This window comes from Oncorhynchus clarkii, chromosome 27, assembly GCF_045791955.1.
Source record: "Oncorhynchus clarkii lewisi isolate Uvic-CL-2024 chromosome 27, UVic_Ocla_1.0, whole genome shotgun sequence".
NCBI lineage: Eukaryota > Metazoa > Chordata > Actinopteri > Salmoniformes > Salmonidae > Oncorhynchus > Oncorhynchus clarkii.
Window position 1 is genome coordinate 40907626 of NC_092173.1, and position 72089 is coordinate 40979714.

The 72089-nt window shown below is 41.9% G+C and overlaps 2 protein-coding genes across 2 annotated transcripts in view; one reads left to right on the top strand and one right to left on the bottom strand.

Moving 5' to 3' along the window:
- The first annotated feature begins 2961 nt into the window (after positions 1-2961).
- Positions 2962-38104, top strand: LOC139385794 (succinate receptor 1-like). The gene is made up of 4 exons (XM_071131041.1): positions 2962-3272; positions 34393-34570; positions 34939-34992; positions 37151-38104. Exons 1-4 carry the CDS (start codon positions 2962-2964, stop codon positions 38102-38104), a joined length of 1497 nt encoding a protein of 498 aa, XP_070987142.1.
- Positions 38105-65293: 27189 nt separating this feature from the next.
- Positions 65294-72089, bottom strand: part of LOC139385862 (arylacetamide deacetylase-like) — a 23908-nt gene continuing 17112 nt past the window's right edge. Inside the window, exons 4-6 of the mRNA XM_071131135.1 lie at positions 71248-71317; positions 67399-67570; positions 65294-67049 (exon numbers count right to left, since the gene is read on the bottom strand). Of these exons, the coding sequence (XP_070987236.1) occupies positions 66429-67049; positions 67399-67570; positions 71248-71317 (863 nt within the window). The 3' untranslated portion in view covers positions 65294-66428. The remainder of the gene's footprint in view (positions 67050-67398; positions 67571-71247; positions 71318-72089) is intronic.

Genomic DNA, 72089 nt, shown 5'->3' on the forward strand with positions numbered 1-72089 from the left:
GTTTGTTGTATGTATTGGTGCTAGTTATGTTCTGGTGCTAGTTATGTTCTGGCTGGTTTGTTGTATGTGTTGGTGCTAGTTATGTTCTGGCTGGTTTGTTGTATGTATTGGTGCTAGTTATGTTCTGGTCGGTTTGTTGTATGTGTTGGTGCTAGTTATGTTCTGGCTGGTTTGTTGTATGTGTTGGTGCTAGTTATGTTCTGGCTGGTTTGTTGTATGTATTGGTGCTAGTTATGTTCTGGCTGGTTTGTTGTATGTGTTGGTGCTAGTTATGTTCTGGTCGGTTTGTTGTATGTATTGGTGCTAGTTATGTTCTGGCTGGTTTGTTGTATGTATTGGTGCTAGTTATGTTCTGGCTGGTTTGTTGTATGTGTTGGTGCTAGTTATGTTCTGGCTGGTTTGTTGTATGTATTGGTGCTAGTTATGTTCTGGTCGGTTTGTTGTATGTATTGGTGCTAGTTATGTTCTGGTGCTAGTTATGTTCTGGTCGGTTTGTTGTATGTATTGGTGCTAGTTATGTTCTGGTCGGTTTGTTGTATGTTCTGGTGCTAGTTATGTTCTGGCTGGTTTGTTGTATGTGTTGGTGCTAGTTATGTTCTGGTCGGTTTGTTGTATGTGTTGGTGCTAGTTATGTTCTGGTCGGTTTGTTGTATGTATTGCTGCTAGTTATGTTCTGGCTGGTTTGTTGTATGTGTTGGTGCTAGTTATGTTCTGGCTGGTTTGTTGTATGCGTTGGTGCTAGTTATGTTCTGGCTGGTTTGTTGTATGTGTTGGTGCTAGTTATGTTCTGGTGCTAGTTATGTTCTGGCTGGTTTGTTGTATGTGTTGGTGCTAGTTATGTTCTGGTGCTAGTTATGTTCTGGCTGGTTTGTTGTATGTATTGGTGCTAGTTATGTTCTGGCTGGTTTGTTGTATGTATTGGTGCTAGTTATGTTCTGGCTGGTTTGTTGTATGTGTTGGTGCTAGTTATGTTCTGGCTGGTTTGTTGTATGTGTTGGTGCTAGTTATGTTCTGGCTGGTTTGTTGTATGTATTGGTGCTAGTTATGTTCTGGTCGGTTTGTTGTATGTGTTGGTGCTAGTTATGTTCTGGCTGGTTTGTTGTATGTATTGGTGCTAGTTATGTTCTGGTCGGTTTGTTGTATGTATTGGTGCTAGTTATGTTCTGGCTGGTTTGTTGTATGTATTGGTGCTAGTTATGTTCTGGCTGGTTTGTTGTATGTATTGGTGCTAGTTATGTTCTGGCTGGTTTGTTGTATGTATTGGTGCTAGTTATGTTCTGGTCGGTTTGTTGTATGTATTGGTGCTAGTTATGTTCTGGCTGGTTTGTTGTATGTATTGGTGCTAGTTATGTTCTGGCTGGTTTGTTGTATGTGTTGGTGCTAGTTATGTTCTGGCTGGTTTGTTGTATGTGTTGGTGCTAGTTATGTTCTGGTCGGTTTGTTGTATGTATTGGTGCTAGTTATGTTCTGGTGCTAGTTATGTTCTGGCTGGTTTGTTGTATGTGTTGGTGCTAGTTATGTTCTGGCTGGTTTGTTGTATGTGTTGGTGCTAGTTATGTTCTGGCTGGTTTGTTGTATGTGTTGGTGCTAGTTATGTTCTGGCTGGTTTGTTGTATGTATTGGTGCCAGTTATGTTCTGGTCGGTTTGTTGTATGTATTGGTGCTAGTTATGTTCTGGTGTGTGACAGGTTTTGCACCCTCTTATTTTATTTTGTATATGTTGGTTTACGGAGTTTTACATTTTTTTATTATTAAACTGCCCCGTTTATACCAAGTTCACTCTCCTGCGCCTGACTTCCCTGCCACCAGCACATAGCCATTACAAATATTTAGTAGTATGCTGTAATATTTTTTACCTATAAACACTTCACCTAGCAGCCAACCTACTTTTTTGGTAGGCAAACGTGACGCACCAAACGGAGCGATTTCTCCTAAACAAATAATCTTTCAGGAAAAACTGAACATTTGCTATCTAACAGAGTCTCCTCATTGAAAACATCTGAAGTTCTTCAAAGGTAAATTATTGTATTTGAATGCTTTTCTGGTTTTTGTGAAAATGTTGCCTGCTGAATGCTAACGCTAATGCTAACGCTAAATGCTACGCTAGCTAGCTACTGTTACACAAATGATTGTTTTCCTATGGTTGAGAAGCATATTTTGAAAATCTGAGATGACAGTGTTGTTAACAAAAGGCTAAGCTTGAGTGCTAGCATATTTATTTCATTTCATTTGCGATTTTCATGAATAGTTAACGTTGCGTTATGGTAATGAGCTTGAGGCTGTATTCACGATCCCGGATCCGGGATGGCTAAGTGCAACTGGTTTTAATAAGTGCATCGACGACGTCGTCCCCACGGTGACTGTATCCCCACCCAGAAGTCATGGATAACAGGGAACATCTGCTTTGAGCTAAAGGCTAGAGCTACCGCTTTCACTGAGCGGGACACTAATCCGGACGCATACAAGAAATCTCGCTACGCCCTCCGACGAACCATCAAAAACGAATCCTACTACATCGGCTGTGATGCTCGTCGGATGTGGCAGGGCTTGCAAACGACCACGGATTACAAAGGGAAACCTAGCTGCGAGCTGTCCAGTGACGTGAGCCTACCAGATGAGCTAAACACCTTCAATGCACACTTCGAGGCTAGCAACACTGAGCTATGCATGAGAGCGCCAGTTGTTGTGGACGATCACGCTCTCCATAGCCGAAGTGAGTAAGACCTTTAAGGTTAACATTCTCACAGACGGATTATCAGGAGCCATACTCAGAGTATGAGCTGATCAGATGGCAAGTGTCTTCACTGACATTTTCAACCTCTCCCTGACCCAGTCTGTAATACCTACAAGTTTCAAGCAGACCACCATAATTCCTGTGCCCAAGAACGCCAAGATAACACGTCCTTACTATCGCCAGTAGTACTCACCTCTGTAGCCATGAAATGCTTCTAAAGACTGACCATGGCTCACATCAACACCATCATTCCAGACACCCTGGACCCACTCCATTTAGCATACCACCCCTACAGATCCACAGATGATGCAATCTCTATTGCACTCCACACTGCCTACATGAGAATACTGTTCATTGACTACAGCTCAGGGTTTAACACCATTGTGCCCTGCAAACTCATCACTAAGCTAAGGACCATGGAATTAAACACCCCCATCTGCAACTGGATCCTGGACCTCCGGACGGGCCTCTACCAGGTTGTGAGGGTTGGCAACAAAACATCTGCCACGCTGACCCTCAACATTTGGGCCCCTCAGGGGTGCGTGCTTAGTCCCCTTCTGTATTCCGTTTTCACCCACGAATGCGTGCCCGCTCACGACTCCAACTCACGACTCCAACTCCAACATGAGACAACTCTCTCTACAGTCAGCCAGCTCTGGGATAACTCTCTACAGTCAGTCAGCTCTGGTATAACTCTCTACAGTCAGTCAGCTCTGCGATAACTCTCTACAGTCAGTCAGCTCTGGGATAACTCTCTACAGTCAGTCAGCTCTGGGATAACTCTCTACAGTCAGTCAGCTCTGGGATAACTCTCTCTGCAGTCAGTCAGCTCTGCGATAACTCTCTACAGTCAGTCAGCTCTGGGATAACTCTCTACAGTCAGTCAGCTCTGCGATAACTCTCTACAGTCAGTCAGCTCTGGGATAACTCTCTACAGTCAGTTAGCTCTGGGATAACTCTCTACAGTCAGTCAGCTCTGGGATAACTCTCTACAGTCAGTCAGCTCTGGGATAACTCTCTCTGCAGTCAGTCAGCTCTGGGATAACTCTCTAGAGTCAGTCGGCTCTGGGATAACTCTCTACAGTCAGTCGGCTCTGGGATAACTCTCTACAGTCAGTCGGCTCTGAGATAACTCTCTACAGTCAGTCGGCTCTGGGATAACTCTCTACAGTAAGTCGGCTCTGGGATAACTCTCTACAGTCAGTCGGCTCTGAGATAACTCTCTAGAGTCAGTCGGCTCTGGGATAACTCTCTACAGTCAGTCGGCTCTGGGATAACTCTCTACAGTCAGTCGGCTCTGAGAACTCTCTATATGAGAGCATGTATACTCTTCTTCTCTTCTGAAACTGATCACTAGAAGGCCAGTATCCTGGAGTCGTCTCTACACTGTTGACGTTGAGACTGGTGTTTTGCGGGTACTATTTAATGAAGCTGCCAGTTGAGGACTTGTTTCTCAAACTAGACACTCTAATGCACTTGTCCTCTTGCTCAGTTGTGCACCGGGGCTTCCCACTCCTCTTTCTATTCTGGTTAGGGCCAGTTTGCGCTGTTCTGTGAAGGCAGTAGTACACTGTTCGAGATCTTCAGTTTCTTCATTCACACACTCACAGCTACACTCACTCACACTCACACACACACACACACACACACACACACACACACACACACACACCTACATTCACACACTAACAGCTACATTCACACACTAACAGCTACACACACACACTCACACACACACACACACCTACATTCACACACTCACAGCTACACACACACACCACTGGAGGCGGTGAAGATGGAGATAATTCCCTGAAAACCTCACTTCACTCTGGGAATAACAGTCTGACCGGTGCACATGGCCTGGATTAATTATTGATCCACAGGATACAGACTGGTTCAGAGAGGAGTGAAGGAGGGAGGAAGGGAGAAGACGTACTCTGCTGATGGGAGGTAGTGGCGTCAGAGAGAGTAATGAGAGGAGAGAAGAGAGGGAGGAAAAGAAGGAGAGAAGTGAGGGAGGAATGGAGGGGGAAGAGAGGGAGGATTGGAGGGGGAAGAGAGAGAGTAATGAGAGGAGAGAAGAGAGAGAGTAATGAGAGGAGAGAAGAGAGAGAGTAATGAGAGGAGAGAAGAGAGAGAGTAATGAGAGGAGAGAAGAGAGAGTAATGAGAGGAGAGAAGAGAGGGAGGAAAAGAAGGAGAGAAGAGAGGGAGGAAAAGAAGGAGAGAAGTGAGGGAGGATTAGAGGGAGAAGAGAGGGAGGAAAAGAAGGAGAGAAGAGAGGGAGGAAAAGAAGGACAGAAGAGAGGGAGGAAAAGAAGGAGAGAAGAGAGGGAGGAATGGAGGGGGAAGAGAGAATAATGAGAGGAGAGAAGAGAGGGAGGAAAAGAAGGAGAGAAGTGAGGGAGGATTAGAGGGAGAAGAGAGGGAGGAAAAGAAGGAGAGAAGAGGGAGGAAAAGAAGGAGAGAAGGGAGGGAGGATTAGGGGGAGAAGAGAGGGAGGAAAATAAGTAGAGAAGAGAGGGAGGAAAAGAAGGAGAGAAGAGAGGGAGGAATAGAAGGAGAGAAGAGAGAGGAAAATAAGTGAGGGAGGATTAGAGGGAGAAGAGAGGGAGGAAAAGAAGGAGAGAAGAGGGAGGAAAAGAAGGAGAGAAGTGAGTGAGGATTAGAGGGAGAAGAGAGGGAGGAAAGCAGGGGGAAGAGAGAGTAATGAGAGGAGAGAAGAGAGGGAGGAAAAGAAGGAGAGAAGAGAGGGAGGAAATGAAGGAGAGAAGAGAGGGAGGAAAAGAAGGAGAGAAGAGAGGGAGGAATGGAGGGGGAAGAGAGAGTAATGAGAGGAGAGAAGAGAGGGAGGACAAGAAGGAGAGAAGAGAGAGAGTAATGAGAGGACAGAAGAGAGGGAGGAAAAGAAGGAGAGAAGAGAGGGAGGAAAAGAAGGAGAGAAGAGAGAGTAATGAGAGGAGAGAAGAGAGAGAGTAATGAGAGGAGAGAAGACAGGGAGGAAAAGAAGGAGAGAAGAGAGAGTAATGAGAGGAGAGAAGAGAGAGAGGAAAAGAAGGAGAGAAGAGAGGGAGGAAAAGAAGGAGAGAAGTGAGGGAGGATTAGAGGGAGAAGAGAGCAAGGAAAAGAAGGAGAGAAGAGAGGGAGGAAAAGAAGGAGAGAAGAGAGGGAGGAAAAGAAGGAGAGAAGTGAGGGAGGATTAGAGGGAGAAGAGAGGGAGGAAAAGAAGGAGAGAAGAGAGGGAGGAAAAGAAGGAGAGAAGAGATGGAGGAATGGAGGGGGAAGAGAGAGTAATGAGAGGAGAGAAGAGAGGGAGGAAAATAAGGAGAGAAGAGAGGGAGGAAAAGAAGGAGAGAAAAGAGGGAGGAATGGAGGGGGAAGAGAGAGTAATGATAGGAGAGAAGAGAGGGAGGAAAAGAAGGAGAGAAGAGAGAGATTAATGAGAGGACAGAAGAGAGGGAGGAAAAGAAGGAGAGAAGAGAGGGAGGAAAAGAAGGAGAGAAGAGAGAGTAATGAGAGGAGAGAAGAGAGAGAGTAATGAGAGGAGAGAAGAGAGGGAGGAAAAGAAGGAGAGAAGAGAGAGTAATGAGAGGAGAGAAGAGAGGGAGGAAAAGAAGGAGAGAAGAGAGAGAGTAATGAGAGGAGAGAAGAGAGGAGAGGAAAAGAAAGAGAGAAGTGAGGGAGGAATGGAGGGAGAAGAGAGGGGGGATTAGAGGGAGAAGAGAGAGAGTAATGAGAGGAGAGAAGAGAGGGAGGAAAAGAAGGAGAGAAGTGAGGGAGGAATGGAGGGAGAAGAGAGGGAGGATTAGAGGGAGAAGAGAGAGAGTAATGAGAGGAGAGAAGAGAGGGAGAAATAGAGGAGAGAAGAGAGTGAGGAAAAGAAGGAGAGAAGTGAGGGAGGAATGGAGGGAGAAGAGAGGGAGGATTAGAGGGAGAAGAGAGGGAGGAAAAGAAGGAGAGAAGTGAGGGAGGATTGGAGGGAGAAGAGAGGGATGATTAGAGGGAGAAGAGAGGGAGGAAAAGAAGGAGAGAAGTGAGGGAGTAATAGAGGAGAGAAAAGAGGGAGGAATAGAGGAGAGAAGAGATGGAGAGAACATATGTGTAATAGCAGCAGTATAGATGTGTAATAGCAGCAGTATAGATGTGTAATAGCAGCAGTATAGATGTGTAATAGCAGCAGTATAGATGTTTAATAGCAGCAGTATAGATGTGTAATATTAGCAGTATAGATCTGTAATAGTAGCTGTATAGATGTGTAATAGCAGCAGTATAGATGTGTAATAGCAGCAGTATAGATGTGTAATAGTAGCAGTATTGATGTGTAATATCAGGAGTATAGATGTGTAATAGCAGCAGTATAGATGTGTAATAGCAGCAGTATAGATGTGTAATAGCAGCAGTATAGATGTGTAATAGTAGCAGTATAGATGTGTAATAGCAGCAGTATAGATGTGTAATAGCAGCAGTATAGATGTGTAATAGCAGCAGTATAGTTGTGTAATAGCAGCAGTATAGATGTGTAATAACAGCAGTGTAGATGTGTAATAGCAGCAGTATAGATGTTTAATCGCAGCAGTATAGATGTGTAATAACAGTAGTATAGATGTGTAATGTCAGCAGTATAGATGTGTAATATCAGCAGTATAGATGTGTAATAACAGCAGTATAGATGTGTAATAACAGCAGTATAGATGTGTAATAGCAGCAGTATAGATGTGTAATAGCAGCAGTATAGATGTGTAATAGCAGCAGTATAGATGTGTAATAGCAGCAGTATAGATGTGTAATAGCAGCTGTATAGATGTGTAATAGCAGCAGTAAAGATGTGTAATAGCAGCAGTATAGATGTGTAATAGCAGCAGTATAGATGTGTAATCGCAGCAGTATAGATGTTTAATAACAGTAGATGTGTAATCGCAGCAGTATAGATGTGTAATAGCAGCAGTATAGATGTGTAATATCAGCAGTATAGATGTGTAATAGCAGCAGTATAGATGTGTAATAACAGCAGTATAGATGTGTAATAACAGCAGTATAGATGTGTAATAGCAGCAGTATAGATGTGTAATCGCAGCAGTATAGATGTGTAATAACAGTAGATGTGTAATAGCAGCAGTATAGATGTGTAATAGCAGCAGTATAGATGTGTAATATCAGCAGTATAGATGTGTAATAGTAGCAGTATAGATGTGTAATAGTAGCAGTATAGATGTGTAATAGCAGCAGTATAGATGTGTAATAGTAGCAGTATAAATGTGTAATAGCAGCAGTATAGATGTGTAATAGTAGCTGTATAATTGTGTAATAACAGTAGATGTGTAATAGCAGCCGTATAGATGTGTAATCGCAGCAGTATAGATGTGTAATAGCAGCAGTATAGATGTGTAATATCAGCAGTATAGATGTGTAATAGTAGCAGTATAGATATGTAATAGCAGCAGTATAGATGTGTAATAGCAGCAGTATAGATGTGTAATAGCAGCAGTATAGATGTGTAATAGCAGCAGTATAGATGTGTAATAGCAACAGTATAGATGTGTAATCGCAGCAGTATAGATGTGTAATAACAGTAGATGTGTAATAGCAGCAGTATAGATGTGTAATAGCAGCAGTATAGATGTGTAATAGTAGCAGTATAAATGTGTAATCGCAGCAGTATAGATGTGTAATAGCAGCAGTATAGATGTGTAATCGCAGCACTATAGATGTGTAATAGCAGCAGTATAGATGTGTAATAGCAGCAGTATAGATGTGTAATAGCAGCAGTATAGATGTGTAATAGCAGCAGTATAGATGTGTAATAGCAGCAGTATAGATGTGTAATAGTAGCAGTATAGATGTGTAATAGTAGCAGTATAGATGTGTAATAGCAGCAGTATAGATGTGTAATAGCAGCAGTATAGATGTGTAATAGTAGCAGTATAGATGTGTAATAGCAGCAGTATAGATGTGTAATAGTAGCAGTATAGATGTGTAATAGTAGCAGTATAGATGTGTAATAGCAGCAGTATAGATGTGTAATAGTAGCAGTATAAATGTGTAATAGCAGCAGTATAGATGTGTAATAGTAGCTGTATAATTGTGTAATAACAGTAGATGTGTAATAGCAGCAGTATAGATGTGTAATCGCAGCAGTATAGATGTGTAATAGCAGCAGTATAGATGTGTAATATCAGCAGTATAGATGTGTAATAGTAGCAGTATAGATATGTAATAGCAGCAGTATAGATGTGTAATAGCAGCAGTATAGATGTGTAATAGCAGCAGTATAGATGTGTAATAGCAGCAGTATAGATGTGTAATAGCAACAGTATAGATGTGTAATCGCAGCAGTATAGATGTGTAATAACAGTAGATGTGTAATAGCAGCAGTATAGATGTGTAATAGCAGCAGTATAGATGTGTAATAGTAGCAGTATAAATGTGTAATCGCAGCAGTATAGATGTGTAATAGCAGCAGTATAGATGTGTAATCGCAGCAGTATAGATGTGTAATAGCAGCAGTATAGATGTGTAATCGCAGCAGTATAGATGTGTAATAGCAGCAGTATAGATGTGTAATAGCAGCAGTATAGATGTGTAATATCAGCAGTATAGATGTGTAATAGCAGCAGTATAGATGTTTAATAGCAGCAGTATAGATGTGTAATAGTAGCAGTATAGATGTGTAATAGCAGCAGTATAGGTGTGTAATAGTAGCAGCATAGAGGTTTAATAGCAGCAGTATAGATGTGTAATAGCAGCAGTATAGATGTGTAATAGTAGCAGTATAGATGTGTAATAGCAGCAGTATAGATGTGTAGTAGCAGCAGTATAGATGTGTAATAGCAGCAGTATAGATGTGTAATATCAGCAGTATAGATGTGTAATAGTAGCAGTATAGATGTGTAATAGCAGCAGTATAGATGTGTAATAGCAGCAGTATAAATGTGTAATCGCAGCAGTATAGATGTGTAATAGCAGCAGTATAGAGGTGTAATAGCAGCAGTATAGATGTGTAATAGCAGCAGTATAGAGGTGTAATAGCAGCAGTATAGATGTGTAATAGCAGCAGTATAGATGTGTAATAGCAGCAGTATAGATGTGTAATAGCAGCAGTATATACCAAGGCCAACTTTGAATCATTGATGTACCAGGATTATATGCACTGTGCAATAGCCTGGGGATGAGGTCCGTTGGAGGGTGACATATAGCTGGAGAAACAGAGGTGCACACAACACGGTTAGTAATTTTATGCAGGCTACTACTATACCATAGAAGAAGAAGTCTTTCCATTTCAGTAAGCTGTGACTGAGCTGTGGTAGTGTGTATAGCAGGGGTCCCCAACTGGTGGCCCGCCGGACGAATTTGGACACTGAGTGATTATATTTGGCCCCCCAAGTTTTCTTTGTAACTGAAAAAAAACATTTTTTAAATGTTGGACATGAAAGACTGTAAAAACTCTGTTTTGGTCTGTTCCAAAGTTTCCTCACACATAATACATTGATATATTTATTTGAATTTGTTTTGATTTCACCTTTATTTAACCAGGTTGTCCATTTGAGAATGAGTTCTCATTTACAACTATGACCTGGCCAAGATAAAGCAAAGCAGTGTGACACAAACAACACAGTTACACATGGGATAAACAAACGTACAGTCAATTACACAATAGCAAAATATATGTACAGTGTGTGCAAATGTAGTAAGATTTGGGAGGTAAGGCAATAGATAGGCCATAGTGGCTAAATAATTACAATTTAGCATTAACACTGGAGTGATAGATGTGCAGAAGAGGATATGCAAGTAGAGATACCGGGGTGCAAAAGAGCAACAAAAAAGATAACAATATGGGGATGAGGTAGTTGGGTGGGCTATTTACAGATTGGCTGTGTACAGATGCAATGATCAGTAAGCTGCTCTGACAGCTGATGCTTAAAGTTAGTGAGGGAGATATTAGTCTCCAGCTTCACTGATTTTTGCAATTCGTTCCAGTCATTGGCAGCAGAGAACTGTAAGGAAAGGCGTCCAAAGTAGGAGTTGGCTTTGTGGATGGCCAGTGAAATATACCTGCTGGAGCGTGTCCTACGGGTGAGTGTTACTATGGTGACCAGTGAGCTGAGATAAGGTGGGGCTTTCCCTAGCAACGACTTATAGATGACCTGAAGCCAGTGGGTTTGGCGACGAATATGAAGCGAGGGCCAGCCAACGAGAGCATACAGATTGCAGCTTTGGGTAGTATATGGGGCTTTGGTGACAAAACGGATGGCACTGTGATAGACTTCATCCAATTTGCTTAGTAGAGAGTTGGAGGCTATTTTGTAAATGACATCGCCGAAGTCGGGGATCGGTAGGATAGTCAGTTTTAAGAGGGTATGTTTAGCAGCTTAAAACCTCTTGTAACTCCCCATCCCGGGTCCGTAATCATCGACTGACACTCATTAGCATAACGCAACTAACAGAAATATTCCTAGAAAATATTCCTATTCATGAAAATCACAAGTGAAATATATTGAGACACAGCTTAGCCTTTTGTTAATCACACTGTCATCTCAGATTTTCAAAATATGCTTTACAGCCAAAGCTAGACAAGCATTTGTGTAAGTTTATCGATAGCCTAGCATAGCATTTTGTCCAGCTAGCAGCAGGTAACTTGGTCACGGAAATCAGAAAAGCAACCAAATTATTTTGTTTACCTTTGATGAGCTTCGGATGTTTTCACTCACGAGACTCCCAGTTAGATAGCCAATGTTCCTTTTTTCCCAAAATATTATTTTTGTAAGTGAAATAGCTCCGTTTGGCTGAGACGTTTGGCTGAAAAATCGCCCGGAAATTGCAGTCACGAAAATATTGCAAATTAGCTCCATAATATCGAGAGACACATGGCAAACATTGTTTATAATCTATCCTCAAGGTGTTTCTCAAATATCTTTTCGATAATATATCCACCTGGACAATTGGTTTTTCAGTAGGACCGATTGGAATAATGGCTACCTCTGTATTTTACGTGAGAATCACTCTGGGAGCCATCAGGTGACCAGTTGCGCAATGTAGCCGCTTCAGGGTATTCTTCAACATGCGTAAAACTACGTCACAATGCTGTAGACACCTTGGGGAACACGAAGAAAAAGTAACCTGGTTGATAGCCCATTCACTGCTCAAGAGGGACGCATTGGAACGCAGAGCTTTCAAAAGATGAGTCACTTCCGGATTGGATTTTTCTCAGGCTTTCGCCTGCAATATAATTTCTGTTATACTCACAGACAATATTTTTACAGTTTTGGAAACTTTAGAGTGTTTTCTATCCTAAACTGTCAATTATATGCATATTCTAGCATCTTGTCCTGACAAAATATCCCGTTTACTACGGGAACGTTATTTTTCCAAAAATGAAAATACTGCCCCCTAGTCACAAAAGGATTTATGAAGTGAAGGAGGCTTTGTTGCAAAATAGGAAGCCAATTCTAGATTTAATTTTGGATTGGAGATGCTTAATGTGAGTCTGGAAGGAGACTTTACAGTCTAACCAGATATATGAGATTGTATACAAATGTAAGCAAGGTTAGTTTCAGTCTACTTGCAGTTTACAAATGATTTGTAATTATGTTCCGACCCCGTAACCTTGCGCTCAAGAAAAAATCATCCTGCGGCTGAATCTAGTTGATAATCTAGTTGATAATCTAGTTGATAATCTAGTTGATAATCTAGTTGATAATGCCTGGTGTATAGTGCTGTGGTGGTATGGCTATAAGTATGTGTGGTATATTAGTATATTCGTGTAAAATACACATGTTTTTTGGGGTGGCAGGTAGCCTAGTGGTTAGAGCATTGTACTAATAACCTGAAAGGTTGCTAAATCGAATCGCAGAGCTACCAAGGTAAAACTCTGTCGTTCTGCCCCTGAACAAGGCAGTTAAACCCACTGTTCTTAGAACGTCATTGTAAATAAGAATTTGTTCCTAACTGACTTGCCTAGTAAATTTAAAGGTTAAATAAAAAAATACTTGAATGTACTACTTAAGTAGATTTTTGGGTGCATCTGTACATTACTTTTATATTTATATTTTTGACAGCTTTTACTTCTACTTCACTACATTCTGTCACGTTCTGACCTTTATTTCCTTTGTTTTGTCTTTATTTAGTATGGTCAGGGCGTGAGTTGGGGTAGGCAGTCTATGTGTGTTTTTCTATGTTGGGGTTTTGAGTTCAGCCTAGTATGGTTCTCAATCAGAGGCAGGTGTCGTTAGTTGTCTCTGATTGAGAATCATACTTAGGTAGCCTGGGTTTCACTTTTGAGTTGTGGGTGTTTGTTTCCGTGTGAGTGTTTGCTGCCACACGGTACTGTTTCGGTTTTCGTTCATGTTCACGTTTATTGTTTTGTATTTCATAGTGTTCAGTTTATGTCTTAAAATAAACGTTATGGACACTTACCACGCTGCGCATTGGTCCTCCGATCCTTCTCGCTACTCCTCCTCAGAAGAGGAGGAAGAATGCCGATACACATTCATTAAGAGCATTATATACTTTTTACTCCATACATGTTCCCTGACACCCAAAAGTAGTTACATTTTGAATGCTTAGCAGTAGAGAAATGGTCCAATTCACACAATTATCAAGATAGCATCCCTGGTCATCCCTACAGCCTCTGATCTGGAGGACTCACTAAACAGAGAACATCCCTGGTCATCCCTACTGCCTCTGATCTGGCGGACTCACTTACCAAGATAGCATCCCTGGTCATCCCTACAGCCTCTGATCTGGAGCTTGCTCCTGGCTATATATACATTTAAAAACTGGAAAACCATGCCATCTGTTTTTTTTTTTTTTTTACCTTTATTTAACTAGGCAAGTCAGTTAAGAACAAATTCTTATTTACAATGACGGCCTAGGAACAGTGGGTTAACTGCCTGTTCAGGGGCAGAACGACAGATTTGTACCTTGTCAGCTCGGGGGTTTGAACTTGCAACCTTCCGGTTACTAGTCCAACGCTCTAACCACTAGGCTACCCTGTCGCCCCCCCCTGCTTAATAAGGAATTTGAAATGATTCATACTTTTAATTTTTATACTTAACTATATTTTAGCAATTACATTTACTTTTGATATTTAAGTATATTTAAAAACAAATACTTTTAGACTTTTATACAAGCAGAATTTTACTGGTTGACTTTCACTTTTACTTCAGTCATTTCCCATTAGGGTATCTTGACTTTTACTCAATTATGACAATTGGGTTATTTTTCACCACTGGTATTGAATGCTGATGTGGAGGTCGTATGGCTGTAAGTGTGTATAGTGGTGTGATGTGTGGTCGTATGGCTGTAAGTGTGTCATCCCTCAGAAATAGAACACAGTGTAACCTACAGGGACTGATGGGAACGCTTGCTCAATGCTCACAACCAGGCCACTGCAGCCCTCAGACCAATCACAGGATAATATGTGTCACACCCTGATCTGTTTCACTTGTCTTTGTGATTATTTCCACCCCCCTCCAGGTGTCGCCCATCTTCCCCATTATCCCCTGTGTATGTATACCTGTATTCTCTGTTTGTCTGGTGCCAGTTAGTTTTGTTCCTTCAAACCTACCAGCGTTTTCCCACTGCTCCTGTCTGTGCTTTAGTGCCTATCCTGCCTGTCCTGACCCTGAGACTGCCTGCTTTCCTGTACCTTTGCCCCCACCTGTCTGGATTCTGACCTCTGCCTGACCTGACCGTGAGCCTGCCTGCTGTCCTGTACCTTTGCCCCACCTGTCTGGATTCTGACCTCTGTCTGCCTTGACCCTGAGCCTGCCTGCTGTCCTGTACCTTTGCCCCACCTGTCTGGATTCTGACCTCTGCCTGACCTGACCCTGAGCCTGCCTGCTGTCCTGTACCTTTGCCCCCAACTGTCTGGATTCTGACTTCTGCCTGGCCTGACCCTGAGCCTGCCTGCTGTCCTGTAGCTTTGCCCCACCTGTCTGGATTCTGACCTCTGCCTGACCTGACCCTGAGCCTGCCTGCTGTCCTGTAGCTGTGCCCCACCTGTCTGGATTCTGACCTCTGCCTGACCTGACCCTGAGCCTGCCTGCTGTCCTGTACCTTTGCCCCACCTGTCTGGATTCTGACCTCTGCCTGCCCTGACCCTGAGCCTGCCTGCTGTCCTGTACCTTTGCCCCCACCTGTCTGGATTCTGACCTCTGCCTGCCCTGACCCTGAGCCTGCCTGCTGTCCTGTACCTTTGCCCCCACCTGTCTGCATTCTGACCTCTGCCTGACCTGACCCTGAGCCTGCCTGCTGTCCTGTACCTTTTCCCCCCACCTGTCTGGATTCTGACCTCTGCCTTACCTGACCCTGAGCCTGCCTGCTGTCCTGTACCTTTTGTCTGCCCCTGTTCGAGGAATAAACTTTGTTACTTTGACACTGTCTGCGCCTGGGTATTACCTTAAACCTGATAAATATGCCTACATTTATTAGACAGACAAGACACATATCCACACTGGAAAATTCTCAGCAACAAAAGAGTGATCAAAATTATCTTTACTTGTTAATATTTGATGTCATGTCTAAATATGATGATCATTTTTATGTTTCGGGCATTGATGTGATAACAGTTGACAAGTATTGATTATAGTATTGTGATATATGCAAGGTAAATTCCTGAAGAGTCTATTGACACACCTGTGCATCAATCTAAGAAACGTAATGAAAAATTCCCCATCGAAATCCGTCAGTGTAAATAAACTAGAGATCGCCGTTTGGTTTGCATGGGCTGCGTCTCAATCCAACACATTCGTCTATGTCAGCCTTTCGCATCTGCGTTGGAAGGTGGCTGGAGCTATAGAGGTGTTTGTCAGACCATGAGACACCCAAAAAATCTGTCTTTTCACGAACACGTCTGTAGCATCTGAACTGTCCTATGACCCCTCTATGGAAAGGGGAGGCTCTCACGAACACGATGGTGTTCTCCAATTTGCTCTACGGCTCCTATATGTGTCACGTGACCCGTCTGAAGGTAACCCATACAAATGAATGGAAGTATGGAGGTAGGTGACCTCTCTTATATCTTATTGGATAAAATACTTCAAAAACCTCATTCCTTATGATTTATTTTTTAACTGTCTTTTTTGCCATTTATGAATGCCTTATTCAATGCATTTCTCTGGGATACAGTAGTAAAGGCCAAATTCTATATTTTATCAAATCATTTATATTTTTTATACCTGAAGGGATGCTTAAATTAAAAATCAAATAGCTAAATGGTCAATGGTATGACCATCTTAAAACAGACCCCCTTCCCCATCCCAACGGCATAGACTTTTAGAGGTGTGTGTGTGTGTGTGTGTGTGTGTGTGTGTGTGTGTGTGTGTGTGTGTGTGTGTGTGTGTGTGTGTGTAGACGATGGTGTACAAATCAAATTACAGCGGTCCATCACATTGTCAGGCAGACAACTCAGACAGGTGAGTTAGGGACAGAAAGAACCATGCCCTCAGTCCATCAACTCCCCATTCCACACACACACCTTTCTCTCTCTCTCTATCTCTTCCACCCCTCTCTCCATCCTTCTCTCAATCCCTCTCTCCATCCCTCTTTTCTTCACTCTCTTATCCCATAACATAACGTACTGTCATGACGTTGCCCTCTTTGGACACAGTGAGCACCATCCCCCTACCTCTGCACCATCCCCCTCTTTCTGTCTCCTACACCCAGGCTGCTGTGGTCAGAGAGGTCGACAATTCCCAGAGGAGATCCTCTCCTCATGACCAGAGTATAGAGAGAGAGTGAGTTTTCATAGAGAGAACAAAGGAATTTCTTCCACCTCACAGAACTTGAGGTCCGAACAACATTTATGTTCCGGAGAAGGTATAAAAGATCGGTGAAGAATCCAGCTACGAACTGGTCCGTTTGGTACAATTTTGTGAAACTCATGAGACAATACGGCCACATTACCATAACGCTGTTTATACAATAGCCTCAGTTATGAGGCTTACATCTAATTGTTGTATAAAATGACTGAGTAAAGATGAAACTATTTGTGAAATGATGTGATGCTATGTAATGATGTTAAAGTGAGAGAATTGTATTTCTGTTTTAAAGATTCACAAAGTCATTGGCACGCCCCGAGGGGCACAGACAGGACCTGGCGTCATGGGACAGCCCTTTTCTATGTTACGAATTAAAACCCCACCTGGGTGTTCCCACTTCAGACCGAGCTTACCTCAATTACTAGAGGGCTAAGGGTTGAGACCAGTTTACCTCGATAGAGAGAGGGCCAAGTTTTAAGACCAGACCTGTATCACAGAGGGAAATAAGGTTTAAGTAGATTGCTGAATCTTTTAACCATCCCATGTGGTTAACCTGTTGCGTGTAGGGAGCAGTATTTTGATGTTTGGAGGAAAAACTTACCCAAATTAAGCTGCCTATTTCTCAGGCCCAGAATCTAGAATATACATATAATTGTCAGATTATAATAGAAAACACTCTAAAGTTTCCAAAACTGTCAAAATATTGTCTGTGAGTATAACAAAACTGATATTGCAGGTGAAAACCTGAGGAAAATCCAACCCGGAAGTGGCTTCTATTTTGAAAGCGCCATGTTCCATAGCCTGCCTTCGCTCCATTTAAAGGGATATCAACCAGATTCCTTTTCCTACAGTCTTTAGTTATGTTCACACCATGTCTTTAGACAAAGATCACATCGCATCATTGCATGACTGTGTCACGGCTGGCTGAAGGACTGGACCAAGGTGCAGCATGGTAAGCGTACATTTTGACTCAATTTAAAAATGAAACCGACAAAACGAAGAACAAAAAAACAACCGTAAAGCTTTGGGCTATGCACCCTGAACAACTACACAGTTAAGTTCACACAAAACAGGTGGGGTAAAGGGGTAACGATAGACAGCTGTCCCTGATTGAGAACCATACCAGGCCAAGACATTGAAATACAGAACATAGAAAAAAGGACATAGAATGCCCACCCTAGTCACACCCTGGCCTAACCAAAATAGAGGATAAAAAGCCTTTCTATGGCCAGGGCGTGACAGGCTGGGTGCCAGCAACGTTTTTATGCACAACAGCTTGGAGAAGCCATTTTCTCTCTCTCTCTCCTATTGAAGAAGCTACAGTCCCGGTTGATATATTATCGATTATATATTGTAAAAACAACCTGAGGATTGATTATATTATATTATTGATTATGGGGCGGCAGGGTAGCCTTGTGGTTAGAGCGTTGGACTAGTTGGACTAGTGACCGGAAGGTCACAATGCTACCTTATATAATGTTACTTACCCTACATTATTCATCTCATATGCATACGTATATACTGTACTCTATATCATCGACTGCATCCTTATATAATACATATATCACTAGCCACTTTAACTATGCCACTTTGTTTACATACTCACCTCATGTATATACTGTACTCGATACCATCTACTGTATCCTGCCTATGCTGCTCTGTACCATCACTCATTCATATATCCTTATGTACATATTCTTTATCCCCTTACACTGTGTACAAGACAGTAGTTTTGGAATTGTTAGTTAGATTACTTGTTGGTTATTACTGCAATGTCGGAACTAGAAGCACAAGCATTTCGCTACACTCGCATTAACATCTGCTAACCATGTATATGTGACAAATAAAATTAGATTTTTTGAAATTCTATACTGCCATTGTATTGGAGTGGAGGAAGGACAGTTTTTAACCTATGACGTCATTTTTAGTTTATAACCTGTTGTAAATTGAACCATGATCAGTACTCTCGAGAATAAACGTGATTGATTGATTTTGAGACTGGTCTGTCTATTTTATGCAAATAAAGTATCTTACAAATTCTTAGAAATGGGCAGAGTGTTTTAATTGAATTGGTTGATAAACATATAGGAATCAAATTCCTTTAACAAAAATCCGACCAGAAAGTGGGAAATCTGAGGATTGTAGTTTTTCAACTCATTGCCTATCGAATACACAGTGTCTGTGGGGTCATATTGCACTTCCTAAGGCTTCCACTAGGTGTCAACAGTCTTTATAAGGTTGTTTGAGGCTTCTACTGTGAGGTGGGGGTGAATGAGAGCTGATTCAACCAGAGGCCTGCCAGAGTGCCATGAGCTGATCACGCGTGCACACGTGAGAGCGACCTGCGTTCCATTGCAATTCTAAAGACAAATGAATTCTCCGGTTGGAACATTATTGAAGATTTATTTTAAAAACATGCTAAAGATTGATTATATACATCGTTTGACATGTTTCTACGAACTGTAATATAACTTTTTGAACTTTCCGCCTGAACTTTTGCCTGGACTTGCCCACGCCTTGTGAGTTTGGATTTGTTTACCAAACGTGCTAACAAAAGGAGGTATTTGGACATAAATTATGGACTTTATCGAACAAAACAACATTTATGTGGACCTGGGATTCCTGGGAGTGCATTCTGATGAAGATCATCAAAGGTAAGTGAATATTTATAACTCTATTTCTGACTTTTACTGACTCCACAACATGGCGGGTATCTGCATGGCTTGTTTTTGTGTCTGAGCGTCGTACTCAGACACCTGATGGTTTGCTTTTTCAGTAAAGCTTTTTTGAAATCTGACACAGCGCAATGTTGTCGAGACAGCCGTAAGAACTTCTTTATTATATCCTTTATTTAACTTGGCAAATTCTTATTTACCCGGACGACACTGGGCCAATTGTGCAGCGCCCTATGGGACTCCCAATCACGGCCATTAGTGATGCAGCCTGGATTCGAAACAGGCTGTATGTAGTAATACGCCCTGGCCTCATCTCTTGGAGCCCAACACAAGGTGTGATGCTCCAGTTGTCAGGGCCTCACATCTCCCCTCTTATCAGCGGGACAAGGCCAAAGGGAGTAGTCTCACATCTCCACTCTTATCAGCTGGACAAGGCCAAAAGGAGTAGTCTCACATCTCCACTCTTATCAACTGGACAAGGCTAAAAGGAGTAGTCTCACATCTCCCCTCTTATCAACTGGACAAGGCCAAAAGGAGTAGTCTCACATCTCCCCTCTTATCAACTGGACAAGGCCAAAAGGAGTAGCCTCACATCTGCCCTCGTATCAGCTGGACAAGGCCAAAAGGAGTAGTCTCACATCTCCCCTCTTATTAGCTGGACAAGGCCAAAGGGAGTAGTCTCACATCTCCCCTCGTATCTGCTGGACAAGGCCAAAAGGAGTAGTCATGTCAAGGAAGGATGAAAGTCTCACATTTCACCTTTATTGGCAGGTATGCTATTGAACATGGAACAGCACACATACAGACTCACACAAAGGGGATGGATTCTCTCTCTGGTGTAGTTCACTATATTCTATCTCTGTCTTAGTTCCCTATATTATCTCTCTGTCTTAGTTCCCTATATTATCTCTCTGTCTTAGTTCCCTATTTTATCTCTCTGTCTTAGTTCCCTATATTATCTCTCTGTCTTAGTTCCCTATATTATCTATCTGTCTTAGTTCCCTATTTTATCTCTCTGTCTTAGTTCCCTATTTTATCTCTCTGTCTTAGTTCCCTATATTATCTCTCTGTCTTAGTTCCCTATATTATCTATCTGTCTTAGTTCCCTATTTTATCTCTCTGTCTTAGTTCCCTATATTATCTATCTGTCTTAGTTCCCTATATTATCTCTCTGTCTTAGTTCCCTATATTATCTATCTGTCTTAGTTCCCTATATTATCTATCTGTCTTAGTTCCCAATATTATCTCTCTGTCTTTGTTCCCTATATTATCTATCTGTCTTAGTTCCCTATAGTATCTATCTGTCTTAGTTCCCAATATTATCTCTCTGTCTTTGTTCCCTATATTATCTATCTGTCTTAGTTCCCTATAGTATCTATCTGTCTTAGTTCCCTATAGTATCTATCTGTCTTAGTTCCCTATATTATCTCTCTGTCTTAGTTCCCTATATTATCTCTCTGTCTTAGTTCCCCATATTATCTCTCTGTCTTAGTTCCCTATTTTATCTCTCTGTCTTAGTTCCCTATATTATCTATCTGTCTTAGTTCCCTATATTATCTCTCTGTCTTAGTTCCCTATATTATCTCTCTGTCTTAGTTCCCCATATTATCTCTCTGTCTTAGTTCCCTATTTTATCTCTCTGTCTTAGTTCCCTATATTATCTATCTGTCTTAGTTCCCTATATTATCTCTCTGTCTTAGTTCCCAATATTATCTCTCTGTCTTAGTTCCCTATATTATCTATCTGTCTTAGTTCCCTATAGTATCTATCTGTCTTAGTTCCCTATATTATCTCTCTGTCTTAGTTCCCTATAGTATCTATCTGTCTTAGTTCCCTATATTATCTCTCTGTCTTAGTTCCCTATAGTATCTATCTGTCTCAGTTCCCTATATTATCTATCTGTCTTAGTTCCCTGTATTATCTCTCTGTCTTTGTTCCCTATATTATCTCTCTGTCTTTGTTCCCAATATTGTCTTTGTTCCCAATATTATCTCTGTCTTAGTTCCGTAAATGATCTATCTGTCTTAGTTCCCCATATTATCTATCTGTCTTAGTTCCCTATATTATCTATCTGTCTTAGTTCCCTTTAGTATCTCTCTGTCTTAGTTCCCTATATTATCTCTCTGTCTTAGTTCCCTATAGTATCTATCTGTCTTAGTTCCCTATATTATCTCTCTGTCTTTGTTCCCTATATTATCTCTCTGTCTTTGTTCCCAATATTGTCTTTGTTCCCAATATTATCTCTGTCTTAGTTCCGTAAATGATCTATCTGTCTTAGTTCCCTATATTATCTATCTGTCTTAGTTCCCTATATTATCTATCTGTCTTAGTTCCCTTTAGTATCTCTCTGTCTTAGTTCCCTATATTATCTCTCTGTCTTAGTTCCCTACAGTATCTATCTGTCTTAGTTCCCTATATTATTTCTCTGTCTTAGTTCCCTATAGTATATCTTTGTCTTCGTTCCCTATAGTATCTCTTTGTCTTTGTTCCCCATAGTATCTCTCTGTCTTAGTTCTCTATAGTATCTATCTGTTTTAATTTCCTATATTATCTCTCTGTCTTAGTTCCCTATAGTATCTCTCTGTCTTAGTTCCCTATAGTATCTCTTTGTCTTAGTTCCCTATAGTATCTATCTGTTTTAATTTCCTATAGTATCTCTCTGTCTTAGTTCCCTGTAGTATCTATCTGTTTTAATTTCCTATATTATCTCTCTGTCTTAGTTCACTATATCAACCTGCAGCAGGAGGCTTATGCTGCCCTCTTCTGGATTAAGGGAGCACTTACAATGCTACAAGTCGGGTTTGAGATTTGCACCCATTTAGGAATGACACCAACTCACAGAGTGTTTGTGTGTGTGTGTGTGTGTGTGTGTGTGTGTGTTTGCGCGTGTGTGTGTTTGCGCGTGCTTGTGTGTGTGTGTGTGTTTGCGCGTGTGTTGAACCTGGCCCACGGGAGACGTAGAGGGGGAGGGCAGGGGGTCGGGAGGGTTGTTGGAGAGGGGTAAAGTAACGTGTTGTGACTATCTAATAGAAAGAGAGATGTTTTGTTGATGTGAGCGCTAAAGCTTCTGCCTACTCACCACGACACATAATTGTAGAGTTGATCTGAGGATAGAATCATCTACATGAATAATGCTGTAGTCAATCATAATGCATTAGAAACTAGACCTCGTGGAAAAAAAACACCATTAACCTCCAGCTTTAACAAACACTGTGAATGATAGAATGTGTTTTTTTTTTTACCAGTAATGTTTCACCACTTACTGATTACTAGTGTCTGATTTGCTTACAGGACCTCATTGTTCTCCAGCTTCCTATGAGGTAAACATATATATTGCAGTATGACTGCATTGATAGCAGGCTACCTTATAGTGCATTATAACACTTTCTATCAGCACTTATAACAGCTCCTAGTGCATTATATCATCATGGTATCTGCTGTGTCCTGCCACCAGAGAGCACTGTGGTACAATACAAGGATAGTCTACATACTGACAGCTACTACACGTTGGTGCTCATCTCTCTGTATCGGTCTACAAGAGCTAACTGCGATTGGACGTTGTTGCACCAGACTAGCTAATAAATGCATGTTCTGCAATTCAACCTTTGCTAAGCCCCGCCCCATCGGGTTATTGTTTCTACCAAGGTCAACATTTTCCCGGGAAGCTCAAATAAAGCTCAAGCTCAATTCCTGGGAAGCTCGATTGGTTTGTTTCAAGAAAAAGTTGATTAAGGATGTCAAGTGAAAGCCACCCGAGTCAACCCAATACAACAATGGACAGAAAGTGATTACAGACCAAGAATCCTAGACAGGAAGTGATAACAGAACAAGGTTCCTAGACAGGAAGTGATAACAGACCAAGGTTCCTAGACAGGAAGTGATAACAGAACAAGGATCCTAGACAGAAAGTGATAACAGAACAAGGATCCTAGACAGAAAGTGATAACAGACCAAGGTTCCTAGAGAGAAAGTGAAAACAGAACAAGGTTCCTAGACAGGAAGTGATAACAGACCAAGGTTCCTAGACAGGAAGTGATAACAGAACAAGGTTCCTAGATAGAAAGTGATAACAGACCAAGGTTCCTAGAAAGAAAGTGATAAAAGAACAAGGTTCCTAGACAGGAAGTGATAACAGACCAAGGTTCCTAGACAGGAAGTGATAACAGAACAAGGTTCCTAAACAGGAAGTGATAACAGACCAAGGTTCCTAGAGAGAAAGTGATAACAGACCAAGGATCCTAGATAGGAAGTGATAACAGAACAATGTTCCTAGAAAAGTTATTTGTTATTGGTTTTTATAGCCAACCCCCTCATGTATTCCCCCCTAGAGTCAATGTCCTCGCACGGGCACAATCACCATTTTTTTCAGATTTTAATCACTGTTTATTAATAAAAATCCATCTGATTAAGTTCGACTTCCTGGTTTTTGTATGAGCTGAGTCTCAATCCACCGCGTCCATCAATGGCAGCCTTCTGCATCTGTGTTGGAAGGTGGCTGAGGAATAGCGCTGTTTGTCTGACCAATAGAAATCTGTATAGTCTGACCGGTTTGAGCTACAAACTAATATGGAAAGCTTTAGACCCTCATGAACAGGGACGTGTTTTGCCCTACAAGGCCCACAAGCTTCACAGGACTCGTGGGAAGGCTTACCATTGACTGTGCAGTAAAACATTTATGAAAATGAATATACTTTTTGGGAACCATTTAGCAGACACTCTTATCCAGTGCATTTTACACATTCAATTGGGATTAAGTGCCTTGTTCAAGTGTGCATGAATGGATTTTCCAACTAATCGGCTCTGGGATTTGAACCAGTGACATTTCAGTTATTATCTCAACGCACCAGGGCTACACTTATTTTACACATGCAACTTTCCTATATCTGTCAGATGCATTTCAAACACCACAAACCATATCTCCTTATCATTTGTTTATTTTGTCGCCGTATATGAATGTATTAGTCAATATGTTTTTATGGGATTATAGCAGTAAAAGCCACATTCAATGTTTCATCAGATAATTGTTTTAAAAATTCTTCAAACGAAATAGCTTAATGGTCCATCTTATGACCAGGGCATTGGTAGCACCGGTGTTCCCAAATTAAGTGTTGATACAAACACCTGTCATTGAAAATACAAAGTCATATGTGTGATATTAGGTTTCTATATTGTGTAAAAGGGCTCCATTTTAGTCATTTATCAGACACTCTTATCCAGAGTGACTTATAGGAGCAATTAGGGTTAAGGGCACATCCACCGATTTTTCACCTAGTCAGCTCAAGGATTTGAACCAGTGACCTTTCTCTCACCAGCCCTATTGAGATGTATTATATTGAAAATATCTACACTGTCTCTTTAAGAGCGTCAAGTTTGTGAGCTATGTCATGCAAGAGATCAGTTTGTCATTCATTGCTATGATCATTCTTCTTCAAAATAAGCTTTCCCTTTTTCCTTTCTTTCTGTGCAACCCAAATGTTTAAATGTACTGGTAAAGTAACCAGGTGGTTAGCTAGCTAGCTAATGGGGTAACATGACTGAACAAGGTGTACTGGTAAAGTAACCAGGTGGTTAGCTAGCTAGCTAATGAGGTAACATGACTGAACAAGGTGTACTGGTAAAGTAACCAGGTGGTTAGCTAGCTAGCTAATGGGGTAGCATGACTGAACAAGGTGTACTGGTAAAGTAACCAGGTGGTTAGCTAGCTAGCTAATGGGGTAGCATGACTGAACAAGGTGTACTGGTAAAGTAACCAGGTGGTTAGCTAGCTAGCTAATGGGGTAGCATGACTGAACAAGGTGTACTGGTAAAGTAACCAGGTTGTTAGCTAATGAGGTAACATGACTGAACAAGGTCTACTGGTAAAGTAACCAGGTGGTTAGCTAGCTAGCTAATGAGGTAACATGACTGAACAAGGTGTACTGGTAAAGTAACCAGGTGGTTAGCTAGCTAGCTAATGGGGTAGCATGACTGAACAAGGTGTACTGGTAAAGTAACCAGGTGGTTAGCTAGCTAGCTAATGAGGTAACATGACTGAACAAGGTGTACTGGTAAAGTAACCAGGTTGTTAGCTAATGAGGTAACATGACTGAACAAGGTCTACTGGTAAAGTAACCAGGTGGTTAGCTAGCTAGCTAATGAGGTAACATGACTGAACAAGGTGTACTGGTAAAGTAACCAGGTGGTTAGCTAGCTAGCTAATGGGGTAGCATGACTGAACAAGGTGTACTGGTAAAGTAACCAGGTGGTTAGCTAGCTAGCTAATGAGGTAACATGAATGAACAAGGCGTACTGGTAAAGTAACCAGGTTGTTAGCTAATGAGGTAACATGACTGAACAAGGTGTACTGGTAAAGTAACCAGGTGGTTAGCTAGCTAGCTAATGAGGTAACATGACTGAACAAGGTGTACTGGTAAAGTAACCAGGTGGTTAGCTAGCTAGCTAATGAGGTAACATGACTGAACAAGGTGTACTGGTAAAGTAACCAGGTGGTTAGCTAGCTAGCTAGCTAATGAGGTAACATGACTGAACAAGGTGTACTGGTAAAGTAACTAGGTTGTTAGCTAATGAGGTAACATGACTGAACAAGGTGTAATGGTAAAGTAACCAGGTGGTTAGCTAGCGAGCTAATGAGGTAACATGACTGAACAAGGTGTACTGGTAAAGTAACTAGGTTGTTAGCTAATGAGGTAACATGACTGAACAAGGTGTACTGGTAAAGTAACCAGGTGGTTAGCTAGCTAGCTAATGAGGTAACATGACTGAACAAGGTGTACTGGTAAAGTAACCAGGTGGTTAGCTAGCTAGCTAATGAGGTAACATGACTGAACAAGGTGTACTGGTAAAGTAACCAGGTGGTTAGCTGATGAGGTAACATGACGGAACAAGGTGTACTGGTAAAGTAACCAGGTGGTTAGCTAGCTAGCTAATGAGGTAACATGACTGAACAAGGTGTACTGGTAAAGTAAAGTAAACAAATGCCGGTGAGAGATTTATGAAGACGGCTTCAAGGGGTACTGAACTTCCTCATTTGGCTTAGTTTTGTTGTTGTTCAGGATAGGGGGCGGTATTTCCCCTTTGGATGAATTGCGTGCCCATAGTAAACTGCATAAAAATCTGTCCTGAATTGCTAATATATGCATATTATTATTATTATTATTATTGGTATAATAATGCATATAATGCAACAGCCTTGACTGAAGCTAAACCAGAGTGGTTTTGGGAGGGTGGTTTAATGTGGATGTCCCTTGTGTGTGTGTGTTCCTACGTGGCAAGAATTTGTATATGAATACACTGAGTGTACAAAACATTAAGAACATCTTAACATCCAGTTGCACCCTCTCTTTTTTCCTTTACAACAGCCTCAATTCGTCGGGTGCATGGGCTCTACAAGGTGTCGAAAGCGTTCCACATTGATGCTGGCCCATGTTGACTCCAATGCTTCCCACAGTTGTGTCAAGTTGGCTGGACGTCCTTTGGTTGGTAGACCATTCTTAATACACACAGGAAACTGTTGAGCATTAAAAAAAAACAGCAGTATTGCAGTTCTTTACACAAACCGGTGTGCCTGGCACCTACTACCATACCCCGTTCAAAGACACTTAAACATTTTGTCCTGCCCATTCATCCTCTGAATGGCACACACACGCAATCCAAGTGACCAGTGACATCAATCAGAAATGATAGATTTCACCTGGAATCACCTGGTCAGTATGTCATGGAAAGAGTAGGTGTTCTTAATGTTTTGTACACTCAGTTGTACATTATTATAATAATAAAAAAAATGCATCTGTAAACTTAGTAGATATCACCATCTAGAGGCTTAGAGACTCTGACATAAACAACTGCCACTCCCACTGCCACTCCCTCTCTCTCTGCAGAAAAAGCTCAATACATATGTTGGCATACCTGCTCCCGCTCCCCCTCCTTGGCGCTCGAAGCATTACTCACTCTTACCACCATCATTACGCACACCTGCCCCCCCCCCCCCCCCCGTGTGCTGACTCAGCTTCTACCTGTCTGTTCCCAAATGAAAGTTGACCCCCCCTGTACCTGCTTCTCCAGCATCAGTCACTACCTACTGTATCAATATATTTGACTGCATCCGTAAATGTTTCATGCTCTCTCTCTGTTTCCAAGTAGACCATGTGGTTAGTGCACCGTACTACATCTCTGTTGCCAAAATAAACTATGCACTGCTGGGTCATTGATGGCTGTTGGGTCATTGATGGCTGATGGCTGTTGGGTCATTGATTTGGAATCTTTGCCTTCCAAGTGCAACACTGTAGGTTGCAAAATAACACCAACTTCCATGTGTGCCATATCCTTCGATTCGTGCTAGCATATATCAAGTTTTATGCTTTAATACATTACCAATGAGGCCATCTTGATAACTCCTCATACAGAATGAATGGCACAAGGACAAATGCAAATGTTTATGTAATCTGATTCATTAGCAAGCCAAAACCACAACATATGAAACACATTTACTATATTAATCTATAATAAGTTTTATGTGAGCCTAACTGGTTTGCATGTTCAACCATGTCTGCTTGTAAAGCCACAATGCAAAAAAAAAGGTGTCCTCTGTTGATCTAGTCAGCACTTTCCTCAGCCAGCCAGTATTGGTTAGTTTGCAGCCTGTTTGCAGTCAAAACAGTAGCTTCATTCACTGCCTACAAAAAAGACTCCTACCACACAAGACAGAACAATGGTAAGACACACCTGTTAATTAAATAATATGTCATGAAGAAGAGATGATTGAGATATCTTAAATTATTTATCAAATGTATGCCAATATGTTATGTCATGTTTCACTGTGAAATCACACGTTTATATAAAAAAAGAACATCTCTATGAGACCCGCTGTACTGATTGGTAGAGTAGTTGGAGGTTGGATTGGCTGTATTTATTGATGTTTGTACACTGCCTATGGTATCCAACAACTAATGTATCTACTAACACATAATAGAATGCAGTACTTTTATTATTGATGTGCTAGACGCAAGAGTGAGTCAAGGTTAGCGAATGAAATAGCAACAGTGTCGAGGTGAATCAGCTTCTTGATATGCCACACCTGTCAGGTGGATGGATTATCTTGGCAAAGGAGAAATGCTCACAAACAGGGACGTAAACACATTTGAGAGAAATAAGCTTGTTGTGCATTATTTCAGCTCATGAAACATGGGACCAACACTTGGTCGTTTATATTTTTGTTCAGTAATAAATAACATTCGGTCCTTAAACAGACTGATCATTACAGAGGTGCGCCTTGTGCTGGGGACAGTTAAAATATATGAAGTGTTATATGAACTGTAACTCAGTAAAAATTTTGAAATTGTTGTATGTTTTGTTTATGTTTTGGTCAGTATACATAGCTCATGCACAAAGCAGTACAAGTTTACTGAGTGACTGATTCAAAACAGCAATATTTTATAAATAACCAGACAAAGACATTTGCAGAGCTTTTAGATACACAAGTACCAGTCAAACATTTGGACACACCTACTCATTCAAGGGTTTTCCCTCATATTTTTCCTTACAGTGAAGACATCCAAAACATGAAATAACACATATGGAGTCATGTAACCAAAAAAAGTGTTAAACAAATCAAAATATGTTTTACATTTAAGATTAAGATTATTTAAAGTAGCCACCCTTTGCCAATGATGACAGCTTTGCACACTCTTGGCATTCTCTTATGTAAAAAATAGTTTTAAAAAAATGAAGAAAGACCCTTGAATGAGTTGGTGTGTCCAAACTTTTGACTGGTACTGGTACAGGTCAAGTGGTGAAGAGAAGACTAAGTAAACACCAGTAACATGGAAATGAGGAAATTAGTCAATGTAAAACAATGTAATTACACAGGTCAAGTGGTGAAGAGAAGAGACACAAAGTCAACAGCAATAAACATGGAAATGAGGAAATGAGTCAATGTAAAAAGTCACGTTAGTGATCCACCACCTTAACGAGTGAATAAGAAAAGCAAACCAAATCCAATTTGTCACAAATACAATAGGTGTAGACTTTACCGTGAAATGCTTACTTACAAGCCCTTAACCAACAATGCAGTTCAAGAAATAGAGTTAATAAAATATTTACCAAATAAACAACATGTTTGTTTTTTTCACCTTTATTTAACCAGGTAGGCTAGTTGAGAACAAGTTCTCATTTACAACTGCGACCTGACCAAGATAAAGCAAAGCAGTGCGACACAAACAACAACACAGAGTTTCACATGGAGTAAAACAAGGGTACAGTCAATAACACAATAGAAAAAATAAAGTCTATATACAGTGTGTGCAAATGGCATGAGGAGGTAAGGAAATAAATAGACCATAGTAGCAAAGTAATTACAATTTAGCAGATTAAAACTGGAGTGATAGATGAGCAGATGATGATGAGCAGATGATGGTGTGTAAGTAGTGGTACTGGTGTGCAAAAGAGCAGTAAAGTAAATAAAAACAATATGGGGATGAGGTAGGTAGATTGGATGGGCTATTTACAGATGGACTACAGTGCCTTGCGAAAGTATTCGGCCCCCTTGAACTTTGAGACCTTTTGCCACATTTCAGGCTTCAAACATAAAGATATAAAACTGTATTTTTTTGTGAAGAATCAACAACAAGTGGGACACAATCATGAAGTGGAACGACATTTATTGGATATTTCAAACTTTTTTAACAAATCAAAAACTGAAAAATTGGGCGTGCAAAATTATTCAGCCCCTTTACTTTCAGTGCAACAAACTCTCTCCAGAAGTTCAGTGAGGATCTCTGAATGATCCAATGTTGGCCTAAATGACTAATGATGATAAATACAATCCACTTGTGTGTAATCAAGTCTCCTTATAAATGCACCTGCACTGTGATAGTCTCAGAGGTCCGTTAAAAGAGCAGAGAACATCATGAAGAACAAGGAACACACCAGGCAGGTCCGAGATACTGTTGTGAAGAAGTTTAAAGCCGGATTTAGATACAAAAAGATTTCCCAAGCTTTAAACATCCCAAGGAGCACTGTGCAAGCGATAATATTGAAATGGAAGGTGTATCAGACCACTGCAAATCTACCAAGACCTGGCCGTCCCTCTAAACTTTCAGCTCATACAAGGAGAAGACTGATCAGAGATGCAGCCAAGAGGCCCATGATCACTCTGGATGAACTGCAGAGATCTACAGCTGAGGTGGGAGACTCTGTCCATAGGACAACAATCAGTCGTATATTGCACAAATCTGGCCTTTATGGAAGAGGGGCAAGAAGAAAGCCATTTCTTAAAGATATCCATAAAAAGTGTTGTTTAAAGTTTGCCACAAGCCACCTGGGAGACACACCAAACGTGGAAGAAGGTGCTCTGGTCAGATGAAACCAGAATTGAACTTTTTGGCAACAATGCAAAACGTTATGTTTGGCGTAAAAGCAACACAGCTGAACACACCACCCCCACTGTCAAACATGGTGGTGGCAGCATCATGGTTTGGGCCTGCTTTTCTTCAGCAGGGACAGGGAAGATGGTTAAAATTGATGGGAAGATTGATGGAGCCAAATACAGGACCATTCTGGAAGAAAACCTGATGAAGTCTGCAAAAGACCTGAGACTGGGACGGAGATTTGTCTTCCAACAAGACAATGATCCAAAACATAAAGCAAAATCTACAATGGAATGGTTAAAAAATAAACATATCCAGGTGTTAGAATGGCCAAGTCAAAGTCCAGACCTGAATCCAATCGAGAATCTGTGGAAAGAACTGAAAACTGCTGTTCACAAATGCTCTCCATCCAACCTCACTGAGCTCGAGCTGTTTTGCAAGGAGGAATGGGAAAAATTTCAGTCTCTCGATGTGCAAAACTGATAGAGACATACCCCAAGCGACTTACAGCTGTAATCGCAGCAAAAGGTGGCGCTACAAAGTATTAACTTAAGGGGGCTGAATAATTTTGCACGCCCAATTTTTCCGTTTTTGATTTGTTAAAAAAGTTTGAAATATCCAATAAATGTCGTTCCACTTCATGATTGTGTCCCACTTGTTGTTGATTCTTCACAAAAAAAATACAGTTTTATATCTTTATGTTTGAAGCCTGAAATGTGGCAAAAGGTCGCAAAGTTCAAAGGGGCCGAATACTTTCGCAAGGCACTGTATATACAGCTGCAGCCATCGGTTAGCTGCTCAGATAGCTGATGTTTAAAGTTAGTGAGGGAAATGTAAGTCTCCAAATGACATAATAAAGTAACAATAACGAGGCTGTATACACAGGGGGTACCGGTACCGAGTCAATGTGCGGGTTACAGGCTAATCCAGGTAATATTCACTGGCTATTTTAGCATGTAAATCTTGGTGGTGGAAACTACATTTTTGTTGTTGATGCATGCCAGCAAAGGCACTACACAACACTAAACAATACATGAATTGCACTATAACGGTTACAAACGGTGCCCACATTAGGGCCTACAGAAAGCTGTCCCAACAGCAGAGCTGTTTCTTTTCAGCACCATGTAATGAATCCGTACCACCGCTAAACCTGGCTATCAGCGGAGCCTTGTCTGACAGCAAAACAGTTCATTCAGCCTCATTTACTGCCCTTTTAAAAAAACATAGCTGATATGGCTGACTTGCTTGAACAAATGTGGTTTCTAATGACAATTGAACAGGAAGGTGGGGTGCAAAATTTGGACATCAAACTTTCTCATCAAAGTCTGGCATTCTCGGGACTTATGGCGCTTTCAAGACAACTGGGAACTCAGAAATAAACAAGGTTGAATCATGACTTCAGTTATCTTGATGTCAGAGCTCTATAAAGAGGCTGTAAGAACCGACGCCGGAGATAAAGAAAACAACAAGATTCGACAATCATTGCAGTAGCGGAGAACAGAGATGTGGAACTAACAAATATAGTGGAGGTAATAAACAGGTGATTGAGTCCAGGTCAGTCCAATAATACGCTGATGCGTGTGATGGGGAAAGGCAGGTGTGCGTACTAATGGTGGCAGGAGTGTGTAAGCGCCAGAGAAGGCGAGCGGGAGCAGGCGTGACAGAGGCCTGAGTTCCCAACTTGGGAAGAGTTCCGGGTTGTCTTGAACTCACTGAAGTCTGAGATTTATGAGATCCGAGTTTCCAGTTGTTTTGAACGCGGCAGAAGTCATGCTGGCTTGACAGCATGGCCAATGTATACAACCTTTTCTAGCCCATGTTGTTGCATGTGAATGTTTCAAAGCAAGCAAAGAAGTTGTTTAGTTTGTCTGGGAGCAAGACATCGTGGTCCTCGACGGGGCTGGTTTTCTTTTTGTAGTTTGTGATTGACTGTAGACCCTGCCACATACCTCTTGTGTCTGAGCCGTTGAATTGTGACTAGACTTTGTCTCTATACTGACGCTTAGCTTGTTTGATTGCCTTGCGGAGGGAATAACTACACTGTTTGTATTCGGTCATGTTTCCGGTCACCTTGCCCTAATTAAAAGCAGTGGTTCGCACTTTCAGTTTTGTGCGAATGCTGCCATCAATCCACGATTTCTGGTTGGGGAAGGTTTTAATAGTCGCTGTGGGTACAACATCACCAATGCACTTGCTAGTAAACTTGCTCACCGAATCAGTGTATTCATCAATGCGGAGCGCAGGCATAGGACACACTGCACCCTCCCAGCACCCCGGAGACACAGAGCCGGCGCAGGATACACTGGACTGAAACGGCATACCGGAGACCAAACACGCTGGGCCAGCACAATACGCCCTGGCTGGATGCCCACTCTCGCATGGCACTTGCGGGGGGCTGGCCGATAGCGCAACGGGCTATGAGCGCGTACTGGCGACACCATGCGCTTGACCACATAACACAGTGCCTGACCAGTACTGCACTTCTTCCGGTAAGCACGGGGAACTGGCTCGGTTCTATCGCCTGACTCCGCCAATATCCCGGTGTGCCACCCCAAAACATTTTTTTGTGGGCTGCCTCTCTTGCCTGTTGCGCTGCCTTACCTCATATCGCTGCCGCTCAGCTTTCACTGCCTACAGCTCTTCCTTGGGGCGGCGATATTTCCCTGCCTGTGCCCAGGGTCCCTTGCCTTCCAGTATCTCCTCCCATGTCCAGGAGTCCAGAACCCTCTGCTCCTGGTTACCACGCTGCTTGGTCCATTTGTGGTGGGTAGTTCTGTAACGGTTGCCTTCCTTTTCTGATGAGGAATAGGATGGATCAGACCAAAGCGCATCGTGGTAAGTGTTCATGTTATATTTATTAAACCGAACACAAAAATAACAAAGGGGAAACCACGAAAAAAAAAAAACAGTTCTGTAAGGTGCAACAAAAACACTAAACAGAAAATAACTACCCACCACCCATAGTGGGAAAACAGGCTGTCTAAGTATGGTTATCAATCAGAGACAACGATCGACAGCTGCCTCTGATTGGGAACCATAAACAGGCCAAACACAGAAATACAAAACCTAGAATACACAACATAGAATGCCCATCCCAACTCACGCCCTGACCAAACTAAAACAGACATAAAAAAGGAACTAAGGTCAGGACGTGACACAGGCTTGAATAAATTAAGTAGCCAATAGGCAGAGGGTGGCTTCATTTGTCTGATTCTCTGTAATGATGGAATGGGATTAATAATGCATTTTATTCTGTTAAGTGATGTTTTGCATCAAACAACACAACTGCATGGTCAGTCACCTCCTTGTCTGATGTCGCTAAACAGGGTAATGTCAAGCCTACATTGGCTTACATTGAACACCACACATTAGCTGCTACTGTAAGCTGAATGATAGAACAGCTATTTCTATGTTAAAATGTTATGGGATGCATTTTCTCCATTGTTTTTGGTGTTAGGCCACTCTGATACAGTAGGCCTATATTATGATCCAATAGCCACATTAGCCTATATGGCCACTGTTAAAACTGTAACTAAAGCAGGTACATCCTCAGTTTTCACAGCAAATGTGTGTGTGAAGTTGCACAGAATATTCACAATTTTCAAGTTTGTGCTCAGCAGACCTGAAATTTGCTCAGTGCCTACATTTTTTTTGGTGGGGGTGGGGGGAATTGCTTGGGGAGCTGTTGGCTATTGTCGGGGCTCTGAAAGCGTGGAGGCATTGGCTTGAGGGGGCTGAACACCCTTTTCTCATTTTGACTGACCACAGCAATCTGGAGTACATCCGGGCGGCGAGGAGATTGAATCCTTGCTAGGCAAGGTGGGCCATGTTTTTCACCCGTTTTGTGTTCACTCTATCATACAGACTAGGTTCCCAGAACGCTAAGGCAGACGCACTGTCTCGGATGTATGACACAGAGGAGCGGTCCACGGATCCTACTCCCATACTTCCGGCTTCTTGCCTAGTGGCACCGGTGGTATGGGATGTTGACGCGGACATTCAATGGGTGTTATGTGCGGAGCCCACACCTACCCAGTGTCCAGTTGGACTTAAGTACTTTCCGTCTGATGTTCGTGATCGATTGATTTGTTGGGCTCACATGTCACCTTCCTCTGGTCATCCTGGCATCGATTGGACACTGCGCTGTCTTAGTGGGAAGTACTGGTGGCCCACTTTAGCTAAGGAATTGAGGGTGTATGTCTCCTCCTGCTCAGTGTGAGCTCAGTGCAAGGCACCTAGACACCTACCCTGAGGGAAAATACAACCCCTACCCGTTCCACAACGGCCGTGGTCGCACCTGTCGGTGGATTTTGTGACGGATCTTCCTCCGCTACACGGGAACACCACGATTCTGATTGTTGTGGATCGGTTTTCTAAGTTCCTTTGTCCGGTCTCCCTATGGCCCTACAGACTGCGGAGGACCTGTTTACACACGTCTTCCGGCACTACGGGGTGGTACTGTCGGTACTGTCACGACTTCTGCCGAAGTTGGTGCCTCTCCTTGTTCGGGTGGCGTTTGGCGCTCGTTTTCAGGTGGCTTTTGGTGCTCGTTGTCACCGGCTTTCTAGCTTCCACCGATCCATGTTTCTGTTTTCCATTTGTTATGTCTTGAGTGAACACACCTGGTTCCCATTAAGTTATTCTTATTTCCCTATTTAACCCTCTGGTTCTCAGTATGTGTGGTGCGTGATTGTTCCTGTTATGTTTAGTCTTGCGTGTTAGGATTTGTTATCCCTACGTGGGTTTATTCTACTGAGTAAAGTACGTTATTTTACTCAGTTCTGTTTCCTGCGCTTGACTCCGTCCTCACCTATACACCACTGACGCTGCCAGTCGGGTCTCAATTTCCAGCTAAGAAAAAAGTGCGTAGAATGCGTATTACAAGAATCCGCCCCTTTTGTGACGAAAAACAACATTGCAACACTGTGCTACGATCTGTCAACCTTGTTTACGTATACTGTATATATGTCAGCCTTCTGCATCTGTGGTGGAAGGTGGCCGAGCCACAATGGTGTTTGCAAGACCATGAGACATCCCGAAAATAGGTCTTCTCATGAGAACTTCTGTAGCACACAACATTAAATAACCACCTTTTGGTAAGGGGAAACCTTTAAGGGGAAACCTTTTGCTCTACAACCCCCACAAGTGTCACGGGACTGAAGGTAACCCATACATATTAAAGGAAGTATGGAGATATATGTATATATATATATTAAACCTTCAATTGAAGGTAACCCATACAAATTAAAGGAAGTATGGAGATATGTATCGATATTGAAACTCCATCTGAAAGTAACCCATACAAATGATTGTAAGTATGGAGATATATATAAATATTATTAAACCCCCATCTGAAGGTAACCCATACAAATGAATGGAAGTAAGGAGCTAGCTATGTCCCGACAAAAATTAGGGGTTAAATAATATGTGTAAAAAAAATTATATACTGTATATATTTCCTGAGCTTTCTTATGTCTCCTAGATATGGAACAGACAGTTTCTGATTTTTGCAATGTTACGTAGATGGAAAAAACTTCTGCAAAACACCAGTCTCAAAGTCAACAGTGAAGAGGTGACTCCGAGATGCTGGCCATCTAGGCAAAGTTGCAAAGAAAAAGCCATATCTCAGACTTGCCAATAAAAATAAAAGATTTAGACGGCAAAATAACACAGACACTGGACAGAGGAACACTGCCTAGAATGCCAGCATCCCGGAGGCGCCTCTTCACTGTTGACGTTGAGACTGGTGTTTTGCGTTTACTATTTAATGAACCTGCCAGTTGAGGACTTGAGAGAAGTCTGTTTCTCAAACCAGATACTCTAATGTACTTGTCCTCTTGCTCAGTTGTGCACCAGGGCCTCCCACTCCTCTTTCTATTCTGGTTAGAGCCCGTTTGCGCTGTTCTGTGAAGGGAGTAGTACACAGAGTTGTACAAGATCTTCAGTTTCTTGGTATTTTCTCCCATTGAATAGCCTTCATTTCTCAGAACAACAATAGACTGACGAGTTTCAGAAGAAAGGTCTTTGTTTCTGACCATTTTGAGCCTGTAATCAAACCCACAAATGCTGATGTTCCAGATACTCAACTAGTCTTACCAAAGCCAGTTTTACTGCTTCTTTAATCAGAACAACAGTTTTCTGCTGTGCTAGCATAATTGCAAAATGGTTTTCTAATGATCAATTAGCTTTTAAAATTATAAACTGAGACTAGCTAACATAACGTGACATTGGAACACAGAAGTGATTGTTGCTTATAATGGCCCTCTGGTTGCCTATGTAGATATTCCATTAAAAAATCTGCCGTTTCCAGCTACAATTGTCATTTACAACATTAGCAATGTCTACACTGTATTTCCGATCAATTTTATGTTATTTTAATGGATGAAAAAGGTGCTTTTCTTTTTTACATTTCTATGTGACCCCAAACTTTTGAACTGTAGTGTATGTACGGTCACTGTGGGGACGACGTCGTAGATTAAATTATTGATATAGCCGATGACTGAGGTGGTGTACTCCTCAATGCCATTGGATGAATCCTGTGGTATACAGCTCATTGAGTGCAATTTTAGTGGCAGCACTCCTCTTCTCTCATCTCCCCCCTCTCTTCTCCTCCCCTCTCCAGGTGTATAACTGTACAATGCTAGATGACTTCCTGTTGCAGTACTACCTGACTCCCGCCTATGCCCTGGAGTTTGCCCTGGGTTTCCCCAGCAACCTGCTGGTGGTCCTGGGTTACGTGTTCTGCCTGCCAGAGTGGAAGAGCACCAATGTTTACCTGTTCAACCTCGCTGTCTCTGATCTCATCTTTCTGTGCACGCTGCCACACCTCTCCTACCTGTACGCCAACGCCAAATCAGAATACAGCGGCTTCGGCTGCATCATCAACCGCTATATCCTCCATACCAACCTCTACTCCTCCATCCTTTTCATGGTGTGGGTCAGCATGGACCGCTTCCTGCTCGTACGACACCCGTCACGACTTCACTTCCTGTTGACCAAGAAGGCGGCCCTCTGCTTGTCTCTCATGACCTGGGTGGCAGTTAACATGCAGGTGGCCCCCCTAATATTCTACATCGTCCAGGACATGCAGAAAGGGAACTGGAGCTTATGTAAGGACTTTGGGAGCCTGGGGGTTATGGAGAACTTGCTGGGATACAGCCTGGGCCTGACGGTGACTGGCTACCTGCTGCCTCTACTGGGGCTTGGCTTCTTCAGCTTCCACATCAACCGGCTTCTCCGTGTCCAGGCGGAAGTGATTCAGGGCACGGGGACATCGTTCCGCAAGCCCGTACGTGTGGTCTCTGCTGTAGCGACCATGTTTCTGGTACTGTATCTGCCCTATCATTTGATGAGGAATGTGAGGATAGCGTCGCGGCATCCCTGGGCAGGGCTGTCTGACTGCCACAAGATATATATACAGAGTGCATACATCCTGACCAGGCCGGTGGCATTCGTCCATAGTGTTATTAACCCTGTGTTCTACTTCTTCATGGGAGACAAGTTCAGAGAGCTCCTATTGGCCAAGATCAGAGTCCTGGTGAGACAGCTAGAACAGAGGACAGGGACCTCAATGTGAGATCCTGTTGAACACTCACTCACACACACAAACAAACACACACAGTGTCCGGGAAAATATCATGGTATGTTTGAAATATTATTCAAGTAGGCATATTTAACCAATGTTGTGATGTCCCGATCTGCAGGGCAGGGGTGGAACCAGCCACGCTAAGCATTTTTATGTCTACTATATAAGACCTGAGCATTTCTTGTATTAATGGGCTCACAACAAGTCACCTACGATTGGTCCTTGACCAGCTCCATTATTGCAATTCTTGATAATAAATATTGATTGTTTGAAAAAACAACAAAGTCTCTCTCACTTAATAAAATTGTTTTTATGACAATCTGCTGACGAGGATGGGATCCAGCGGGTGGACAAGGAATCCCGAACATAGATAAATAAAAAGGTGAGACTGGAATTTCTTATAGCAGGCATATGAAAGGCCTAAAAGAAAAAGAGGTGTTAACACAGGGCAATATCTGTGTGAGTTGCCAGGGTCAGAATCTGTGTGAGCGGTTCAACCCCATCTGTGTGAATGGTTGATATTCTGTTTAGAATATCCGACTGGAGTCTGTGTGAGCAGTTGTTCGTATTTGTTTTAATTGCTAACAAGCATCGGTCAATACTGAAGCCACTTTTTCAAAACTCTTCACACAGTCTGCATTACCAACATGCATTTTGGCCAAACAGTTCATCTCACCGCAAACTCACTCAAACCACCAAAACACTTCATTGCATGTCTCAAAATAAGCTTGTTCGAACATAACACTGGCAACAATTCTCACTCAGAAAGAATACATTGTCACTCATAATACACTGACCTAAAAAACACTAACAGGGAGCATTATATAAATTATGAACTTTCCTCTTTGAAGTTTGAATGATTTCACATAAATCTGTATTTCATTATAGAATTAGAATAACATCTTTTCACTTTGACTGTACTGAAGTATATGTAATGAATCAGAAATGCAGCAATTTGCTACAATAGTCTTTATATTTTCTCTATCTTTGCATATAGTAATTTACTTGTGAAAAATAAACAGTTGAAACAAAAACTAATTCCTGACATTCCAGGGCTGCAAAAATAATTACCAAAAAACCATGAACCACATGTATAGTATAATCACTCATACTGTGCTGCGAGGGTTCTAGTTCTTCCTCTCCTCTGCATTTGGCCAGAAGTTCTCTTTAAATTACATCTATGTGTTCTTTGGCGATGCATCTTGCAAAGTATCTTCTGGAATGTCTAATAACCCTGTCAGACTTCAGGAGAAGTGTCTCCACACCCCACATTCATGGCATCCAGTAAGGACATCTGGTCATGTGGATGGTGGTCATTAACCTTCCACCTCCATGCAGAGAAAAACTCCTCTTTGGGGTTTAGGAATAGGATGTATGGAGGCAGGAATAGTACTGACATCCTGGGATGTGCAGCAAACCAGTATGTGACTGCAGCAGAGTGGTGGAATGCCACATTATCTCACACAACAATGAAGTTAGGGGAGTTTCTTTTCCCCCTTTCGTCCGCTGGCACAAGTCAATCATGCAGTTCCTCCAGAAAAGAAATGAGCCTCTCTGTATTGTAGGGGTCAAGGAGTGGTTTGTGTAACTGCAAACCATCATTGGACGGTGCCAAGCTGCCCACTCTACCTCTGCCCCCAGTGGTGTTCATATGCCACAGTTCATTACTGCAGGCATGACTGTGCCTCAGGGTCAAAAGGGCACAGCATGGAGGCGTCGTTGTGTTCTGTGTCGCATGAACTGCACCACTTGTTCAGTTTGCCTCTGCTTTACATCAGAAAGAGACTGCTATGGGACATGGCACAGGCAGCAAAATATTGTGTAGAGGACTTCCAAAGGGTGTACTGTTTTTTAAAAATATGTATTTTCTAATATGACTTCATGCTAAATGTCATGTAGCTCACCCATTCCTGAAGTTATCAGTCTGAAACTTTGCACACCTACAGTTGCTCTCTTTTGTTATCCATCCAAATTATCGCCAGCATCCTATCTGACTGTGTGGCTATTCTAGTACATGTGAAATATGATGCTACAACAATAAAAAAAAGAAAACGTATGCTCTTTCTTTCTCTTTTCTTCCATCAGATCTACTGTGTTATATTCTCCTACATTCAATTAACATTTCCACAAACTTCAGAATGTTTCCATTCAAATGATACCAAGAATATGCATATCCTTGCCTCTGGGGCTGAGCTACAGGCAGTTAGATTAGGGTATGTCTTCATGCGGAAATTGAGAACAAAGGGATGCAGCCATAAGAGGTTAACTTCTTACAGCTGAGATCCCGTTAACGGCGTCGATATGACAACAGCCAGTGAAAGTGCAGGGCGCCAAATTCAAACAACAGAAATCTCATAATTAAAATTCCTCAAACATACAAGTATTTTACACAATTTTAAAGATGAACTTGTTGTTAAAACCTCTTGAAGCTAGGGGGCACTATTTTTATGCTTAGAAAAATAACGTACCCAAAGTAAACGGCCTATTTCTCAGGACCAGACCCTAGAATATGCATATAATTGACAGATTAGGATAGAAAACACTCTAAAGTTTCCAAAACTGTCAAAATATTGTCTCTGAGTATAACAGAACTGATATTGCAGGCGAAAACCTGAGGAAAATCCAATCAGGAAGTGCCTCTTATTTTGAAACCCTTCTGTTCCTATGCATGCCTATCCTTCATTTAAAGGGATATCAACCAGATTCCTTTTTCTCTGGCTTCCCTGGGGTGTCAACAGTCTTTAGACAGAGTTTCAGGCTTTTATTTTGAAAAATGAGCGTGAAAGATCACATTGCGTAAGTGGATAGGTTGGGGCTCTCAGAGTGAGTTTTTGCGCTACAGAGTAAAGCCGCCATTGTTCCTCCCGCTGTTATTGAAAAACCTACACACTCGGTTGATATATTATCGAATATATATTTTAAAAACTACCTGGGGAATGATTATAAAAAACGTTTGACATGTTTCTGTGGACATTATGAAGCCTATTTGGAATTTCCATCTGCGTTGTCATGACCGCTCTTTCCTGTGGATTTCTGAACATAACGCCACAAACAAACAGAGGTATTTTGGTATAGAAATAATCTTTATGGAACAAAAGGAACATTTGTTGTGTAACTGGGAGTCTCGTGAGTGAAAACATCCGAAGATCATCAAAGGTAAACGGTTAATTTGATTGCTTTTTTGATTTTTGTGACCTAGCTACTTAAAACCTCTTACTTCTACCCCCACCTTTTTTGAAAATTCTGTTAAAAATCGCGCAACTTTTCAGCGTCCTGCTACTCATGCCAGGAATATAGTATATGCATATGATTAGTATGTGTGGATAGAAAACACTCTGAAGTTTATAAAACTGGTTAAATCACGGCTGTGACTATAACAGATCGTGTGTTTCATTGAAAAACGCAAGAAAAACTGCTCTCTGAAAGCAAAAAATAATTTCCATAAGTCACTTCCACCAGTTGTTAAAAGAGAACAGAATTTAATGGGAATCTGCCTGCACCTCATACAAATTCCGCACGATGGCGCCATTGTACTAATTTTCAATTGAATTAATTGTTGGAAAATACATCTGTCTGAACTCCAGTTTCCCAGTCTTCACCCGGATGCAGTTTAAGGAGAGATCAGATGGCATTGTTTTTGAAGTGAGGACCTATTGAAGAGACATCGCCCTGTAATCATTTTGATAGATTATAAACGTTTACTAATACCTAAAGTTGGATTACAAAAGGATTTCGAAGTGTTTTGTGAAAGTTTATCGTCGACTTTTTTAATTTAAAAAAATTACGCAGCGTTTAAAAACGTTGATTTTTTCTGAATGACACAGCTTCCATACAAAGCTATTTTGGGTATATATGGACCGATTTAAACGAAAAAAAGACCCAATAGTGATGTTTATGGGGCATATAGGAGTGCCAAGAAAGAAGCTCGTCTAAGGTAATGAATGTTTTATATTTTATTTCTGCGTTTTGGGTAGCGCCGGCTATCGCAAAATCTGTTGTTTACGTGTCGAGCTGGCATTTTGGGGGGTGCATGCTATCAGATAATAGCTTCTGATGCTTTCGCCGAAAAGCATTTTAAAAATCTGACTTGCTGGCTAGGTTCACAACGAGTGTAGCTTTAATTCAATACCCTGCTTGTGAATTTTGATCAAAGATTGAGTTGTAACGAGTACATTTAGCATTTAGCGTAGCGCATTTGCATTTCCAGGGGCATACTTGGGACGTCTGCGTGTCAAGTATTCTCAAGAAGTTAAGGCGAAAGCAAACCATGCGATTATCTGAGGACAGCGCCCCGCATACAAACACATGAAAAACATATTTCAACCAGGCATGTGCAACACGAAAGTCAGAAATAGCTATATAAAAAATGCCTTACCTTTGATGATCTTCTTCGGTTGGCACTCCAAAAGGTCCCAGTTACATCACAAATGGTCCTTTTTTCGATAATGTCCTTCTTTATATCCATAAAAACTCAGTTTAGCTGGCGCACTTCAGTCATTAATCCACCATCAAAATGCATACAAAATGAATCCCGAACGTTACTAATAAACTTTTCCAAACAAGTCAAACAACGTTTATAATCAAACCTTAGGTACCGTAATACGTAAATAAACAATCAAATTTAAGACGGAGAATCGTTATTGTTTTTCCCGGAGAAAAATACCAAAGAACGCGCTCTATTCCACGCGCTTGGAAACACTACAGCCAAAATGGGAGCCACCTAGAAAAACTACAATTTCTGGGTAATTTTTCCAAAAACCAGCCTGAAACTCTTTCTAAAGACTGTTGACATCTAGTGGAAGCCCTAAGAACTGCAATGGGGCATGATTTAAGCCAGAAAAATAGACATATTAAATGCCTTACCTTTGATCTTCTTCTTTTTGCAATCTCAAATGTCTCATTGACACATGGTTGTTTTGTTCGATAAATTCCTTCTTTATGTCCCCAAAATGTCAATTTATTTAGTGCGTTTGATTCAGAAATACACCAGTTCCAACTCGCCCAACATGACTACAGAGTATCTAATTTACCTGTAAAGTTACCTGTAAACTTGGTCCAAACATTTCAAACAACATTCCTAATCCAATCTCAGGTATCCTAAAATGTAAATAAATGATAACATTTAAGACGGAATAAACTGTTTCTAATACCGGATAAAAACAATGTGAAGTGAGCTCCAAGTTCACGCATAACAAAAGACTAAAGCCCTTCAGAGTACCTACAAAGAACAGCCCTACTTCTTCATTTCTCAAAAGAACAACATCGAACAATTTCTAAAGACTGTTGACATCTAGTGGTAGCAATAGGAACTGCAATCTGGACTCTCATAAATCAGGTCTCCCATAGACACCATTGGAAAACACAGTGACCTCAAAAAAGGTTTTCCCTGGATGGATTGTGCTCGGGTTTTCGCCTGCCAGATCAGTTATGTTATACTCACAGACATTATTCTAACAGTTTTAGAAACTTCAGAGTGTTTTCTATCAAAATCTACTAATTACATGCATAGCCTACCCTCTGGGCTTGAGTAGGAGGCAGTTTACTTTGGGCACGCTTTTCATCAGGACGTGAAAATACTGCCCCCTATCCCAGAGAGGTTTAAGACACTAACAGCATACAAACAGTAGGCAATTAAGGTCACAGTTATGAAAACTTAGGACTCTAAAGAGGCCTTTCTACTGACTCTGAAAAACACCAAAAGAAAGATGCCCAGTGACCCTGCTCATCTGCGTGAATGTGCCTTAGGCATGCTGCAAGGAGGCATGAGGACTGCAGAGTGGGCCAGGGCAATAAATTGCGATGGCCGTACTGTGAGACGCCTGAGACAGCGCTACAGGGAGACAGGACGGGCAGCTTATCGTCCTCGTAGTGGCAAGCCACATGTAGCAACACCTGCACAGGATCGGTACATCAGAACATCAGGACAGGTGCAGGATGGCAATAACAACTGCCCGGGTTGCACTAGGAACGCACAATCCATCCATCAGTGCTCAGACTGTCTGCAATAGGCTGAGAGAGGCTGGACTGAGGGCTTATAGGCCTGTTGTAAGGCAGGTCCTCACCAGACATCACCGGTAACAACGTCGCCTATGGGCACAAACCCACCGTCGCTGGCCCAGACAGGACACGCAAAAAATGCTCTTCACTGCCGAGTCGCGGTTTTGTCTCATCAAGGGTGATGGTCGGATTCGGGTTTATGGTCGAAAGGAATGAGCATTACAAGGAGGCCTGCACTCTGGAGAGGGATTGATTTGGAGGTGGAGGGTCCGTCATAGTCTGGGGCGGTGTGTCACAGCATCATCGGACTGAGCTTGTTGTCATTGCAGGCAATCTCCATGCTGTGCGTTACAGGGAAGACTCCCTCATCTGGTACCCTTCCTGCAGGATCATCCTGACATGACCCTCTAGCATGACAATGCTACCAGCCATACTGTTCTTCCTGTGAGTGATTTCCTGCAAGACAGGAATGTCAGTGTTCTGCTGTGGCCAGCACAGAGCCCGGATCTCAATCCCATTGAGCACTTCTGGGACCTGTTGGATCGGTGGGTGAGGGCTAGGACCATTCGCCTCAGAAATGTCCGGGAACTTGCAGGTGCCTTGGTGGAAGAGTAGGGTAACATCTCACATCAAGATTGGGCAAATCTGATACAGTCCTTGAGGAGGAGATGTACTGCAGTACTTAATGCAGCTGATGGCCACACCTGATACTGACTGTTACTTTTGATTTTGACCCCCCTTTGTTCAGGGACACATTATTCAATTCCTGTTAGTTACATGTCTGTGGAACTTGTTCAGTTTATGTCTCAGTTGTTGAATCTTGTTATGTTCATACAAATATTTACACGTTAAAGTTTGCTGAAAAAAATTGTCAATGGGACAACAGTAACAACAATAACATTGAACAATAACAATGACATGTGCAGGTTGGTTGGTCTGTCATTCACTGCCCTTCATCTTATGGCAGGCAACAAAGTAGCCAGCCCACAGCTCTCTGCGTCCTTCCCCAACAGGACAGGTAGCCTATTCTCATCAGAGAGATCTTTGATCCTTGTATAAGGGTTTCAAATTTGAGGAAATGACACTCTCTAATTTTTTTATATTTCAGATTTTTTTTAGGAAATGCAGCTCTGTCTCATGTTCTGCTGTGGTGCAGTGGCTGCACAGCCTTTCCTCTACAGGGAGCCAGTGTTTCCTGTGTCTACCTTTCTCAATGGCATGGCTGTTTTCACTGAGCCTATACTTTATCAAGGCTCTTCTAAAGTTTTGATCTGTAACCATGATCAAATAGTTAGCCACGGTGTACTGTTGATTTAGGGTCAGATAGCACTGCATTTTACTTGTGCTTGTGTTTCACAATAAGCAATGTAGTTTTGTTTTGAATTTGTTGTAATTTGTTTTATTCTGATTGATTGGATGTTCTAGTCCTGAGGCTTCAGTGTGTTCATAGAACAGGTTTGTGAATTCAGCCCCAGGACCAGCTGGATGAGGGGACTCTTTTCTTTGCTCAGCTCTTGGCATTGCAGGGCTTCGTAATGATATGAGAGGGGGTCAGAGTTTTTTAGATGTTTCCAAAACATCTAGTTTTTATTAATAATGGATATTGGCCCAATTCTGCCCTGCATGCAGGCTCCAGGTCATCAACAAGTCTATGCTAGGTAAAGCTCCGCCTTATCTCAGCTCACTGATCACGATAACAACACCCACCCGTAGAATGCGCTTCAGCAGGTATATCTCACTGCTCATCCCCAAAGCCAACACCTCCTTTGGCCGCCTTTCCTTCCAGTTCTCTGCTGCCAGTGACAGGAACGAATTTCAAAAATAGCTGAAGCTGCAGACTTATATTTCCCTCATTAACTTTAAACATCAGCTATCTGAGCAGCTCACTCAGCTGTACATAGCCCACCCAATCTACCTACCTCATCCCCATATTGTTTTTATTTACTTTGCTGCTCTTTTGCACACCAGTACCACTACTTGCACACCATCATCTGCTCATCTATCATTCCAGTTTTTTAATCTGCTAAAATGTAATTCATTTGCTACTATGACCTATTTATTGCTATACCTCCTCATGCCATTTGCACACACTGTATATAGACTTTCATTCCTTCTATTGTCGTGTCTTTGGCTATGCCGGATTGACATATGGCATATGACATGCTATTCTATAAAATCCTTTCCTTGTAATTAATATTACCTGATTGAGCTAATCATGTAAATGTAATTAACTAGAAAGTCGGGGCACCACGAAAGAGTGTTTAAAGAGCTGTTATCTTCCGAATAAACTCTTAAAGACCTAGTCATATTTTACATCAATGGCAGTCAATATTAATTGTCACCTTATTTCAGTCTCATCTGAAAGTTGTAAAATCTTGGTTATCTTCACGAACCCTGGCTAACAAGTTGAATCAGCAATACAAAATTGGGTTTAATTATTTATTTACTAAATACCTAACTAATCACACATAATTACATATACACAGAATGCAAATTATGTCATACAGAAAACGTCCCTGGAGGACGGAGCCGACATGACGGCTGGTTACACAAAGGGAGGGGGTTGGGTTTGAGTGAAAGAGCGGGAAGACTGAGGAACAAAGGTAGAAGCTGTGCTATCGTAAATACAGTATCTTATGCATTCTAAAATACCACCCATTTGGAAAAGGAAAATGCAATAAATATTTACTCTGAGCTTCGGATCGGTAGGTTGGTCGTAGATGCTGGTTGTGTTGCCCAACAGAGATCTTCCTGTCCTCGAAAGAATGTCTCTGGTGGTAAATTGGATACGTTGTAGTATCTTCGTTGTGTGTTAGACTGGATACGTCCATCCTTTTCTAGCCCACGTTTACAGCTGCTGTTGCTAACTCACCGGCTAGGATGTCTCACTTCTGTAGTGAATAAGAGTTTAAAGTTCATACCATTCACAACCAAAGCTCACGCTGAGGTTTGCTTAGTTCTGTAGTTGACATGTTAGTCTTTTATAACGTATGGACCGTCGTCCTATCGTCCTCGGAACAGAAGGTTACATTTTCGTCAAGGGCTTACATAGTGGAGGGAGAGAAGGGTGTGTTTCATAGTTTATAACCCATGTCTCTTCACAGGGGCAGGCCTACTTCTTCATTGCACAAATGAATAACCTCAACCAAATTCCAAAGACTGGTGACATCCAGTGGAAGCGGTAGGAACTGAAAACAGGTTCCTAAGAAATATAATTTGCCAATGACAACTCAGTGAACAGACAGAGACCAAAAAAAACGGTTTGTCCTCAGGGTTTTGCCTGCTACATAAGTTCTGTTATACTCACAGACATGATTCAAACAGTTTTAGAAACTTCAGTGTTTTCTTTCCAAATCTACTAATAATATGCATATCTTATATTCCTGGCAGGAAGTCGAAAGTGGGAACGCAATTTATCCAAAAGTGAAAATGCTGCCCCCTATACCTTAAGAAGTTAAATAAAGGTGAAATAAAAATATATATAATTTAAAAATCGTTTGTAGGTTTTCTCTGGACATGTAGGAGAATCTTACAGAACTCTGCATGCAGGGTTTCAATGGGGTGTGTTTTGTTATGTGTTAATAACATTTAGACTACATTACCCAGCAGGTAACCATTGGTGTCACTCATGTCTAAGCCACTGAATGATTGTCCAATGAGAATCCAGAGAATGTTGATCCGACTGCAAAAGTATGATGTGAAGATGATCTATACCCCGGGAAAGTTCCTGTTCGCCGCCGACACTCTTTCTCGATCGACAAGGAGAGCTTCGACACACAGAAAAACACTGAGATTCAGGCCTACGTCGACAGGATCGTAGCATCACTTCCTGTGTCTTCTGAGAGAATGGAGCAGATCAAAAGAGAGACCGCAGCTGACCAAACAATGACAGAGTTGAAAGAAACAACACTGATAGGATGGCCTGCACAGAAAAACAACTGTCCAAGGAGAATACAGGATTACTGGATGTGCAGAGCAGAGCTCACCGTTGTGGATGACATAGTGTTCAAAGGCAACAAGATTGTCATTCACATGACACTACGCAAAGAAATGCTACAGAAAATACACGAGGGGAAAATGCAAACGACGAGCACGAGAAGTAATGTACTGGCCAAGAATGAACCAGGAAATCAGCCATACCACTGCTTCATGTGAACTGTGTTTGACCTACAGGCCAAAGCAGCAAGCAGAGCCGCTAATGCCTCATCCAATACCCAACAGACCCTACTACAAAATTGTCAAAAGTCTGATGAAAAAGGCACACGATGGAAAGGAGGATTTCCTAAAGAATCTGATGATCTACCGCGGCTCACCGCTGCAGAACAGACTTTCACCTGCAAAATGTTGATGGGACGTCGCATCAGAACCAACCTACTCATCCATGAGGACTTGCTAACACCCAGAGGTGCTCACATAGTCAAACTCGCAAAGGAAAAACAGAAAGACAAACAAAAACAGCGACCCGACTAAAGTGCAAGACACTTACCTGAACTGAAACCTGGAGATCATGTACGACTCCGAGATATCACTACAGGAACCTGGATGCAGCAAGGGTGTGTGCAGAGAGAAGTTGCACCACGATCCTATGAGATCCAAATGGAGCATGGATCACAACTGAGACGAAACAGATTGGATCTAAGGCTTCAGCCATTCACTCAGGGGACTGAGGATCATCAGGAGGATACTGCTGAAGCCTCAAATGCCTTTAGAAATGGACAATTCAGTCAGAACACCCTGACTGACAACAAACGCTGTCCAACTGTTTCAGGAAGCACTTCAGCAGAACGACCAAAAAGGACTGTCAGACCCCCTGAAATGCTTATGGAGAATTGCTAAAAAGAAAATATCAAAAAAGGGGCACCTGGACTGAAAGTTTTGTTATTGTGAAAAGAAATAGAGCCACAATAGAGTTTTGTTGGACAGACTATATTTAGATGAAAAAAAAATTTAGATGAAAAAATATTTTATTTTTAAGGAAAAAAATTTTGGGAAAGAAATGTGTGTCATTGAAAATTGCATGTTATGCAGGTTGAGTAAACAAATGTGATGTGACATGTATAGTTACATAGAAAAGTAGTTTTATTTTGTGTTGTTGTGTTGTTGTTGTTATGTGTTAATAACATTTAGACTACGTTACCCAGCAGGCTATGCGGATAGTTGAAGAAGGCCTTGCATGGCTAAACATGGAGTTTTCTAGCTGAAGTTCATTAAAAGTAGTTAAACTTGCGCCCCGGTTTGTCATTATATAAGGAACAAACATAACAGGGTGTTTGTCCCATTTGGCGAAATCCTCTGCTGTAGGCAATGTGCTGTGGGTGACAGCAGGCATAGGGCATTTGCGAAGAGCAGGCATTTAACCTCTGAATTGTGGAGACTAACACCAGGGGTTGAGGATTTTTCTATAATAGTGGCCAATTTGTTGATGTAAATATTGCTGAGTAGAGGGCTCAGATTGCAACCCTCATGTTATTTTCTCACACAAACACACTCACACACAAACACACACTCACACAAACATACACACTCACACACACAAACTCACACAAACCCACACAAACACATCGACACAAACACACGCACACTACTACACTCCAACACACACACACACACACTTATTGCGTCCTTCATCGCTCTGTTTTCCACTGTTTTCTGTTTTGAAAGGTATTGAAACATAAGCCTTTCATAAGCCCATCCCTAGACAGCTAATAGCATTAATATTAATTTCCTCTCTCCCCCACAGCCCAGCATTCCTGCTTGGCTTCAGCCCTCTCCAGGCTATTCCCCCACAGCCCAATATTCCTGCTTGGCTTCAGCCCTCTCCAGGCTATTCCCCCACAGCCCAGCATTCCTGCTTGGCTTCAGCCCTCTCCAGGCTATTCCCCCACAGCCCAGCATTCCTGCTTGGCTTCAGCCCTCTCCAGGCTATTCCCCCACAGCCCAGCATTCCTGCTTGGCTTCAGCCCTCTCCAGGCTATTCCCCCACAGCCCAGCACTCCTGCTTGGCTTCAGCCCTCTCCAGGCTATTCCCCCACAGCCCAGCATTCCTGCTTGACTTTTGCCCTCTCCAGGCTATTTCCCCATTAGAGAAAATGCAGTTGTCCTAAATAATGGTGCAGTGAAACACATCAATTGCTGGGATGATGACTTCACAGTGCAATTCAATTTTGTTAATAATTTTCACAGTGTAGCTGGCAAGCAATGCTCATACCGCTTTCCTGCAGACGAAAGACCAAAGCGCCCCCTAGTGGCCTCATGATTTAAATGTTATTAATATTTTTAGTAATTTCATAATGAATCAAATCAAATCAAATGTTTCTATGTCAAATTCTTTTGTTATATTTCAGTATTCTGTGATGTATATAAAGTGTAATATTGGGATGCAAACTCAAAATTGAATACATTTCAACTATTTATCTGAAATGCTACAGGTGTCTTCTTTTTTAGACTTTGGTTTCAAAGTAGATATGTTTAATACTACCACTCTGTGTGACCCTGATTTAGCCCACTGCAGTACAACGTTAACAAACAACGAGCAAACAAACAAAGAAAGCAAGCAAACAAGGTTTAGAAGATTAAGAAACAGACATTCTGTAGGGTTCATTGTTATAGTTCATCTTTTACTTCAAATCAATTCTAGGTGCATGACAAAATGTCAGCCCTCCCTGGTTTTATAATTCACTACCTAGCCCAACTAAATGCATCATAATGTTCTCTGATTGCATACTGACCCCCTTGACACATTCACTCAGCCCTGCCAACAGCTGTCAACACAACTGCCGGTTAAAGAACTGTACCAATATCCTCCCACACAGCCGTGACAAATCAATCTTCATTCACAACAACACCGTGTCTAATCATGATTTAGCTTCAAATGATCAGCCCTCCATCACCAGCAAGGTGGAAGGATGAACTCCTGTGTTGTGTTGACAAAACCCCATGATGAGTTCAGTTACTGTGTCGGTTCTGGCTATGGTGGTATTATCAAAGTCAGAGGGAGAGATGGAGAGTGAGACAGAACCCAGCATGGATCCTCTTTCTCATGTTAGAACTATGGGTCCTGAGGTGGAATTCATGTCCTATCCCAAGGGCTTTAAAACCTCTCCTCAGGGAACCCTGGCCGTTCCATCTCCTCAGGGACCCCTGGCCGTTCCATCTCCTCAGGGACCCCTGGCCGTTCCATCTCCTCAGGGACCCCTGGCCGTTCCATCTCCTCAGGGAACCCTGGCCGTTCCATCTCCTCAGGGACACCTGGCCATTCCATCTCCTCGGGGACACCTAGCCGTTCCATGTATTTGAACTCTCCCTGAGATAGCACACCTGATTCAGCTTCTCAACTAATCATCAAGCCTGTGATTGGTGAATCAGGTGAGCTAATTCAAAAGTCTGAAACATCTGAGGGTCCCCAGAGACAGTTCTGAAAACCATTGGACTATCCTACACTGTCTGCTGTATGTCACCAGTCTCCTTGGCCCTGATGGTGATCTCAGCGGACCATCCACCAGCTTCCTGTTCAACCCCTCCTCAGGGTCAGGAAAAAAAATGGACTTACTTTGACTGTGAAATGTGGCTGTCACAGGAGGCTGCTGAGGGGAGGATGGCTCATAACAATGGCTGGAATGGAGTAAATGGAATGGTGTGAAATGAATGGGAAACATACGTTTGATGGGTTCGGTACAATTCCATTGATTTTGTTCCAGCCATTACTATGAGCCCGGCCTCCCCAGTGACGGTGCCACCGGCCGCCTGTGGTGGTTGTCTTACCTAGCTATCTTAAAGTTAGCTTTCTTTCAACAAAATCTCTATTCACTTCCTCATCCTCATTGTGCAGTACGGGGGCTCTGAAAAAAAACATAAACACCCCGTCCTTTTAGAAACGAAGACGCTCTCAGTATATTGATGCAAACCTTAAGATGTTATACACATGAAATTGTGTGATTTATAACTTAATCGGCAAAATTACAGTGGGTAATTTAAAGTAGAGTAATTTTAAAGTAGAGTCATTTTAAAGTAGAGTCATTTTAAAGTAGAGTCATACTGCAGCACAGGTTGCGAGATGCTGTGTAATGTTATGGCATGTTTGAATGCATGATGTCATAGTATTTTACTGTGAGCCATTGTTGCTTTTAATGCTAGTTTTGACCACCAGAGGGCATCTTTGAGGGCATCTTTATGAAGCTTGTTGGTGCTTGCTTACTTTTCCAAATAATCCTAAAGGCCCATGCAGGTCAGACATTTTGATTGCTATACCCTATCCAAAATAGCATATTCTAAGGTTTTTAGTTAACATACTTTCAGACAGAAAACATTTTACAGATGGTCTCTCTTTCAAAATATGTTTTCCTAGAATAACCACGACTACATGTCTACTAACGACAATAAACAAATGGCCATCTGGGGAAAAATATCCTTTCCATTGTATTCTGTTATAGTCCATCATATATTCATATTGTAAAAGGCTGGGGAATATAAGCATGTGATGTCTGCTAATGAACAAGTTATTTTCATACATGGTGTAGCCAAAGCTTCAGCTATTATAGCACATGGTGCTTTGAGGATGAAATGCTCAGAAAATACGTGTATTTTATGATATGTATCTTCATGTACTGCTAGAGTGTAAAATACAGATATTTAGGAAAAGTCAGGGACAGGTGGGTTCAAGGTTTTTATTGAAATTAAGTTATTGAAATAACTTTTCAATAATTGAATTCATTGAATTCACAAATGCATTTGAGGGTTTTTAACATTAGCTGTACTAGAGACTATATGGGATTTATAGTAATTTGTCTGTAAATTATTATTGTATTTGTTGTGCTGTTTGTACTGTTAGAAATGGAGCTTAATTCAATTGATTAATATTATGGTGTTTCTATTCCACGAAAAACTCAAATGCATTTTACAGTATCCTATTTAGGCCTCAGAATTTCCATTAGGAAAATATGGCGCTGTACAACGTGACCGGTCAGTAGTGGACCTAGGCTGCTAAGCGACTGCAAGTAGGGAGCAAAATAATCATAACAGCTCCACAGCCTAATTGTAGTCTAACCAATATCCAAACGAGATCCAGTGAAAATAAAAATCCCATTGACTTACAAAGACCAGTCCCAATGCTTGTCTCAAATCCTGTTATAACAGTTGGATGACTTTGGGTGTTTCAGTAAGCAACACTTGGATACCTTCAATTTCAGTAGCCTACTTTATTCCAATATTTTTGGTCATTCAGTGATATACAGTACAAGTCAACATTTTGGACACACCTACTCATTTGAGGGTTTGAACTATGAAATAACACATAGGGATTCATGTATTAACCCAAAAATTGTTAAACAAGTAGAATATATGTTTTACATTTGAGATTCTTCAAAGCAGCCACCCTTTGCCTTGATGACAGATTTGCACACTCTTGGCATTCTCTCATCCAGCTTCACCTGTAATGCTTTTCCAACAGTCTTGAAGGAGTTCCCACATATACTGAGTACATGTTGGCTGCTTTTCCTTCACTCTGCGGTCCAAATCATCCCAAACCATCTCAATTAGGTTGAAGTCGGGGGATTGTGGAGGCCAGTTCATCTGATGCAGAACTCCATCACTCTCCTGCTTGGTCAAATAGCCCTTACACAGCATGGAGGTGTGTTGGGTCATTGTCCTGTTGAAAAACAATGTAATGTCGCACTAAGGAAAAAACAGACGGGATGGAGTATTGCTGCAGATCGCTGTGGTACCCATGCTGGTTAGTGTGCCTTGAATTCTAAATAAATCACAGACAGTAGCTGGCCTGATGTTATCTGCAGTTTTGAGCTGCACTGTTCCACTCAGTGGTGGATAACACCCACTCTTCCTTTATGTAATGGACTGCAAGGCACAAGTATCCTATTTTTTTTAAATGGTCAGTCCACATGTCAAGTGTAATTGCTCCATTGAATTTAACCAAGTTCTCTCTCAATTCCGGGACCATCTGCCAGCTGATTTTTTGTTGTTGTTGCCTGATGTAGGACTCTAGTGCAAGAGGAAAGAGACTCTGGGACTGAAACATTCACACCTCCATTAATTTACAAATGGATAGCTGGGCTAGGTGTGAAAAATCCCCCAATTTGTGCCACAGTTTAGACTACCGATAGATCAACGTTATAACTCCCTCTTGGGATAATGTGGCACAATGACAGAATGACGCAATTTACCACCATCTGTTACCGTCTACCAACAACTTGCGGCATAAACTCGAAACGTTTAATTCATGAACCTGTATGTTCTATTTTATACGACTCAGGCTGTTTCCCTGTTCAGCTGTTCCCGTCTCAACACACTATCACAGATCATTGTGAAATACAGTAGAAACAAACTATATATTTGAAAATAGTGACAGGCACACGAAAGATAAATGTATTCATTATGCATTTCAAATCAAATCAATCAAATCAAATGTAATTTGTCACATGCGCCGAATACAACAGGCGTAGACTTTACAGTGAAATTCTTACTTGTGAGCCCTTTTCCAACAATGCAGAGTTTAAAAGAAAGAAGAAATGGGCTAAATAAAGAAAGGGCAGTCAATGACACCGCCAGGTATAGAGGACCCGGATGGCAGGTAGCTCAACCCCAGTGATGTACTGGGCTGAACGCAACACCCTCTGTAGCGCCTTACAGTCTGCCAAGCATTTGCCATAGCAAGCGATGTTGTAGCCAGTCAAGATACTCTCGATGGTGCAGCTGTATAACCTTTTGAGGATCTGAGGACCCAGTCCAAATTCGTTCAGCCTCCAAGAGGCATTGTCCTTCCCTCTTCACGACTGTGTTGGTGTGTTTGGACCATGATAGGTCCTTAGTGATGTGGACACATAGGAACTTTAAGCTCTCTCATTTCGTGTGTATTACATGGTTTTCTTTCTTCAGAACCTAGATTACACAAATTCCAATTTGGCTAATGTTAGCTAGGTGAGCTAGGTGGCTAAAGTTAGCTAGGCTAAAGGTTAAGGTTAGGCTTAGGGGTTAAGGTTAGTGTTAGGTTCGGGGTTAGAGGTTAAGGTTATAGCTAAGGTTAGGTAAGGAACCTGGGACTAAAAACCTCCCTCTCAAACTGGATCCTGGACTTCCTGATGGGCCGGGCCCAGGTGGTGAGGGTAGGCAACAACACATCTGCCACGCTGATCCTCAACACTGGAGATCCCCAGGGGTGCGTGCTCAGTCCTCTCCATTACTCCCTGTGCACCCACGACTGCATGGCCAGGCACGACTCCAACACCATCATTCAATTTGCTGATGACACAACAGTGGTAGGCCTGATCACCAACAACGACGAGACAGCCTATAGGAAGGAGGTCAGAGACCTGGCCGGGTGGTGCCAGAATAACAACCTATCCCTCAACGTAACCAAGACTAAGGAGGTTATTGTGGACTACAGGAAAAGGAGCACCGAGCACGTCCCCATTCTCATCGACGGGGCTGTAGTGGAGCAGGTTGAGAGCTTCAAATTCCTTGGTGTCCACATCAACAACAAACTAGAATGGTCCAAACACACCAAGACAGTCATGAAGAGGGCACGAACAAAGAATATTCCCCCTCAGGATTCTAAAAAGATTTGTCATGGGTCCTGAGATCCTCAAAAGTTTCTACAGCTGCAACATCGAGAACATCCTGACCGTTTGCATCACTGCCTGGTACGGCATTTGCTCGGCCTCCGACCGCAAGGCACTTCAGAGGGTAATGCATACGGCCCAGTACATCACTGGGGCAAAGCTGCCTGCCATCCAGGACCTCTACACCAGGCGGTGTCAGAGGAAGGCCCTGAAAATTGTCAAAGACCCCAGCCACCCCAGTCAAAGACCGTTCTCTCTACTACCGCATGGCAAGCGGTACCAGAGTGCCAAGTATAGGACAAAAAGGCTTCTCAACAGTTTTTACCCCCAAGCCATAAGACTCCTGAACAGGTAACCAAATGGTTACCTGGACTATTTGCATTGTGTGCCCCCTCCAACCCCTCTTTTACGCTGCTACTCTCTGTTTATCATATATGCATAGTCACTTTAAACTATACATTCATGTACATACTACTTCAATTGGCCCGACCAACCAGTGCTCCCGCACATTAGCTAACTGTGCTATCTGCATTGTGTCCCACCACCCACCAATCCCTCTTTTTACGCTACTGCTACTCTCTGTTCATCATATATGCATAGTCACTTTAACATACCTACATGTACATACTACCTCAATAAGCCGGATTAACCGGTGTCTGTATATAGCTACATGTACATACTACCTCAATCAGCCTGACTAACCGGTGTCTGTATATAGCTACATGTACATACTACCTCAATAAGCCGGACTAACAGGTGTCTGTATATAGCTAGCTACATGTACATACTACCTCAATCAGCCTGATTAACAGGTGTCTGTATATAGCTACATGTACATACTACCTCAATCAGCCTGACTAACAGGTGTCTGTATATAGCTACATGTACATACTAACTCAATAAGCCGGACTAACAGGTGTCTGTATATAGCTACATGTACATACTACCTCAATAAGCCGGACTAACAGGTGTCTGTATATAGCTACATGTACATACTACCTCAATAACCCGGACTAACAGGTGTCTGTATATAGCTAGCTACATGTACATACTACCTCAATAAGCCGGACTAACAGGTGTCTGTATATAGCTACATGTACATACTACCTCAATAAGCCGGACTAACAGGTGTCTGTATATAGCTAGCTACATGTACATACTACCTCAATAAGCCGGACTAACAGGTGTCTGTATATAGCTACATGTACATACTACCTCAATAAGCCGGACTAACAGGTGTCTGTATATAGCTACATGTACATACTACCTCAATAAGCCGGACTAACAGGTGTCTGTATATAGCTACATGTACATACTACCTCAATAAGCCGGACTAACAGGTGTCTGTATATAGCTACATGTACATACTACCTCAATAAGCCGGACTAACAGGTGTCTGTATATAGCTAGCTACATGTACATACTACCTCAATAAGCCGGACTAACAGGTGTCTGTATATAGCTACATGTACATACTACCTCAATCAGCCTGACTAACAGGTGTCTGTGTATAGCTACATGTACATACTACCTCAATAAGCCGGACTAACAGGTGTCTGTATATAGCTACATGTACATACTACCTCAATCAGCCTGACTAACAGGTGTCTGTATATAGCTACATGTACATACTACCTCAATCAGCCTGACTAACAGGTGTCTGTATATAGCTACATGTACATACTAACTCAATAAGCCGGACTAACAGGTGTCTGTATATAGCTACATGTACATACTACCTCAATAAGCCGGACTAACAGGTGTCTGTATATAGCTACATGTACATGCTACCTCAATAAGCCGGACTAACAGGTGTCTGTATATAGCTACATGTACATACTACCTCAATAAGCCGGACTAACAGGTGTCTGTATATAGCTAGCTACATGTACATACTACCTCAATAAGCCGGACTAACAGGTGTCTGTATATAGCTACATGTACATACTACCTCAATAAGCCGGACTAACAGGTGTCTGTATATAGCTACATGTACATACTACCTCAATAAGCCGGACTAACAGGTGTCTGTATATAGCTACATGTACATACTACCTCAATAAGCCGGACTAACAGGTGTCTGTATATAGCTACATGTACATACTACCTCAATAAGCCGGACTAACAGGTGTCTGTATATAGCTAGCTACATGTACATACTACCTCAATAAGCCGGACTAACAGGTGTCTGTATTTAGCTACATGTACATACTACCTCAATCAGCCTGACTAACAGGTGTCTGTATATAGCTACATGTACATACTACCTCAATCAGCCTGACTAACAGGTGTCTGTATATAGCTACATGTACATACTACCTCAATAAGCCGGACTAACAGGTGTCTGTATATAGCTACATGTACATACTACCTCAATAAGCCGGACTAACAGGTGTCTGTATATAGCTACATGTACATACTACCTCAATAAGCCGGACTAACAGGTGTCTGTATATAGCTACATGTACATACTACCTCAATAAGCCAGACTAACAGGTGTCTGTATATAGCTACATGTACATACTACCTCAATCAGCCTGACTAACAGGTGTCTGTATATAGCTACATGTACATACTACCTCAATAAGCAGGACTAACAGGTGTCTGTATATAGCTACATGTACATACTACCTCAATAAGCCGGACTAACAGGTGTCTGTATATAGCTACATGTACATACTACCTCAATCAGCCTGACTAACAGGTGTCTGTATATAGCTACATGTACATGCTACCTCAATAAGCCGGACTAACAGGTGTCTGTATATAGCTACATGTACATACTACCTCAATAAGCCGGACTAACAGGTGTCTGTATATAGCTACATGTACATACTACCTCAATAAGCCGGACTAACAGGTGTCTGTATATAGCTACATGTACATACTACCTCAATAAGCCGGACTAACAGGTGTCTGTATATAGCTACATGTACATACTACCTCAATAAGCCGGACTAACAGGTGTCTGTATATAGCTACATGTACATACTACCTCAATAAGCCGGACTAACAGGTGTCTGTATATAGCTACATGTACATACTACCTCAATAAGCCGGACTAACAGGTGTCTGTATATAGCTACATGTACATACTACCTCAATAAGCCGGACTAACAGGTGTCTGTATATAGCTACATGTACATACTACCTCAATAAGCCGGACTAACAGGTGTCTGTATATAGCTACATGTACATGCTACCTCAATAAGCCGGACTAACAGGTGTCTGTATATAGCTACATGTACATACTACCTCAATCAGCCTGACTAACAGGTGTCTGTATATAGCTACATGTACATACTACCTCAATAAGCCGGACTAACAGGTGTCTGTATATAGCTACATGTACATACTACCTCAATAAGCCAGACTAACAGGTGTCTGTATATAGCTACATGTACATACTACCTCAATAAGCCGGACTAACAGGTGTCTGTATATAGCTACATGTACATACCACCTCAATAAGCCGGACTAACAGGTGTCTGTATATAGCTACATGTACATACTACCTCAATAAGCAGGACTAACAGGTGTCTGTATATAGCTACATGTACATACTACCTCAATAAGCCAGACTAACAGGTGTCTGTATATAGCTACATGTACATACTACCTCAATAAGCCGGACTAACAGGTGTCTGTATATAGCTACATGTACATACTACCTCAATAAGCCGGACTAACAGGTGTCTGTATATAGCTACATGTACATGCTACCTCAATAAGCCGGACTAACAGGTGTCTGTATATAGCTACATGTACATACTACCTCAATAAGCCGGACTAACAGGTGTCTGTATATAGCTACATGTACATACTACCTCAATAAGCCGGACTAACAGGTGTCTGTATATAGCTACATGTACATACTACCTCAATAAGCCGGACTAACAGGTGTCTGTATATAGCTACATGTACATACTACCTCAATAAGCCGGACTAACAGGTGTCTGTATATAGCTACATGTACATACTACCTCAATAAGCCGGACTAACAGGTGTCTGTATATAGCTAGCTACATGTACATACTACCTCAATAAGCCGGACTAACAGGTGTCTGTATATAGCTACATGTACATACTACCTCAATAAGCCGGACTAACAGGTGTCTGTATATAGCTACATGTACATACTACCTCAATAAGCCGGACTAACAGGTGTCTGTATATAGCTACATGTACATACTACCTCAATCAGCCGGACTAACAGGTGTCTGTATATAGCTACATGTACATACTACCTCAATAAGCCGGACTAACAGGTGTCTGTATATAGCTACATGTACATACTACCTCAATCAGCCTGACTAACAGGTGTCTGTATATAGCTACATGTACATACTACCTCAATCAGCCGGACTAACAGGTGTCTGTATATAGCTACATGTACATGCTACCTCAATAAGCCGGACTAACAGATGTCTGTATATAGCTACATGTACATACTACCTCAATCAGCCTGACTAACAGGTGTCTGTATATAGCTACATGTACATACTAACTCAATCAGCCTGACTAACAGGTGTCTGTATATAGCTACATGTACATACTACCTCAATAAGCCGGACTAACAGGTGTCTGTATATAGCTACATGTACATGCTACCTCAATAAGCCGGACTAACAGATGTCTGTATATAGCTACATGTACATACTACCTCAATAAGCCGGACTAACAGGTGTCTGTATATAGCTACATGTACATACCACCTCAATAAGCCGGACTAACAGGTGTCTGTATATAGCTACATGTACATACTACCTCAATAAGCCGGACTAACAGGTGTCTGTATATAGCTACATGTACATACTACCTCAATAAGCCGGACTAACAGGTGTCTGTATATAGCTACATGTATATACTACCTCAATCAGCCTGACTAACAGGTGTCTGTATATAGCTACATGTACATACTACCTCAATCAGCCGGACTAACAGGTGTCTGTATATAGCTACATGTACATACTACCTCAATAAGCCGGACTAACAGGTGTCTGTATATAGCTACATGTACATACTACCTCAATCAGCCGGACTAACAGGTGTCTGTATATACCTACATGTACATACTACCTCAATAAGCCGGACTAACAGGTGTCTGTATATAGCTACATGTACATACTACCTCAATAAGCCGGACTAACAGGTGTCTGTATATAGCTACATGTACATACTACCTCAATAAGCCGGACTAACAGGTGTCTGTATATAGCTACATGTACATACTACCTCAATAAGCCGGACTAACAGGTGTCTGTATATAGCTACATGTACATACTACCTCAATAAGCCGGACTAACAGGTGTCTGTATATAGCTACATGTACATACTACCTCAATAAGCCGGACTAACAGGTGTCTGTATATAGCTACATGTACATACTACCTCAATAAGCCGGACTAACAGGTGTCTGTATATAGCTACATGTACATACTACCTCAATCAGCCGGACTAACAGGTGTCTGTATATAGCTACATGTACATACTACCTCAATAAGCCGGACTAACAGGTGTCTGTATATAGCTACATGTACATACTACCTCAATAAGCCGGACTAACAGGTGTCTGTATATAGCTACATGTACATACTACCTCAATAAGCCGGACTAACAGGTGTCTGTATATAGCTACATGTACATACTACCTCAATAAGCCTGACTAACAGGTGTCTGTATATAGCTACATGTACATACTACCTCAATAAGCCGGACTAACAGGTGTCTGTATATAGCTACATGTACATGCTACCTCAATAAGCCGGACTAACAGGTGTCTGTATATAGCTACATGTACATACTACCTCAATAAGCCGGACTAACAGGTGTCTGTATATAGCTACATGTACATACTACCTCAATAAGCCGGACTAACAGGTGTCTGTATATAGCTACATGTACATACTACCTCAATCAGCCGGACTAACAGGTGTCTGTATATAGCTACATGTACATACCACCTCAATAAGCCGGACTAACAGGTGTCTGTATATAGCTACATGTACATACCACCTCAATAAGCCGGACTAACAGGTGTCTGTATATAGCTAGCTACATGTACATACTACCTCAATAAGCCGGACTAACAGGTGTCTGTATATAGCTACATGTACATACTACCTCAATAAGCCGGACTAACAGGTGTCTGTATATAGCTACATGTACATACCACCTCAATAAGCCGGACTAACAGGTGTCTGTATATAGCTACATGTACATACTACCTCAATAAGCCGGACTAACAGGTGTCTGTATATAGCTACATGTACATACCACCTCAATAAGCCGGACTAACAGGTGTCTGTATATAGCTACATGTACATACCACTTCGCTACTCTTTTTTTCAAGTGTCTTTTTAAGGTTGTTTTATTTATTTACTTACCTACACACACATGCTTTTTTTTCTCCGCACTGTTGGTTAGAGCCTGTAAGGTCACTGTAAGGTTCACCTGTTGTATTTGGTGACAAATAAACTTTGATTTGATTTAACATAATATCTAACATACTAAGTAAGTTGATAAAGGATTTTAAGGTTAGGATTATAGCTAGCAAAGTAGTTCAAACGTAATAAGTTGTTGCTAAGTTGTTCAAATGCAAGAGTTGTCTATGACGTGATTCGAACAGCACAATGTTTGGGCTGCTAGACGGTTACTTCATGTGACCACCCCGACCAACCTCACCCCTATTGTTTGTCTTCAGTAACCTACTGTCTTTATCTGTGATTAAAATGCACTGTCTGCATAATTGTGTACTGCACATGACAAAAGCCTTCTCAGACAAGTTTTTTTCCAGACAAAGGCCATCTTTCTCCTCTCTGTAAAAATCAATACACTGGCCTGTGTGTTTGTTTGTGTGTGTGTGTGTGTGTGTGTGTGTACTGTATGTGAGTACACTGGCTTAGGGTTGTCTATGATTCATTCTGTGAAAATCCCGGAGTTTATCAAGTGTTTTCCAAATCACATTGCTTTCATTAACCATCCATAAAATGGGAACAATCTCGGAACAAGTTTTCTTAAGGGATTGTTGTTGATGTGCAGAAACAGAGGAAAATGTCTGGCAAAGAACTTGTGCAACACACACACACACACACACACACACATACACACACACACACACACCTACCACTGAATGGAGTAGTTTATTCCGAGCCGCTGCCTGCCGGGTCCAAGTGTTTTAGTAGTCATAGTCAGCAGGGGAAAGAACCAGGTGGACAAATTCTGTTTTGTGAAACCTTTACCTCTCCAAGGATAGAGAGAAAGTAGTCCATGCTATGCCCAGGAGGACATGGTCTAGGCTGGGCTGTGCATTTCTGGAAGTTCCCTTAGGGAGATGACCCATTTCTGTGAAAATGGAGGTCGAAGGAGACATTCCGTAAAGATGACGGGCATGGAGTAATTAATCATCATCTCTGCTGGTTGTCTGGAGCGGTTTGCTGTGATTTACAGGAAAATAGGAACACCTTGATTCTCTGGCCTGTTAATATGAATCTCAACAGGTGTTTAATTTGGTAATGCGTTCCACATTGACACATTATTTGACCGTTTTTCTTTTGGCTTCTAATCAAAAATCACTATGGTTTTCACGCACACGCACACACACACAAACACTCTCTCTCCTTCTGGCCCTCCTGCTATCTCCCTTCTGCTCTCTCTCCTTCTCTCCCTTCTGCTTTCTCTTTCTCCTCTCTTCTTCTCTCCCTCCTGCTTTCTTTCTCCTCTCTCCTCTCCCCTCCCTCCAACTTTTCTCTCTCGCCTCTCTCCTTCTCTCTCTCCAACTCTCTCCTTCTCTCCCTCCTGCTTTCTCTCCTTATCTCCCTCCAGCTCTCTCTCTCTCCTCTCCCTTCTGCTCTCTCCTCTCCCTCCTCCTCTCTCGCTCTCCTCTCCCTCTCTACTTCTCACCCTCCTGTTTTCTTTCTCCTCTCTCCTCCCTCCAACTTTTCTCTCTCGCCTCTCTCCTTCTCTCTCTCCAACTCTCTCCTTCTCTCCCTCCTGCTTTCTCTCCTTATCTCCCTCCAGCACTCTCTCTCCTCTCCCTTCTGCTCTCTCCTCTCCCTCCTCCTCTCCCTCTCTACTTCTCACCCTCCTGCTCTCTCTTACCTTCTCTCCCTCCTGCTCTCTCTCCTTTTCACCCTCCAGCTCTCTCTCTCCTCTCCCTGACCCCATAACTACTGATCCCACAGGAAATGCTTCAGTCAAGCAGCTATGACTTCTCAGAAGCAATATCTCTCTCTCCATCTATCTCTCTCTTTCCCTCTATTCATCTCACTATCTCTTTCCCTCTCTCAATCTTTCAGGATTGATGTGACAAATCATTGTTACACACACACACACGCACGCACGCGCGCGCACACACACACACACACACACACACATTATCCAGACAGTCATTATCTGGGACAGAATGGGCAGCAGACGGTCAAATGTGGGTTCATTTTATTGTGAGAAAACATATCAAAATGACGCATGTCTTCAATTCTCTGTATTTCACATGAAAAACAACAAGCCATGATATTTACAAGGATTTGTAAGGAGAATACTGAATCAAAAATGAAATAGATTAGATTATCAGTCATCAAAGACATCAAAACACTTTCTCAGAAAAACGCTAATCCCATGACAATGAACACTGAGCTATATTTCCCCCAACAACATTATTCTGTAACAAATATGCAAATGGTGGTGAGGGGTGTCAGCTGAGCTGGGGAGGCTTTCTAAGGAAACATAGGGAGACCGGTAGGGAGACCATTAGCTCTATAGTAAGATCAAAGCTACTACTTTAAACTGCACTCAATTGACTGCAGCTCTGTTAAACCTCAAAGCCGGAAAATAACAGCTACACGCTCAGACTAGAAACACTCCAAACCTGACATACTGTAGGGGTTTCACCCTTTGTCCCTCCCCTCCTCATGTTGGGCCTTCCATGTCACAAGGCAGGTGGATTAAGACCCAGTTAGACAGAGAGAAAGAGAGAGAGAAAGAAAAAAAGAGAGAAAGAAAGAAAGAGAGCGAGAGAGAGAGAAAGAGAGAAAGAGAGAGAGAGAGAGAAAGAGAGAAAGAAAGAAAGAGAAAGAGAGAGAGAGGTTGGGTGGGTGGGGAGACACGTGAAGAGGCTCAGTACACCACACATGATGACTGGGCCTACAGCGCCTGTATGGGATGAGAACTAAACTGAAGAACACAAGTAGTCTTTACTGGTCCTCAATAACAGCAGTGGAGAAAAAGTACCCAAATCTCATACTTAAAGTATGAGTAAAAGTAAAGATACCTTACTAGAAAATGACTTAATTAAAAGTGAAAGTAAAATAGTATAGTACTACTTGAGAAAAAGTCTAAAAGTATTTGGTTTTAAATATACTTAAGTATAAAACGTAAATCTATTGCAAAAATGTACTTAAGTATCAAAAGTAAAAGTATAAATCATTTAAATTTCCTAAAATGATTTATACTTTTTATTTTGATACTTAAGTACATTTTAGCAATACATTTACGTTTTATACTTAAGCATATTTAAAATCAAATGCTTTTAGACTTTTTCTCAAGTACTTTTTCACAATTTTATTATGCAAAGAAAACAACACAATTTTCTTGTAATTTTATTTATTTATGGATAGCCAGGGGACCAATCCAATACTCAGACATAATTTACAAACAAAGTATTTGTGTTTAAGTGAGTCCACCAGATCAGAAGCAGTAGGGATGACCAGGGATGTTCTCTTGATAAGTGCGTGAATATGGACCATTTTCCTGTCTTGCTAATCATTCAAAATGTAATGAGTACTTTTGGGTGTCAGGGAAAAGGTATGCAGTAAAAAGTACATTATTTTCCTTTGGAATGTAGTGAAGTAAAAGTAAAAGTTGAGAAAAAAAACTACTTAGATAGTACTTTAGAGCATTTTTACTGAAGTACTTTACACAACTAAATAACAAGTGATACTACAAGTCAGTATTCGAGGAAACCGGACACTGGCCACTAGGGCCAACATTGAGCACTGTTACCTTCGAGTAGGTTTCAGTTTTGCTCGAGTGTTGTGGACAGGGACTGCAGATGGGCACAAGCATCTGCCTCTGATTCCAAAGGTTGCAACTTTGAATCCAGTGATAGATAGTTGTTTTTGAGATTTTCATTTTAAGCCTATCCTAAACCTTAGGAGTCAACGACCTAACCTTAAGATGTAAAAAAAAAAATGTCATGTTATATGTTCTATTATTTTAGCAGATGCTTTTATCCAGAGCAACTTACAGTAAGTAATAAACAGTAATGAAGTAATGAACACATACATTTTCATACTGGTCCCCCATAGTAATCAAACACACAACCTGGGTGTTGCAAGCATCACGCCACCAGGAAGTTAATGACAAAACTTAACCTTAAACACTTTGAAACGTGATGAGAATCAGCTGCAGTATCAGATGGATGTGTCAGAAATCAAATGGAGAAACACTTGGCTTCATCAAATGTCTTGTATCTGGTATCAGTTGCTTAGCCTCATGTTCTTCCTCATTGGTTGCCTTGGTGATGAGAAAATCCAGACAAACCTGTTTTTGACTGGTATCTGGTATTGTTGTTGGGACACAGTGCCATAGAGAGAAAAATACCTCAGTTTGCAAGCATAAACAAAAACACTGTCTGTCACTGAATAAACAACCAAACAGACAAAAATCTAAGCAGCACCTAAACAACGGCTATTGAGTTGCTAGGGGAAACAGGAAGGAACATTGAACGATCGTATCTTTTCTTCAGTTTTCTACAAGTTATGCTGCAGCCATTTGATGAAGTTTTCCGTCATCGTGCGTCCAATCAGGAAGTCGGTTGGCCACACCGTGAACATGAGGGCGCCGTGGAAACCACTGGCGTAGTGTTCGTGCGTCACCTCCACACCGGCGCGGCGCAGGCGCGCTGCGTACATAACCCCGTCGTCCCGCAGCACGTCGTACTCACACGTCAGAACGTAGGCCTTGGGTAGCGAGCGTAAAGCAGCGTCTGGGACCAGAAGGGGCGAGGCCCGGGGGTCAGCGATGGAGCGCGATGGCCCGTCCGACCCTGCCCCTCCAGCCGACAACGCCACGACCGGAGCGCTGTAGTTATACTTGCCCCGGTAGGACTCTGGCAGGAAGGCACTCCAGTTGACGAATTTGAGCAGAGCAGCGGACTCTGGGCTGTTGTGAGTGTTGGTCATCATAGCCCTGAAGAAGGTCTTGTCGCTGGTGAAGTACTCGCTCCAGAAGCGCACCATTAGGGTACGGGGCAGGATAGGCATGTTCTGGTTCTGCTGGTAGGACGGGGTATTGAGATCCAGAGCCTGCAGCACAGGGTAGAGCAGGGCCTGGACCTTCAGCTGCAACTGCTGTTCTGGATCCTGCTGCAGCTGTAGAGACACACACACACACACACAGACACACACACACAGACACACACACACAGACACACACACACACACACACACACACACACACACACACACACACACACACACACACACACACACACACACACACACACACACACACACACACACACACACACACACACACAGGACCTTAAGACTTACTGTTCTGTACTGTACTGCAGTCTTGGACTGCTCCTCCTAATCTCAGCTAATTAAAACAACAGTGGATAGATAATACTGCCGCTAACACACACACACACACTAACAGCTAACCTGCTGGGACACACACACACACACACACACACACACACACATACTAAGAGCTAACCTGCTGGGACACGGCAGCAGCCAGGTTTCCCCCGGCGCTGTCCCCGGACACAGCGATACGTCCTGGGTCTACAGTGTACTGGGCCAGAACCACCCTCTGGAGGAAGTGCTTCACCACCCGGTACACATCCTCATATGGGACAGGGAAGTGGTGCTCTGGGGCCAGGCGGTACCTGGGTGGACACAAGGGAGGGGTCAGAGGTCAACTCAGCTAGAATTCAGGTCCTCTCAACTGCGAACTAGTGTCTGTACCAGCTGAGGTAGCTACAGTTAAATGATAACAATATGCAAATCTATTAATGTCATGTACACTATGGAAGTCAATATGTACCTAAGCCAACTGGGGGTGGAAGAATAAGGACATAGTGACTAATCTCTATGCAAACTCAACAATAAGGACATATTGACTAATCTCTATACAAACTCAACAATAAGGACATACTGACTAATCTCTATACAAACAACAACAATAAGGACATATTGACTATTTTCTATTCAAACTCAACAATAAGGACATATTGACTAATCTCTATACAAACTACTAGTATAGCTGTAAAGCAGCTCTGACTCACTGGTTACGGCCCAGGTGTTAACTTCACTACAGGACTTCTAACCTGTCGTGTTGTGTTGACATCACTAATGCAAAACATCCTAATCCGGTATGATCAGTGTACTTTATGGGATCTATCTAATCAGGGACCAAAGGCTAGCTGATACAAGAGCATTGTTTTCATTAGCTGGTTTAGAGATGAAAGGTAAGTCATATAATGATACTGTATAATACAGTCATATGACTCAGCCCATTAACGTTATCAAAGAAATATATGAAAACAGTTTGGAGCCGAACACATTTTAGCATTGGAACATCGACATATTGTTGGCAGGAATTTGGCTTGCAGTTTGCACACATACAGTACCCCTACACACACGCAGTCATACTCTCACAGAGGGAATCACAGATGTAATGTGGTGTACAAAGTGCTTCTTCTCTCTCATTTTGAGAAAGCGAGAGAGCGAGAGAGTGAGAGAGAGGTGCTTGAAAAAGATAAAAGGGGATAGGAAAAGGTTATGAAAGAGAAATAGGGGGTAGATGAGAGCGAGATGGAGAAATAAAGATGTGACAGTGCTGCTACTGTGGGTGAAGACGTTGATTTGACAGAAAAAGCCTGGTGAGACAGAAATAAAAGCCTGGTGAGACAGTAATAAAAGCCTGGTGAGACAGTAATAAAAGCCTGGTGAGACAGTAATAAAAGCCTGGTGAGACAGTAATAAAAGCCTGGTGAGACAGTAATAAAAGCCAGGTGAGACAGTAATAAAAGCCTGGTGAGACAGTAATAAAAGCCTGGTGAGACAGTAATAAAAGCCTGGTGAGACAGTAATAAAAGCCTGGTGAGACAGTAATAAAAGCCTGGTGAGACAGTAATAAAAGCCTGGTGAGACAGTAATAAAAGCCAGGTGAGACAGTAATAAAAGCCTGGTGAGACAGTAATAAAAGCCTGGTGAGACAGTAATAAAAGCCTGGTGAGACAGTAATAAAAGCCTGGTGAGACAGTAATAAAAGCCTGGTGAGACAATAATAAAAGCCTGGTGAGGTGAGACAGTAATAAAAGCCTGGTGAGACAGTAATAAAAGCCTGGTGAGACAGTAACAAAAGCCTGGTGAGACAGTAATAAAAGCCTGGTGAGACAGTAATAAAATATATTTTTGCATGAGTGCATTTACAGGGCCTTCACCCCTTTACGTTTTCCACGTTTGTTGTGTTACAGCCTGAATTTAAAATTAATTAAATTGATATGTTGTATGTATGTTGTATCAATGATCTACAAAAAATATCAAAGTGTCACGCCCTTACCATGGAGAGCCCTTAGTTCTCTATGGTGTAGTAGGTCAGGGCGTGACTAGGGGGTGATCTAGTATAGATATTTCTATGTGGGTGCTGATATGGTTCCCAATGAGAGGCAGCTGTTTAACGTTGCCTCTGATTGGGGATCATATTTAGGTAGGTTGCTTCTCCACCTGCATTTGTGGGATATTATTTTGTGTTTTGTGCATGTGCACCACGTCGTCACGTTTCATTGTGTTAGTTTATATGATTTATTGTTTTGCTAAGTTTCATAATAAATATGTGGAACTCAACATCCGCTGCGCCGTGGTCCGTCTCTCCTCACGTACGTGACACAAAGGCTGCAGTAAAGTACAGAATAGAAAGTAATCAAATCATTTAAAGCTGAAATGTCTTGAATTAATACGTATTTAACCTATTTGTTATAGCAATCCTAAATAAGTTGCATGGACTCATTCTGTGTTCAATAATACTGGTTAACATGATGTTTTATTGACTGTACCCCACTCATACAGAAAATCGTAAGGTCCCTCAATCAAGTAGTGAATTTCAAGCACAGAATCAACCACAACGACCAGGGAAGCTTTAAAATGCTTCACAAAAAAGGGTACTGATTGTGTAAATAAAATAAAAAGCAGATGCTGAATATCCATTTGAGGATGGTGAAGTTATTAATTAGGCTTTGGATGGTTTGTCAATACACCCAGACACTACAAAGATACAGGCATCCTTCCTAACTCAGTTGCCGGAGAGGAAGGAAACCGCTCAGGCCAATGGTGATTTTAAAACAGTTACAGAGTTTAATGGTTGTGATATGAGAAAACTGAGGATGGTGCAAAAACATTGTAGTTACTCCACAATACTAACCTAATTGACAGAGTGAAAATAAGGAAGACTGTACAGAATACAAAATATTCCAAAACATGCATTCAAGGCACTTAAGTAATACTGCCAAAAGTGTTGCAAATAAATACACTTTTGTCCTGAATACAAAGCAGATCAAATTTAATTTCATCAAATCAAATTGTATTGGTCACATACACATATTTAGCAGATGTTATTGCAGATGTACAGAAATGCTTGTGGGGTAGTGAAATGCTTGTACAAAACGTAATGTTTTGGGCCAAATCCAACACATCACTGAGTACTACTCTTCAGTGGTTAGAGCATTGGGCCAGTAATCGAAAGGTTGCTGGATCTAATCCCCGGGCTGACAAGGTAAAAATATGTCATTCTGCCCCTGAACAAGGCAGCTAACCGATTATGGCAGCCCCCAACACCTCTCTGATTCAGAGGGGTTGGCTTAAATGCAAAAGACACATTTCAGTTGAATACATTCAGTTGTATTGTTTGGGATAAAGATAAACGTAATACAGCTATAAGCACAGGCATAATCCTTGAGGAAAACCTGGTTCAGTCTGCTTTCCAAAGGACAACTGGGAGACAAATTCACCTTCCAGCAGGACATTAACCTAAAACACAAGGCCAAATATACACTGGAGTTGGTTACCAAGATGACATTGAATGTTCTTGAGTGGCCTATGGTAAGACTTGAAAATGGCTGTCTAGCAATGATCAACAATCAACTTGACAGAGCCTGAAGAATGCTTCTAGAAAGTATGGACTCGGGATGGGAATACTTGTGTAAAATTATATATTTCTCTATTTCATGTTCAATGAATTTGCAAATATGTATAAAAACATGTTTTCACTTTGTCATTATGAGGTATTGTGTGTAGATGGGCGAGAAAATAAATGCATTTTGAATTCAGGCTCTAACACAACAACAACGTAATACATCATGGAGTACGAACGCTTTCTGGAGGCACTATATGTGTTCCAAATAAAAAGAGAACTGCCTTTTCACACTTTTACAAAATGTAAACAACCAGACGTTCATCTTTTGTCCAACTGTCCTTTCACAGAAACCTGTTAGACAAAATATACAGTATAACACACTGATACCAGACGTATGTCAGATATACAGTACATCAAATATATACTCACTCTACAGACACGACCACAGAGTTAAGATCAATGACCATCTGCCTAGCTAGGAGGTCGTACGGTCCCATTCCTACACAGAGAGGAGAGAGAAGAGAGAGCCATCAGAGACAATATGATCTAATAGCATCTTACATCGTCAACATAGCTACAAAGTACTCAATAGTATCTTGAGCAGTATCTTGCGCATCTCATGCTCAATAGGCTTGTAGTCATGACAAGTCACACAGACACACACACAGCAGATTGCAGGCACAACATGACACTTGTCGCATGTCAAATAATTGCTTTTGGTTACCAGGGGGATACCACGGTCTCTGTGTTGAACAGCTTGAGCAGAGTGTATGTTCCTCAGGAGAGGTGGAGGGTGAACAGCGTGTATATGAATTCAACAGTAAACTGTAGTATAGTGTAGAATGCTATAGTAAATAATATCTGCAAAAAAACATTGTAGTAAATACTACAGTAATGTCCGCAAAAATATTTCATTTGAAACAGTGTTTAAAGATGCACTATGCAGAAATCGCTTTGCCATTTCCTGGTTGCTAAAATGTGAATAGTTTGCCTCATTTCCGTTTATGTGACAAAACAAGCAAGTAAAGTGTAGAGAATCATTGTACCATCTATTCCACTGTGAAATAGTGTTATAACTCATATACTGTGTGCATGATCCCACCTGGTTTGCGCTTTTAGTGGGACTATCATTTGTTTTCAACAGGACAATGACCCAACACACCTCCAGGCTGTGTAAGGGCTATTTGACCAAGAAGGAGAGTGATGAAGTGCTGCATCAGATGACCTGGCTTCCACAATCACCCGACCTCAACTCAATTCGGATGGTTTGG

Excerpts from the sequence above, each read along its gene's own strand:
- LOC139385794 (XM_071131041.1), top strand. The coding sequence starts at position 2,962 with ATGGCTCACATCAACACCATCATTCCAGACACCCTGGACCCACTCCAT. Across the intron at positions 34,571-34,938 it reads CCACACCTACCCAGTGTCCA|ACTGCGGAGGACCTGTTTAC; the intron begins GTTGGACTTAAG and ends ATGGCCCTACAG. Across the intron at positions 34,993-37,150 it reads ACTACGGGGTGGTACTGTCG|GTGTATAACTGTACAATGCT; the intron begins GTACTGTCACGA and ends TCCCCTCTCCAG.